The sequence below is a fragment of the Apium graveolens genome, unplaced genomic scaffold, assembly GCF_009905375.1.
Source record: "Apium graveolens cultivar Ventura unplaced genomic scaffold, ASM990537v1 ctg5243, whole genome shotgun sequence".
Lineage (NCBI taxonomy): Eukaryota > Viridiplantae > Streptophyta > Magnoliopsida > Apiales > Apiaceae > Apium > Apium graveolens.
The window spans coordinates 813-72,901 of record NW_027418879.1 but is presented as its reverse complement, the minus strand read 5'-3'; the positions used below and the strand labels follow the sequence as shown (position 1 = coordinate 72,901).

Here is a 72,089-nt window from a genome sequence, read left to right as displayed (position 1 = left end):
TAGAAAAGCTAACCAAATATATTATTTTTTTAAAAATTTTTGACATATCACTAAAATATACAGATCTTGACATCCGTACGGTTGGATCATTCATTAAAATTTTTAAAAATATCAAATGATGAATATGGGATTAAACACTAGTTAGAAGTACAAGTCAAATTACTAGTTGACTGTTAAAAAAACAAACCAGATATTTATTATTTTCTAAACTTATTGTCATATCACTAAATATACAGGTCTTGACATCCGAACGGTTCGATCATTCATTAATATTTTAAAAATATCGAAATATCAGTATGGGATTAAACACTAGTAAGAAGTACTCGTCAAACTACTCTTTGACTGTTAAAAAGGCAAACCAAATATATTGTTTTTTTCTAAAAATTTTATCATATCATTAAAATATACAGATCTTAACATCCGTACGGTTGGATCATTCATTAATATTTTTAAAAATATCGAATCATCACTATGGGATTAAACACTAGTTAGAAGTACTAGTCAAATTACTAGTTGATTGTTAAAAACGTAAACCAAATATATTTATTTTTTCTAAAATTTTTGTCTTATCACTAAAATATATAGATCTTGACATCCGTACGGTTGGATCATCATTAATATTTTAAAAATATTGAAACATCAATATGGGATTAAACACTAGTTAGAAGTACTTGTCAAACTACTTTTTGACTCTTAAAAAGGCAAACCAAATATATTTATTTTTTCTAAAAATTTTGTCATATAACTAAAATATACAGATCTTGACATCCCTACGGTTGGATCATTCGTTAAAATTTTAAAAATATCGAATCATCAATATGGGATTAAACACTAGTTAGAAGTACTGGTCAAATTACTAGTTGACTTTTAAAAAATAAAACCAAATACATTTATTTTTTTCTATAAATTTTGTCATATCACTAAAATATACAGATCTTGACATCCGTACCGTTGGATCATTCAGTAATATTTTTAAAACTATCGAAACATCAATATGGGATTAAACACTAGTTAAAAGTACTCGTCAAACTATTCTTTGACTATTAAAAAGTCAAACCAAATATTTATTTTTTTCTAGATTTATAAAAATATCACAAAAATATATTCATTTTTCCCAAACTGATGTTTATAGTTTTTTTTAAAAATATTTATAAAATATGGTATTTATGATAAAATTGATCCAATTCATGGATTAAAATTTTTCTTAAAACATTGAATTCTCAAAAATAAATTTTAAAATTTAGAATATAATAATCTTTGTAAGGAAAATATTAATTAATATTTATGTCCTGTAAAAGTTATCAAATTATATAATAATAATAATAATAACAATAATAACAATAAAAATTGATACTCCTAAATTCGAAGGAATGCGGTTGTATTTAGAGCCACGTCAGCGATCCGCGTGAATTATATCTAACGGACCATATTCAACTACTATCACAATAATCCAATGGTTGAAATTACATTTTATAAAAATATTTACACACAAAAATTAAACAAAATTATATAAAAAAACTAAGCTTAAACCCCCCACCCCTACCTTACGCGTTCCAAACTAGTCAGAAGTAGTGGTCAAATTACTAGTTGACTTTTAAAAAAGAAAACCAAATATATTTTTTTTTCTAAAATTTTTGTCATATCACTAAAATATATAGATCTTGACATCCTTACGGTTGGATCATTCAGCGATATTTTTAAAAATATCGAAACATCAATATGAGATTAAATACTAGTTAGAAATACTCGTCAAACTACTCTTTGACTGTTAAAAAGGCAAACCAAATATATTTATTTTTTTCTAAATTTTTTATCATATCACTAAAATATACAGATCTTGACATCCATACGGTTGGATCATTCATTAATATTTTTAAAAATATCGAAACATCAATATGGGATTAAACACTAGTTAGAAGTACAGGTCAAACTACTCTTTGACTATTAAAAAGGCAAACCAAATATATTTATTTTTTTCCAAAATTTTTGTCATATCACTAAAAATACAGATCTTGACATCCGTACGGTTGAAATTCATTAATATTTTTAAAAATATCGAATCATCAATATGGGATTAAACACTAGTCAGGAGTACGGGTCAAATTACTAGTTGACTATTAAAAAAGCAAACCAAATATATTTATTTTTATTTAAATTTTTGTCATATCACTAAAATATATGATTTTGACATCCGTACGGTTGGATCAATCATTAATATTTTAAAATATCGAATCGTCAATATGGGATTAAACACTAGTTAGAAGTAACTGTCAAATTACTAGTTCACTGTTAAAAAAGCAAACCAAATATATTTATTTTTTATAAATTTTTTTTATACCACTAAAATATACAGATCTTGACATACGTACGGTTGGATCATTCATTAATATTTTTTAAAATATCGAATCATCAATATGGGATTAAACAATATTTAGAAGTACTGGTTCAATTACTAGTTGACAGTTAAAAAATAAAACCAAATATATTTATTTTTTTCTATAAATTTTGTCATATCACTAAAATATATAGATCTTGACATCCGTACAGTAATAATTTTAAAAATATCGAAACATCATATGTGATTTAACACTAGTTGTAAGTACTCGTCAAACTACTCTTTCACGGTTAAAAAGGCAAACCAAATATATTTATTTTTTCTTTAAATTTTGTCATATTACTAAAATATACAGATCTTGACATCCGTATGGTTGGATCATTCATTAATATTTTTAAAAATATCAAAACATCAATATGAGATTAAACACTAGTTAGAAGTACCGGTCAAACTACTCTTTGACTATTAAAAAGGCAAACCAATATATTTATTTTTTTCCAAAATTTTTTTCATATCACAAAAATATATTAATTTTTGTCCCAAACTAATGTTTGGAGTTGTTTTTAAAAATATTTATAAAGTGGGGTATTTATGATAAAATCGATCCAAATCATGGATTAAATTTTTTCTTAAAACATTGTATTCTAAAAATAAATTTTAAAATTTAGAATATAATAATCTTTGTAAGGAAAATATTAATTAATATTTATGTCCTGTAAAAGTTATCAAATATAATAATAATAATAACATAATAACAATAATAAAATTGATACTCCTAAATTTGACAGAATGCGGTTGTATTTAGAGCGACGTCAGCGATCCGCGTGAATTATATCTAACGCACCATATTCAACTACTATCACAATAATCCAACAGTTGAAATTACATTTTTATAAAAAATATTTACACACAAAAATAAAACAAAATTATATATAAAAACTAACCTTAAACCCCCCCACCCCCTACCTTACGCGTTCCAAACTAGTTTGAAGTACGAGTAAAATTACTAGTTGACTATTAAAAAATAATCAAATATATTTATTTTTTTCTAAAAATTTTGTCATATCACTGAAATAATAGATCTTGATATCCGTAGGGTTGGATCATTCAGTAATATTTTTAAAAATATCGAAACATCAATATGGGATTAAACACTAGTTAGAAGAGGCAAACCAAATATATTTATTTTTTCTAATTTTTTTCATATCACTAAAATATACAGATCTTCACATCCATATGGTTGGATCATTCATTAATATTTTTAAAAATATCGAAACATCAATATGGGATTAAACACAAGTTAGAAGTACTGGTCAAACTACTCTTTGACTATTAAAGAGGCAAACCAAATATATTTATTTTTTTCCAAAATTTTTGTCATATCACTAAAATATACAGATCTTGACATCCGTACAGTTGAATCATTCATTTATATTTTTAAAAATGTCGAATCATCAATATGGGATTAAACACTATTTAGGAGTACGGGTTAAATTACTAGTTGACTGTTAAAAAAGCTAACCAAATATATTTTTTTTTTCTAAAATTTTTGACATATTACTAAAATATACAGATCTTGACATCCGTACGGTTGGATCATTCATTAAAATTTTTAAAAATATCAAATGATGAATATGGGATTAAACACTAGTTAGAAGTACAAGTCAAATTACTAGTTGACTGTTAAAAAAACAAACCAGATATATTTATTATTTTCTAAACTTATTGTCATATCACTAAAATATACAGATCTTGACATCCGAACGGTTGGATCATTCATTAATATTTTTAAAAATATCGAAACATCAGTATGGGATTAAACACTAGTAAGAAGTACTCGTCAAACTACTCTTTGACTGTTAAAAAGGCAAACCAAATATATTTGTTTTTTTCTAAAAATTTTATCATATCATTAAAATATACAGATCTTAACATCCGTACGGTTGGATCATTCATTAATATTTTTAAAAATATCGAATCATCACTATGGGATTAAACACTAGTTAGAAGTACTAGTCAAATTACTAGTTGATTGTTAAAAACGTAAACCAAATATATTTATTTTTTCTAAAATTTTTGTCTTATCACTAAAATATATAGATCTTGAAATCTGTACGGTTGGATCATTCATTAATATTTTAAAAATATTGAAACATCAATATGGGATTAAACACTAGTTAGAAGTACTCGTCAAACTACTCTTTGACTGTTAAAAAGACAAACCAAATATATTTATTTTTTTCTAAAATTTTTGTCATATAACTAAAATATACAGATCTTGACATCCCTACGGTTGGATCATTCATTAAAATTTTTAAAAATATCGAATCATCAATATGGGATTAAACACTAGTTAGAAGTACTGGTCAAATTACAAGTTGACTGTTAAAAAATAAAACCAAATACATTTATTTTTTTCTATAAATTTTGTTATATCACTAAAATATACAGATCTTGACATCCGTACGGTTGGATCATTCAGTAATATTTTTAAAACTATCGAAACATCAATATGGGATTAAACACTAGTTAAAAGTACTTGTCAAACTATTCTTTGACTATTAAAAAGGCAAACCAAATATATTTAATTTTTTCTAGATTTATTAAAATATCACAAAATATATTCATTTTCCCAAACTGATGTTTATAGTTTTTTTTAAAAATATTTATAAAATGTGGTATTTATGATAAAATTGATCCAAATCATGGATTAAAATTTTTCTTAAAACATTGAATTCTCAAAAATAAATTTTAAAATTTAGAATAATAATCTTTGTAAGGAAATATTAATTAATATTTATGTCCTGTAAAAGTTATCAAATTATATAATAATAATAATAATAATAATAACAATAATAACAATAATAAAATTGATACTCCTAAATTCGAAGGAATGCAGTTGTATTTAGAGCCACGTCAGCGATCCGCGTGAATTATATCTAACGGACCATATTCAACTACTATCACAATAATCCAATGGTTGAAATTACATTTTATAAAAAATATTTACTCACAAAAATTAAACAAAATTATATATAAAAAAACTAACCTTAAACCCCCCACCCCTACCTTACGCGTTCCAAACTAGTCAGAAGTACTGGTCAAATTACTAGTTGACTGTTAAAAAGAAAACCAAATATATTTTTTTTTTCTAAATTTTTTGTCATATCACTAAAATATATAGATCTTGACATCCTTACAGTTGGATCATTCAGTGATATTTTTAAAAATATCGAAACATCAATATGAGATTAAATACTAGTTAGAATTACTTGTCAAACTACTCTTTGACTGTTAAAAAGGCAAACCAAATAATTTATTTTTTTCTAAAATTTTTATCATATCACTAAAATATACAGATCTTGACATCCGTACGGTTGGATCATTCATAATATTTTAAAAATATCGAAACATCAATATGGGATTAAACACTAGTTAGAAGTACATGTCAAACTACTCTTTGACTATTAAAAAGGCAAACCAAATATATTTATTTTTTTCCAAAATTTTTGTCATATCACTAAAATATACAGATCTTGACATCCGTACGGTTGAATCATTCATTAATATTTTTAAAAATATCGAATCATCAATATGGGATTAAACACTAGTCAGTAGTACGGGTCAAATTACTAGTTGACTGTTAAAAAGCAAACCAAATATATTATTTTTATTTTAATTTTTTGTCATATCACTAAAATATACTGATTTTGACATCCGTACGGTTGGATCAATCATTAATATTTTTAAAAATATCGAATCGTCAATATGGGATTAAATACTAGTTAGAAGTACCTGTCAAATTACTAGTTGACTGTTAAAAAGCAAACCAAATATATTTGTTTTTTTATAAAAAAATTTTCATACCACTAAAATATACAGATCTTGACATACGTACAGTTGGATCATTCATTAATATTTTTAAAATATCGAATCATCAATATGGGATTAAACAATAGTTAAAAGTACTGGTTAAATTACTAGTTGACTGTTAAAAATAAAACCAAATATATTTATTTTTTTCTATAAATTTTGTCATATCACTAAAATATATAAATCTTGACATCCGTACAGTAATAATTTTAAAAATATCGAAACATCAATATGTGATTGAACACTAGTTGGAAGTACTCGTCAAACTACTCTTTCACGGTTAAAAAGGCAAACCAAATATAATTATTTTTTTCTAAATTTTTTTATCATATTACTAAAATATACAGATGTTGACATCCGTACGGTTGGATAATTCATTAATATTTTTAAAAATATCAAAACATCAATATGGGATTAAACACTAGTTAGAAGTACTGGTCAACGACTCTTTGACTATTAAAAAGGCAAACCAAATATATTTATTTTTTTCCAAAATTTTTGTCATATCACTAAAATATACTGATTTTTGTCCCAAACAGATGTTTGGAATTGTTTTAAAAATTTATAAAATGTCGTATTTATGATAAAATCGATCCAAATCATATATTAAAATTTTTCTTAAAACTTTGAATTCTCAAAATAAATTTTAAAATTTAGAATATAATAATCTTTGTAAGGAAAATATTAATTAATATTTATGTCCTGTAAAAGTTATCAAATTATATAATACTAATAATAACAATAATAATAATAAAATTGACACTCCTAAATTCGACGAAATGCGGTTGTATTTAGAGCCATGTCAGCGATCCGCGTGAATTATATCTAACGAACCATATTAAACTACTATCACAACAATCCAACGGTTGAAATTATATTTTATAAAAAAAATTTACACACAAAAATAAAACAAAATTATATATAAAAAACTAACCTTAAACCCCCCACCCCCTACCTTACGCGTACCAAACTAGTTAGAAGTACTCGTCAAATTACTAGTTGAGTGTTAAATGAAAATCAACCCTTCTTCTAAGTTGTCCTGCTTCCAAAGAAATGATGTGTCGGTTCAGAGATATTTTAACCAGTAAAACTTCAACATATCTACTAATCTCTCTTTAACTTCTATGGTAGGTTCCAGATTGATATCAAATAAACTACAGTGTAATATTACACACTGAACTAGAATTAGAAAATCACCACAACCATCACCTGGACTCAACTGCACTAGATTCCGATCCTCTAAAGAATGAAAGGCGCCACCAAATCCAAAATGATTAACTCAGATTTGGGAATTCAGTACCATGTCTGGAGAAACATCAGAATCCCACTCCGTAAACAATGTGTGGTAATGCTTACAAGGAAGAGTATGGAGTACGTGTGGGTTCCAGCACATCTCTGTCTAGCCTTCTTTCACACGTATGTAGCCACAAGAGAACTGAACTCCTGAATCTAGGAGAAAAACGGAGAATTTAAAAAACATCGCCTACTAATGAAATATGAATGCCCAACAATTTTTTAGCTTTTGCATGGTAAAAATTTTCTATAAATTACCACACTTCCTTTCGAAATGGACAAATTTATACTGAGAACACATATTTAGGTTAAATAATGAAAACATGAATGATTTTGAAATATTTCCTCGCTGACTTAATTAAGAGTTTACATCCCCTTCTTTATTTTTTGAGCTGCTTTCTGAGTTCCAATTCAGAATAACAAACACGCCAGAAATGCCGTGATGGGACAAAAAAAAATGTCATGGTTCTATTGGCACCACCTACAAATATCCCCTTAGCTAGTGAATATATCTGTGGAAAAGTACAACAAAGATATTCATAGTAAACCACAAACCAAAGAACAAGCGTCAAAATGCATATAAGCAAAGAACAGGCTTCAATATATGCATACCAAAATGTGCAGCACAGCAGAACACAGCCACAGAACATATTATAAGTGAACTCAGAACCTTCGGCTGCATTTATATCACTTTTGGTGCTAGTAGTATTTTGAAATATTATGCTTAGCCAGGTCATGATTAGTAGCAGCATGATGTAAAAAAACAAAAAAAATAAATAACAACAGGCAAGCTATTTGATGCAAAAATACAAACCACACTGTAACCACAAAAAACATATATCGTCTTAATATTTAACCTCCAGCTGAACAGAAGATGCTTTCACGTAGAAATAGGGGAACAGGGGAAAAACTATTGAAAAAATACTTTGATGTTCTTCAACATAAACACCAAGTCAAATTGCTGATGTATGATGTCCGATATGAAGAACATGTACAAGTTATGTCCCCATTTGGTGCTAAATTTACGGTTATCTTCCATATTGCACCAGTGGGCTACTTCACTATGTGTGCATATTAGGCCTCCCCATCTTCACTGCTCGAACTACCAAGTATGGCCGGACTAGTTGAAACACAGGAACAGATGTAAAAGTCATTGACCAAAAAGAGGGTGAAGTAACGAGATGCCTTCTCCTTTTTACTTCTCTTTTCTTTTGCGCCTACGAGTATAGCTACCGATCATAACATTTCCACAATATTTATAAATTTTATTTGAAATAACCCTCTGATAATCTGATTATTATTTATTTTCCTATTCATTACTTAAGTAATATATTATTCTTATTATTATGATTCAAATGCAAGTTCAGAGCACCTATTGAAATTAATACAAAAATCATTAGGGTTGCTAGGAAGTACACAACAAACCAACATGCCTCAAGTATAGAGAATTCGAGCTAGAACTCCAAAATACTTTATAAAACTTTTTCCAAACTTACTCGAATATCTTTGAATCCTAAATTGCGTCTCTTCTGCATTTTGTTGTTGGGAAACCCTTGGGATAACGGCTGTTATGCTAGCTGTTCATCCACCTAAATTCTATCATCGTTATCATTTTTAGTTTATATCCATCATAACTAGAGTTGTCCTATATCATTTTAATTAAAAAATTAAATCAACAATTTTAGCTCTATTTGTGAAAACTTGACACATCATTCATATACATATCACTGATTAAAATATTATTCATACATCATTTGTTTCAAATAGTTACACATTATGGTAAATGTTGGTTGTGATCATGTGACCATGTGTCTGTCTTACACAAATAGCTTCAGAAAAAATTTGCAAGCAGGACAGACCTTCGTAGATGAATGCTTAGTTTCTTCACTTTATAATATACTAATTCCTAAGGAATGGCTATGATAAACAACCTGCCTTGATTATTTTGAATATTATTAAAAGCTTGACTAATAAACCTCTAAGGATTAGTCCATCTATATAGATCCATACATGTGTATCCCAGTCAACTATGTCAATACTCAATAGGCACAAATATAGAACAACGGACTTGCAACAATTATCGTCTAGCTACTGAATCATATTAAGGAATTAGTTTGGTTCTGTTATAAATATGTCCAGTTTTTCATTATAAATAGAATTTGAAGGCTTAAAACAAAACCTGAAGAAGAAAGCTCAAAAGCAAGGTAACAAAAGACAAAGAAAAATAAATAATAAATTAAACTTACTTCTTTAATTCATCCCTGCTGCATAATTGTGATGAAAAAGTCCCACCTTAAGTTGACCACTTCTGACATCTATACAATGGAGAAAGATAACAAGGATTAACAATTATGTAAATACATTACTCCAATTCACCATCAACATGTTTGCAACAATTTTAGCATACTAAGAAGACCTTGCCGGTTGTTATTAATTTCATCTTTAGCCGACGGAGATAGTTTTTGTATTTATTTGATAATACCATAATAACAATTAGGTACCCCTCATGTTATAAACACATACGTTATAACTTATAAAACTTTTTTAATGCAAAGTGCTACAGAAAAATTAATATGATTTCAAAAGTGAAGTGTTGCAAACAAACTAGAATAGATTATATATTTAAGAGTAAACTGAACATAGTACTTCAAAGCATCACAAGTTTTACAGTCTGTTCATTTGATGCATTTATAAATTCAGATAAAGAGCCGAGATTTGATCAGATAAATAATTGAGGGTTTTCAGAAAACAAATATAAAGACTATTTGTACAAAAGAAATATGTTTGTTAAATAAGCTGCAAAAAGAATAGAATTCTTGTGAAAACTTAATTATCCCTAAAATCATAATACCTCCATACATCGCACCTATCTTCTTGTAAACCCTACATCAAGGGCACGTTCAAGGCGCTTTGAAAATTTTAAGCTTCTTCTGCTAACCTGAAAATTTGACAGCAGATAAAGTGTTTGGTGTGAAATTCTTCTATACATGCAAATGGATGTCATCAACTCTTCCTGTATTTAAATACATGACACCTGTGATAGACTTTAGTTAGCATGAAAGAATAGAGCTTTGTACTTCTGGGTGAAACCAAAAATTACAGAAAAGAACATTTGGTTGCACAAAGTAGTCAGAGATTGTACGGATAATTATGATTTAACAAAATTTTAATCTTGCCACGTGAAGGTGCTGCTCTCATGATGATGGGTTCCCTCTCCTACAAACCAACATCCATAAAACACACTTGTTAGAATTATGATACATTATTTAATTCAATATATTTTAATAATTGATTGATGTTGGCCATATCTTTAGAATATTTTTGGATTATAGAAATTCGAAACACAGGACAAAAGACAAAAGATCAGCAGAGAAATAAATAAGATGACATACCGTAACCCCAACCTGGCTTCTGCTTACAGTTGACACTGCCACGCCCACTGTTAATGAAGTAAAACAATGTTTTAAGACACAAGACATTGTTTTAAGACACAAGACATAAACAACCCAGAATCGCGTGGTTTGAACTGTAGTGAGACTGATTACATGCCGTATTCCAGCTATTTTAAGAGGCCAGGATTGTAAACATTTGAACTCCACTTCCAACAATCATGATAAAATATTAATTAACAATATAGATTTTCCAGAGGCTTTTTTAAGAATAACTAGTCAATAAATATTATGCCAGAGAGTGCCTTTTTAAGATGAACTAGTCACACAAGAAGAATATTGCAAAATATACTTGCACCAAAATTTATCAAATAATCTAAAATGTTGTCCAGTCAACTTCGAATGTTATGTATAACAATTCTTAATTTCTTTTATCATTTTTGCTTTAATCAATATAAAGGTAAAATTTAATAGCACCAACCTGAGCAAAAGGAGCAGCCTGTTTAGGGCGATTCTTGCATTGTGAGAAGCACCATCTCCTCTTGGCACTGGTAAATACAATGAGTAAATGTGCCCTATGCTGATGAAGACCAACTCAAAAAACTTGAAGTTTTACATTAGCATTAAGATGCAACTGGTGATACTGGATCAACCGCTTCGCACAATTTCCTGGAACAAAATTCTGGGGTCCATTATTTAAACCTTTTCCCATGAAATTCTGGCATCCAGAACACGGGAGCTTGATGTGCTGAAAAGAAAAACACATACAAATTAATTTCCAGCCTGGACTTTCAAATTAGCAATATTGATTGGTACTCCAACACTTGTATATGATTACAAAACATTTTAAACTGCTCAGAAGCTTTCTCCAAGTAAATACAGATACCTTAATAATGTTAGTATCCTACTCTCAATATTAAAAAGGGAATTCTCCTATCAAGCTTGAAAGAACAAGCTAAACCTTATATTTTGAGTTAGATTTTTACAGTTACCTACCGAAAAAATTCTATAAAAGAGTTTAGCTTATACATCATTCCATACCTAGGAACATAAATTACCAACAAAACCAAAACCAAGAAACCATTCTCCTACATAAAATAAATTAACAATATAATAACTATATACAATAAGAGCAGAGAGGGTTTATTTATAACGATAATTAGCAAATATATACTGAGGGTTTTTTGGTTGTTTGTATTAAATGCCTAGAAAAATATATCATGATAAGCTAGTAACTAGGTAAGGAGGTTTTTCACTATAGGATTATTGGCACAAAGATATGCAACTTAAGTGTCTGTATGGTGTATTTTGATAAAGATAGGGTTGAACAGCTTTTATATTGATAATGAACTACAATACTTAAACTAAAATAATGCAAGTAAATGTCCTACAAAATAGCAACTAAACAACTGAAGTCCTACATCATCTCAAAGACTAACGTTTATTCAGCAACGCCCTTTCCAGTTCTTTAGACCACGTCAACACGATCCAAACAAACTTTGCACGATCAGTTTAATAAGATAGCAACTAAGAAATAAATAAACCGAGCTTCCCAAGTTTAGATTAAACGACCCAACATAGGATACATTGAATTCTAGCCCTAACAACTACTAAATGATTCTTGCATCACACCTATATAGCAGTAAATATTAATATTAATATAATAATGCAAATAATTAAAATTATTATTATTATATTATTATTGCTATTATTATTAAATTAATACACATATATGCAAAACTACAAAAATAAAGAGAGTTTACTTTATATATTTTCGTACGAAAATAATCAATAAGACAAAATAACTTGGCAACAAAATTTAAAAAACAAGATCCGTAATTATTCATCAAAAACAAAAGAGGCACGTTAATTATTTCCCTCAACGTACTACCTTCTTAATCTCATTGTTTTTCATACCAAAGAGGGCAAATCCTGTCAAATCACAAGGTTAAAATTATTTTTACTATATTTTGTAATATTATATATTTACATGACAGTTAAACTTTTGGAGCCATTTAATTGCATTTTACCAATAATCATATAAAAATCATCTTTTGAAGTAAAAGTTAAATTAATTTATTTCAAATTAAATTAGGGGCTTTCACATGGGAATAGGGGAACAGGGGAAAAACTATTAAAAAGTACTTTGATATTTTTTAACATAAACACCATAGTCAAATTGCTGAGTATGATGGAATCTGAGATGAAGAACATGCACAAGTTATGCCCCGATTTGGTACCTAAAATTTACGGTTATCTTCTAGAATGCACCAGTGGGCTACTCCACTCTGTGTGCATATATCGTCTTAATATTGAACCTCCAGCTGAACAGAAGATGCTTTCACAATGGAAAAAAACTATTAAAAACTATTAAAAACTATTAAAAAGTACTTTGATGTTTTTAACATAAACACCAAGTCAAATTGCTGAGTATGATGGAATCCGAGATGAAGAACATGCACAAGTTATGCCCCGATTTGGTGCTAAATTTACAGTTATCTTCTAGAATGCACCAGTGGGCTACTCCACTCTGTGTGCATATTAGGCCTCCCCATCTTCACTGCTCGAACTACCAAGTATTGCTGGACTAGCTGAAACACAAGTAGAGATGTGAAAGTCATTGACCAAAAACAGGGTGAAGTAACAAGATGTCTTCTCCTTTTTACTTCTCTTTTCTTTTTGCGCCTACCAGTATAGCTACCGATCATAACATTTCCCCAATATTTATCAATTTTTATTTGAAATAACCCTCTGATAATCTAATTATTATTTATTTTCCTTTTCATTACTTAAGTAATAGAATATTTTCATTATTATGATTCAAATGCAACTTCAAATAACCTATTGAAATTAATACAAAAATCATAGGATTTCTAGGAAGTACACAACAAACCAACATGCCTCGAGTATAGAGAATTCGAGCTAGAACTCCAAAATACATTAAAAATCTTTTTCCCAACTTATTTTTACTTTAATATTTAATAACAGCATATTTCATGAAATTTAAATTTTGAAAAGTCCAACTTGATAGATATCCAAAATAATCCTATTAATATCTCTGATATCTAATTAATATCTAGCATAAGTACATATGTACATATTTATTTGTGAAAAAAATCCTTAGACAATGTTTCTAAAAGAAAATCAATATGGTCGAAACCTGTTACTGCATATAGTTTCTAGGAAGGCATATCAATAGCCAATATAGTTTATGGGAAGGAATATCAATAGCCAACATTGGCTAAAAATAATTTCTCAGAAACTGGTCAAATAAACTGTATCATGAATTGAAGATGAAAAAAGAGGTATAAACTCATATTACAATCTCCAAACTTTTACAAATAAAATGGGAAAACAGTGATGGAAAACTTCTGTTGACTAGGGAGGAGTGGATCAAACGGAATAGCAGAGGAGGTGCAGAGGGGTCGTCCAGCCAAAGAAATCGTTGAAAGGAAGGTGGACGTGGGTTACGCGACAAAAGCAGAGTAAAATGCTATAACTGCGGCATATATGGTTACTTCGCTGCAGAGTGTCGAAAAACCGGGAGAGAAAAGGAACAAAAGTAAGAAATAAACATGGCACAAATCAAGGATGACGAGCTAGCACTCTTATTGGCCAAACACAGTAAACAAGGGGAAGAAATGGTGTTGCTAAATGAAGAAAAGGTTGTACGAAAACTTGTGCACGATGGTGAACGTGCTGATTCAAACCTGTGGTATTTGGATAATGGTGCGAGTAATCAAGTGACAGGATTACGATCAAAGTTTAGAGAACTTGACGAGGGAGTAACTGGGCAAGTGAGGTTTGGAAATGGCTCACCAGTTGAAATAAAGGGGAAAAGCCATGTGGTCTTTGCATGCAAAAATGGGGAAGAACACACCGTCCAAGAGGTAAATTATATCCATTTGCTTTGCAATAACATAATTAGTCTTGGAGAATTGTCTGAAGTTGGAAACAAAGTCGTCTTAAATGGTGAGTACTTGTGGGTGTTTGAAAAATCAAGAAAACGACTTATGAAGGTGAAAAGATCCCCTAATAGATTTTATAAAATAACTATAGAAACCAGTAAGCCTGCATTGTTAATCTCTAAGACAGATGAATTATCTTGGTTATGGCATTCACTGGCCACATGAATTTTCAAGCTTTGACACTTATGCATTCTACACAAATGGTGCATGGGTTGCCGAAGTTTGAGAATCCAAAGACTATGTGCACAGATTGTTCGATGTCCAAACAGGTCAGAAAATCGTTCCCATCTCAAAGCAAATTCTGTGCGAAACAAGTGCTTGAATTGGTGCATGGTGATCTTTGTGGTCCGATATCTCCGGCAACAACTGGTGGCAACAGGTATTTTCTTCTTTTGGTGGACGATTTCAGTCCAATAATGTGGTCATATACTCTAAAAAGTAAGGATGAAGCCCTTAATACATTTAAGAAGTTCAAAGCACATGTTGAAAATGGAACAGACAAGCGAGTAAAGACTCTCAGAACTGATCGTGTAGGAAAATTTTGTTCTCAAGATTTTATAACATTATGTGAGGAAAGCGGAATAGAAAGACACTACAAAGCTCCCTACTCTCCACAACAGAATGGGGTGATGGAACGAAGAAATAGGACAGTGGTTGCAATGGCTAGAAGTATGCTGAAATAAATGAATCTACCTTTGACGTTATGGGGAGAAGCTGTGAGACACTCCATGTATATTCTCGACAGGTTACCCACGCGATCTCTAACTGGAAGGACTCTATATGAGGCATGGAAAGGAGATAAACCAAACATAGGCCATGTACGTGTCTTTGGATTTATGGCTTATATGAAAATCCCAGGGGTACACACTAAGAAGTTGGATGACAGGAGCAAACCAGTGATACATCTTGGAAATGAACCACGAACAAAGGCAATGAACCAGGAACAAAGGCATATCACTTGCTTGATCCTCAAAGCAATAAGATATTTGTAAACATGGATGTGGCGTTCGAGGAAAGGAAAACATGGCCATGGGATCAGCATAGAGAGGAAAATCGTGATCAACAGACCACGTTTGTTGTAGTTGGCCCTGATGTTCAGAATAGTGAAGAAACTGTTATTCAAAGGGGGAGAAGAAAGCTTTCAATCACAACAAACGAGTATGGAGTCTGAAAATGAAGCAGTGACTCCATCGACAAAAGGGAGCATGCCCATGACACCACAGATGACAGTAAACATAGACCATTCAGAGTCTACAAGCTCGGACAGTAGCAGTAAACCGCGACGTTACAAATCTCTTGCTGATATTTAAAATGAGACATAGGAAATTAAGCTCGATGATGAGCTTCTATTGATGGGAATTGATGAGCTAATGAGTTATAGCAATGCTGAGCGAAAGGGAGTCTAATTGAGCAGAATAAGAGACATGGACACTGACAGAATTAACGGCTTATCGCAAAGTAATAGGCCTGAAATGGATATACAAGCTGAAGAGGAATGCTAATGGGGAAATAATAAAATACAAAACAAGGCTCGTCTCCAAAATATACGTACAAGAGCAGGGGGTGGACTTTGACGAAATTTTTGCTCCGGTCACCAGGCTCAGACTGTTCGCTTTCTGTTGGCATTGGCTACAAGACCGATTGGCAGATTCACCACTTGGATGTCAAAACAACATTTTAAATAGAGAAATTTAGAAAGAAGTTTATGTTGCTCAACCTTAAGGCTTTATTAAAGAAGGTCAAGAACCCTTGGTGTATAGATTGATTAAGGCTCTTTATGGTCTGCATCAAGCACCACGTGTCTGGTATGCTAAACTAAACAAGTATTTTGAGAATCTAGGTTTTTCAAGGTACCCATATGAGCATGCATTGTACATCAGGAGTAATGGTGTTGAAGCTCTCATTGTTGGAGTCTATGTAGACGATCTCTTAATAACAGGTACTAAATGAATTTAAAACAACGGATGAATGATTGGTTCGAAATGAATGATTTGGGGAGGTTGTCGTACTATCTGGATGGAGGTTCAACAAATGAAGGACTGTATAGAGCTAAAACAGTCAGCTTACACAAAGAAAATATTGGAGAAGGCTGGAATGCAAGCTTTTAACCCCAATAAATATCCTATGGATCCGAATGAGCATTTGACTAAGGACGAAGGCGGGAAACTGGTGGATCCAACAGAATACCAAAAGCTTGGTTGGAGGACTTCGCTACCTTGTGCATACATGTCTCGACATGGCTATGCTGTGGGGATAGTCAGCCGTTTCATGGAAAAGCGCACAGTTCTTCATATGAATGCTGTAAAGCGTATACTCAGGTACGTCAAGGGTACAATTAACTACGGCGTGGTTTATTCGAGGGATATTGGAAACAATATGCTTACAGGATACTCGAATAGCGATTTTGGAGGACAAACAGATGACAGGAAGAGTACAAGAGGAATGGTATTTTACTTAAATGATAACCTCATCACATGGGTCTCACAGAAACAAAGGTGTGTGGCCTTGTCTTCGTGCGAGGCAGAGTTTATGGCAGGGACGACATCAGCTTGTCAAGCTGTTTGGCTGAGGAATCTGCTCAGCAAGCTAACAGGTGAAGATATGGGTCCAGTAATCTTGTACATTTCATGGGCAGCAGTAAACATATAGACAAACGCTACCATTATATTCGAGAATGTGTTGAGAGAAAGGAGATCATTGTCAAGCATGTGAGTAGTGATATGCAACGAGCAGATTGCCTGACCAAAGCTCTCACTACTATCCAATTTGAAAGAATGCGCAGATTACTGGGAGTAATGGAGTTGTCTAAATAAGTTTCAAAACTAAGGGGGTGATTGTTGGAATTATTTTGAAACTTATAGATTGTTTTAAAATAATTAAAGTATGTGCATGTTGAATTAGTATGCATAGTCGTGGAGAAGTTTTAGAAATGGCATATGTAGACACGTAGAAGTAGAACTGCATTAGAAGAGTTAGTTGTTTAATGGTCCTTGTTTTTAGCTGCATATTCTATCATCTATCTATTTATATTGTACGCTTCAAATCAATAAAAACAACTTACACACAAGTCTTTGTTTTTCTCAGTTTTACAATACACAGCTTATATATATATTTGTATACATCCTGGCATTGAGTATAAACAAGAAATATGCACTATGTTGTTGAAAACCAACTCAAAAAAATAGAAATTTTACTTTAGCATTAAGTTTTACATCATTTATAACATGATATATATATATAGCTAGGGAGATGATCGAAATACAAACAACTTTTAAAATTAAAGCTATAAACTAATATAAGCCACTAAGTCAATCTAATATAATCCAGGCACCACACATAATTGACCAACATCCTCCTGCACAAAATCTCAAGTTTCTAAACACATAAACTATATCATTTAATTATTTTTAAGTATAATTAATGGCATATGCATCATGAAAGTTAGATGTCCTTATTGAAACTATTTGTCATTCAATATTACTAAAAAAATATAAATTAGTATTGTCTATTAATCATGTCATCAATATAATAGAATAATAAGAAAAATGAATTATAACCACACACCGCGTTTAGAGAAGGCATGTAATGGTAGAATCCTCTACACCCATCCTCTCTCACTCTAATTTTTATCATGTACTGATGTATCATAACCAATCCCCTTGAAATACCTGTAGAAAACAATTAATTAGAAAAAAATTAACTATGATTATTTATTTATTCAAGAGGAGGAGTAAGGAAATATACCTTGCCAATCTTGATTTACATGTGGAGGGTGGTTTTCTTTATTGTCTTCTTCATCTTCGAATATGTTCATCACTGTTTAGTGTAAATTTGAGTCTCTATGAAATAGATGGGGGCGGCTGACAGTCAAATGTTAGGGTTTGTGAAAAGATAACACTCTTTTTATAGGGAAATTTCCTATATAATTATTAATTTTATTAAGATTTTTTTAAAATTCTTAATGTTGTATATCTTTATTTATTTTTTATTTCATAGTCAAAATTTCACAATTATTTGAAAGTTAGTGTTTGGTTCCACTTTTTAATCCTTCGAACATATTATAAGTGCACCGTTGTTATTTAATAAATATGATGTCATATAATTTGCAATATAACACTTTTAATATTTTTATTATAAACTAATTAACAATAACATCCTAAATAAAATGTAAAAAAATATAAATATGACATATCAAATTTTAGTTTTGAGTAGTTTAATAATGTGGTTGAAAAATAAATATCCAAATTACGCGTCAACATAATTTAGACTATAGGTTTATAAAATAAATTATATATATTAGATATCGGTTATATAATTAAAAAAGAATATATAATTGGTTAATATTTATTTTATTAGATATTTTTTAAAGTGATAAATCGTAAAAGATTTTTATAACTCATAATACAAATTTAAAAAGTATACTCATACTAAAATAAAAATTTGAAAATAAAAAAATTTATTTGCACATTACTAATAATGAAGAGTTAGATGAGAGAAGTTATATGAGATAAAATCCTGTGTAAAAGGGATAATGTATACCATATATTGTGTATCTCTCTCAATTATACTTATGGTAGAATCATATTTGTAATATACAACTTATTTATATATTTACTACACATTACTAGTGGAAATAGTTGGAATTTATCATACAAATTGATACTAATGAAAATATCATACATCAGTATGAAAATTAGTATGACAACTGAGGCAACTCCCAACAATCTGCTTAATCCCCACTCTCATACTCCAAGCCCCACATGCCTCGGCCTTTAGCCCATCAGGGGTAGCCCACTTGCCTATCCCAGACCGGTACTGGAGCCATATGAGAAATTATTATGGAGTGTTGAACTAAATATTTGGTACCACTTGGTGGGTTTGTTAAATAAATTTTAAATCCACATAAGTATGATATTATTTATTTTTAGGGCCCAGCCTGCATGAATTTTTTTTTGAGCCCATCATCTAAAAAGGCTTCCTTCTAATAGAGTTAAATGGTTGTTTGTAAACTAGCAATCTCATTCCACAAATAAAAGCCTATGTAGTGACTTAATGAAACATCTTCAATCATTAATAAAATATATAGTATGACAAAAATTAATATTTTTTATTTTATCTTCCACATACATTGTTATATTATGCACCACCAAACAAACTAGAGTGCACATCTCACCATCATTAATAATAAATAATTAGAATTTTATCTGTACTATCAACCCATACTTATTATTAGTCTTTATAATAAAATAACATCAAAAATTATTAAAATACTTATTTAAGTGATATTCAATTTTCCTACTAATTCTCCTTGTGTTATTACTTTACTATGTTTCTGATGTGAATTCCTAGGGGTTTCCCCACGGACCCAGTGACACAAGCTACTAAAAGCATACAAGACTCTGACAGCTACTTTGCAATAAATATGTAGGGCACCTAGGTTCTTCGGATAGATAGCGACTTAAAGTATTTATCTGTCCAGGTTGAAGCGCGATTCTTTTGGGGGCCATATGGTTCACCCACGTAATTGACTTTCTTCTTTTATAGCACATTTTATATTTTAGCCTTAGGCTGAGCAGTCTACAAGATACAAGAAAGAAAGCAATGTCAATGCAGACTTGGTAAACCGGACTCGGCCACCTCATCTCGAGATCATTGGGATTAGAAAATCTCGGGAACATGGGAAAAAACTATTGAAAAAATACTTTGATGTTCTTCAACATAAACACCAAGTCAAATTGCTGATGTATGATGTCCGAGATGAAGAACATGTACAAGTTATGTCCCCATTTGGTGCTAAATTTACGGTTATCTTCCATATTGCACCAGTGGGCTACTTCACTATGTGTGCATATTAGGCCTCCCCATCTTCACTGCTCGAACTACCAAGTATGGCCGGACTAGCTGAAACACAGGAACAGATGTAAAAGTCATTGACCAAAAACAGGGTGAAGTAACGAGATGACTTCTCCTTTTTACTTCTCTTTTCTTTTGCGCCTACCAATATAGCTACCGATCATAACATTTCCCCAATTTTTATAAATTTTTATTTGAAATAACCCTCTGATAATTTGATTATTATTTATTTTCCTATTCATTACTTAAGTAATATATTATTCTTATTATTATGATTCAAATGCAAGTTGAGAGCACCTATTGAAATTAATACAAAAATCATTAGGGTTGCTAGGAAGTACACAACAAACCAACATGCCTCAAGTATAGAGAATTCGAGCTAGAACTCCAAAATACATTAGAAATCTTTTTCCAAACTTACTCGAATATCTTTGAATCCTAAATTGGGTCTCTTCTGCATTTTGTTGTTGGGAAACCCTTGGGATAACGGCTGTTATGCTAGTTGTTCATCCGCCTAAATTCTATCATGGTTATCATTTTTAGTTTATATATCCATCATAACTAGAGTTGTCCTACATCATTTTAATTAAAAAAATTAAATCAACAATTTTAGCTCTATTTGTGAAAACTTGACACATCTTTCATATACATATCACTGATTAAAATATTATTCATACGTCATTTGTTTCAAGTAGTTACACATTATGGTAAATGTTGGTTGTGACCATGTGACCATGTGTGTGTCTTACACAAATAGCTACAGAAAAAATTTGCAAGCAGGACAGACTTCGTAGATGAATGCTTAGTTTCTTCACTTAATAAAATATACTAATTCCTAAGGAATGGCTATGATAAACAACCTGCCTTGATTATTTTGAATATTATTAAAACCATACTAATAAACCTCTAAGGATAAGTCCATCTATATAGATCCATACACATGTGTATCCCAGTCAACTATGTCAATACTCAATAGGCACAAATATAGAACAACGGACTTGCAACAATTATCGTCTAGCTATTGAATCAGATTAAGGAATTAGTTTGGTTCTGTAATAAATATGTCCAGTTTTTCATTATAAATAGAATTTGAAGGCTTAAAACAAAACCTGAAGAAGAAAGCTCAAAAGCAAGGTAACAAAAGACAAAGAAAAATAAATAATAAATTAAACTTACTTCTTGAATTCATCCATGCTGCATAATTGTGATGAATCAAGTCCCACCTTAAGTTGACCACTTCTGACATCTATACAATGGAGAAAGATAACAAGGATTAACAATTATGTAAATACATTACTCCAATTCACCATCAACATGTTTGCAACAATTTTAGCATACTAAGAAGACCTTGCCAGTTGTTCTTAGTTTCATCTTTAGCCGACGGAGGTAGTTTTTGTATTTATTTGATAATACCATTATAACAATTAGGTACCCCTCATGTTATAAACACACAAGTTATAACGTATAAAACTTTTTTAATGCAAAGTGCTACAGAAAAATTAATATGATTTCAAAAGTGAAGTGTTGCAAATAAACTAGAATAGATTATATATTTAAAAGTAAACTGAACATAGTACTTCAAAGCATCACAAGTTTTGCAGTCTGTTCATTTGATGCATTTATAAATTAAGATAAAGAGCCGAGATTTGATCAGATAAATAATTGAGGGTTTTGAGAAAACAAATATAAAGACTATTTGTACAAAAGAAATATGTTTGTTAAATAAGCTGCAAAAAGAAGAGAATTCTTGTAAAAACTTAATTATCCCTAAAATCATAATACCTACGTACATCGCACGTATCTTTTTGTAAACCCTACATCAAGGGCAAGTTCAAGACGCTTTGAAAATTGTAAACTTCTTCTGCTAACCTGAAAATTTGACAGCAGATAAAGTGTTTGGTGTGAAATTCTTCTATACATGCAAATGGATGTCATCAACTCTTCCTGTATTTAAATACATGACACCTGTGATAGACTTTAGTTAGCATGAAAGAATAGAGCTTTGTACTTCTGGGTGAAACCAAAAATTACAGAAAAGAACATTTGGTTGCACAAAGTAGTCAGAGATTGTACTGATAATTATGATTTAACAAAATTTTGATCTTGCCACGGTGAAGGTGCTGCTCTCATGATGATGGGTTCCCTTTCCTACAAACCAACATCCATAAAACACACTTGTTAGAATTATGATATATTATTTAATTCAAATATATTTTAATAATTGATTGATGTTGGCCATATCTTTAGAATATTTTTGGATTATAGTTGTAGGGCTTTTAGGAGAAAAGATATGTCTGTTCGCTTATACAAAGGTCACATTATTACACTAATTGGCAAGTCCAGCCACTTTGTGAAAAAATTGGAGATAACATTTGTAGCACGATCTTATTGACTACATATCAACCTTAGAATGGAGCTAAGGATGTAATCCATCTTATTTCAGGTGACATAATGATACTGTGTTCTTTGCTCAAAGGTGGATCTTCTTTTTTCCTTTGGGGAGGGGGGGGGAGGGGAGGCGGGAGCTGGGGAGAGTTTCCAAGCCCGGCAGAAATAAACGATTTATATATCTTGAGGTGTTTCTTTGTTTAGGTTGAGTACTTCAGGTTTTCAACTAAAGTTAAGGTGGTCAATAGACACATCATATCTCTATGTTATTACTAATTTAATAGTGAATGTTAACATTTTCATACCAAACATCAGTTGAAGATGATAATTGTACGAGTTAAGAATAGAAAAACTTATGTACAATTATAATTTAACTTGGGACCCTCCTGTAAAAAATATCTGCAGGAATCAATGCATTTACTCGGACTCAGCAAGAAGTGTTCGACATGGATACGTGTCAAGTATCGGACTCCAAATATTTTGAAAAATATACATGTTTTTATTGTAAAATAAGTGTTCAAATCCGAGTGTACATGTCCAATTGTCGAGTGTCCAACACGGGTACTTGAAGGTAAGATGAAGAGCCCGAGTAATATACACAATCCTGTTAGCTTTAGCTGTAATTACAGAGATTGAAATACAAGATTCGAAAAAGTTCAGATCGTAAAGAAAAAATTATTCATTCCTATACTGCAGTTCATAAAGGTTAGGACACATCATATATAATCCATCCCTGTACTATGATTCATAAACGTTAAGACACAACTTATATGAACCAGCTGGGAAGATCATATTAAAAGTGATCAGGAGTTTTTGGATGGTTTTTTGGATGGTGAATGTTACTAGTGATTCATACATTATGTTGACTTGGAAAGTAACACTATCTCACATGAAATTATATAAACAGATAAAAGAAAGAAATTCAATTGTAACACAATAAAAAAGCTCGGCGCACAAACCAAATTTCTGCTTTATTTGGGTTGTGTACCTAAATTCACATCCAATTATATATGTATATATAAAAATTATTGATAACTAACATAGAAGACCAAGATGGCTCAATGGCCATCATAAAATAGATTGAGCTAATTTATACTGTAGGAAATATGAAGAATACTTACGCATTAGAATATCTTTTTGATGTACTAGATTGCAAGTAGGATGAATCATTCTCAACAGTATGCTTATATTCGCAGGACAAAAACCGAAGCCTGAGATAGCAAGGTATTGCCAGATATAAATTGCTCAATATTGCGAATACAAAAGTCCCACACATTAAATTGTAAAAGTTTTAGCCTGACTGCAGCAAAATTTTGGCACAAATTACATTACCATCAGATTTGTAAGCCTAACCTTAACAACGCAAATCTGACCATCGTGAACGACACACAAATTTTGATAGACAGCCTCCACCGTTGGATTATAGGAATGAACAATAATTTCACCCGACAATGTCTGGTGTTCGCTAGGCATATCAAAGTTGAGAAACTCTTTCACGATACCAGTTTCAAAACCAATTTTGGATAGTGCAGGAAGCGTTTCAGCTGTAACTTCTAAAAGTACACGAAAGAAAAATTACATAGTTGGGAAAAAAATGAGCTAAGGTTTATAGTAATTTGTAAAGAAGAATTGAAATACAAAGGGAAAATAGACTATTCATAAAACTGATAGCATCTAATAATATGTTATAAACTTCTAGATACATTAATTATATCATAGAATAATATAACAAAATATATGTACAATCTTCCAATTTAACATCTCAAAGAATAGAAATTCGAAACACAGGACAAAAGACAAAAGATCAGCAGAGAAATAAATAAGATGACATACCGTAACCCCAACCTGGCTTCTGCTTACAGTTGACACTGCCACGCCCACCGTTAATGAAGTAAAAACAATGTTTTAAGACACAAGACATAAACAACCCAGAATCGCGTGGTTTGAACTGTAGTGAGACTGATTAAATGCCGTATTCCAGCTATTTTAAGAGTACAGATTGTAAACATTTGAACTCCATTTCCAACAATCATGATAAAATATTAATTAAGAATATAGATTTTCCAGAGGCTTTTTTAAGAATAACTAGTCAATAAATATATATATGCCAGAGAGTGCCTTTTTAAGATGAGCTAGTCACACAAGAAGAATATTGCAAAATATACTTGCACCAAAATTTATCAAATAATCTAAAATGTTGTCTAGTCAACTTTGAATGTTATGTATAACAATTCTTAATTTCTTTTATCATTTTTGCTTTAATCAATATACAGGTAAAATTTAATAGCACCAACCGGAGCAAAAAGAGCAGCCTGTTTAGGGCGATTCTTGCATTGTGAGAAGCACCATCTCCTTTTGGCACTGGGTGCAAAAAAATCTGAAACAAGTTCCCTCTGGGACTCTATGCTAGCCTATAATAAATAAAATCATGAATACAATGAGTAAATGTGTCCTATGCTGATGAAGACCAACTCAAAAAACTTGAAGTTTTACATTAGCATTAAGATGCAACTGGTGATACTGGATCAACCGCTTCGCACAATTTCCTGGAACAAAATTCTGGGGTCCATTATTTAAACCTTTTCCCATGAAATTCTGGCATCCAGAACACAGGGAGCTTGATGTGCTGAAAAGAAAACACATACAAATTAATCTTCCAGCCTGGACTTTCAAATTAGCAATATTGATTTGGTACTCCAAAACTTGTATATGATTACAAAACATTTTAAACTGCTCAGAAGCTTTCTCCAAGTAAATACCAGATACCTTAATAATGTTAGTATCCTACTCTGAATATTAAAAAGAGAATTCTCCTATCAAGCTTGAAAGAACAAGCTAAACCTTATATTTTGAGTTAGATTTTTACAGTTACCTACAGAAAAAATTCTATAAAAAGTTTTAGCTTATACATCATTCCATACCTAGGAACATAAATTACCAACAAAACCAAAACCAAGAAACCATTCTCCTACATAAAAATAATTAACAATATAATAACTATATACAATAAGAGGAGAGAGGGTTTATTTATAAGATAATTAGCAAATATATACGAGGGTTTTTTGGTTGTTTGTACTAAATGCCTAGAAAAATATACAAGATAAACTAGTAACTAGTAAGGAGGTTGTCACTATAGGATATTGGCACAAAGATATGCAACTTAAGTGTCTGTATGTGTATTTTAATAAAGATAGCGTTGAACAGCTTTTTTTATTTGATAATGAACTACAATACTTAAACTAAAACAATGCAAGTAAATGTCCTACAAAATAGCAACTAAACAACTGAAGTCCTACAACATCTCAAAGACTAACGTTTATTCAGCAACGCCCTTTCCAGTTCTTTAGACCACGTCAACACGATCCAAACAAACTTTGCACGACAGTTTAATTAAGATAGCAACTAAGAAATAAATAAACAAGCTTCCCAAGTTTAGATTAAACGACCCAACATAGGATACATTGAATTCTAGCCCTAACAACTACTAAATGATTCTTGCATCACACCTATAGCAGTAAATATTAATATTAATATAATAATGCAAATAAATTAAAATTATTATTATTATTATTATTATTGCTATTATTATTAAATTAATACACATATATGCAAAAACTACAAAAATAAAGAGAGTTTACTGTATATATTTTCGTACGAAAATAATCAATAAGACAAAATAACTTGGCAACAAAATTTAAAAAACAAGATCCGTAATTATTCATCAAAAACAACAGAGGCACGTTAATTATTTCCCTCAACGTACTACCTTCTTAATCTCATTGTTTTTCATACCAAAGAGGGCAAAATCCTGTCAAATCACAAGGTTAAAATTATTTTTACTATGTTTTTGTAATACTATATATTTACATGACAGTTAAACTTTTGGAGCCATTTAATTGTATTTTAACAATAATCATATAAAATCATCTTTTGAAGTAAAAGTTAAATTAATTTATTCAAATTAAATTAGGGGCTTTTTATTATTGTAATTCTTTAAAATTTTATTTTTAAGAAAAAATATTCATTTAAATGGAAAAAACCTTGCGAGAGTTTTAATATCTTAAATCCTAATTTTTCCAAATCAGCATCCCCCGTCAATTGGTATCAGAGCCACTATTTTTGCTACATAATCAATGATGAATCAATTACTTCGCTGATAGTTACCTCACCTTAATTGCCCTGTAATTACCTCTCTCGAAAAAGTTGTTACCTTAACAAAATATATTTTTCAAACCTGACAAAAACCTTATTGTCAGCCGAAAATAAGTTATTTGAACTTTTTCGAGCACTTATCAGGCATCCTATAATTTATTTATTTTTGGCAAGCAAGAATCCTATAATTAGACCTCAACAAATAAAAAGTTAAGGATTGGTGATCGAGACCACAAGAAAACTAAATATAAAAGAAGATGTTTCTTATAAAGTATTTTATCCATATTGCACATATAGTTAAGCATGATATGAAGAGGATAAATATTAAAGTAATCAGTTCAAGGAATGAAGTGTTTTTTGTACCATGTTCAACACCAACAATCAAGTACTCACAATATTATGGTTAGACATATTATTTAATTGTCATGTTCCTCAACCAAAATATTCTTTCAAAGAGACACATAGTGGTAGAAAATATGTATACAGTTTAACCCTAATATCTACCATGGATAATTGAAGAAAAATTAAAAGCAAAAGTTAATCTAGAGTGTCAACATAGCCTTGGGGTTATGTAATAACCAAGTTAAGCTATCGGTATTTCATATGTCCTATGCTAATAAAGTCAATGATATTGCTAAAAAAATGGTTTATTGATAAATTTTTCCTTGGTTGCATTTTTTAGTTCGAAATATTACTAACATGGTCATATATAATATTCTCCTCATGAAACTTGGTCGTATCATTTTCGGGAGTCTTTAGCTTTTTCATCAAGATGCGCCTCATTTTGTGAGTGTAGACACATTTATTCGTCAAAATATGTAATAAATATTCCTACTAGTACTAGTACTAGACATATGTGTAAAGTCTCGAAGAAACTTTTGGAAGCAAAACAAAAGACTCATATACTCCTACTAGTAGTTGACATATTTCTAAAATTCTTGAGACGATTTGGAAGCAAAACAAAAGACTCTGCAAGCCTAATATTTAGAAGTTTCTAAAACAAATTATCTATTTTATTAGAATATTAGCTAATTACAATATTAGAAAAAAATTGTTTTATTTGATGAGGACGTGCTAATATTATTATATATAGGATCCAAGATATTATAATTATTGATATAGAAATTACATTATATATTCTGTGTGAGGTTATTACACGCACGTGTGATATTCACTCCAAGAAACTTGGTCGTATCATTTTAGGGAGTTCATGGGTTAGCAATCGAAATCAGTGTTATTTTATAAGTGTAGGCACACACATATATATAATAGGCAAATGATCAAATAGAAACTAAAGTTAAAATAGAAACTAAAAACTAATATAAGCCATTAGATCAATCTAACTTAATAGCCCCCTAAAAGCACCACACCGAACTAATCGATACCATCCCACACACAATCTCAACTTTTTTCCTCCGCTTTTTATTTTATTTTTAACGTCAAACGGTAATTTGTTTTAAAATCCGATTTCACTGTATTTTTCTCCACCTCTCAACGATCGATTTGCATATCATATGTGATATTTTTCAAAATAATTTAAAATAAAATATTATTTAATTTCTAGTTTCTATTCCAAAATTGGTTTCTATTAGAGTAGCCCATATATATATACTAGTCTGTAACGTGGGCGATACACGGATTGCTTTTAACACTCGATTAATTTTTAATAATAAGTTTTATCTTAAAATTATTGATATATTAATATAAATTTTTAATAGTTGAAAAATAAATCAAAGAACATAATACATTATAATAATTTATGTGTTATGATAATTTGAGACTCGACTGAAAATAAATAATATAATATATAATATGTTATTTACAAGTCTCGAACCTTGAACCTGTAGAAACTATTAAAAATAAAGATATAAAGTTTAAATTTAATACGTTGTTGACGGAATTCGAACCCTCAACCTATGAGAGCAGTTTAAATATTAATATAATATTTTATTATTATTATATCCAACGGTTCCATCTATATGTCTTTAAATCTGACGGTTCTTATTTTGCGTACCAAATAACTGTACCAAATAACCAACCAACTACCAAATTGCCTATAATAGTATAGTATAGATAGATAGATTTTTTGGTGAATACATGGAGCAGAGCTAGATATCTACTTAGAAGGCCTAGGAACCTATTTGGAAGCATTATAAAAGGTTCTGAAAACCCAACATTTACATTATTTACTTTATTAGAATAACACATAATTATATAATCTTCTTCAAGTTTTGTTTAATTATATTATGTAATGGAGTCAACAAGTTATTATTGTCTATTTATACTAAAGTTATATTATTTGAGTTGTGTGAGATTGTTTTTTGGAAATATTGTTGGGTGCCACAAGTGATAAGCAGATCATGGGTTGAGCAGACATGGAAGATAGAAGAGTAGCGCATTTTGTGTATTACCTGGTTCAACAAATGAAGGACTGTATAGAGCTAAAACAGTCAGCTTACACAAAGAAAATATTGGAGAAGGCTGGAATGCAAGCTTTTAACCCCACTAAATATCCTATGGATCCGAAGGAGCATTTGACTAACGACGAAGGCGGGAAACTGGTGGATCCAACAGAATACAAAAGCTTGGTTGGAGGACTTCGCTACCTTGTGCATACATGTCCCGACATGGCTTATGATGTGGGGATAGTCAGCCGTTTAATGGAAAAGCCCACAGTTCTTCATATGAATGCTATAAAGCGTATACTCAGGTACGTCAAGGGTACAATTAACTACGGCCTGGTTTATTCGAGGGATATTAGAAACAATATGCTTACAGGATACTCGAATAGCGATTTTGGAGGACAAACAGATGACAGGAAGAGTACAAGAGGAATGGTATTTTACTTAAATGATAACCTCATCACATGGGTCTCACAGAAACAAAGGTGTGTGGCCTTGTCTTCGTGCGAGGCAGAGTTTATGGGAGGGACGACATCAGCTTGTCAAGCTGTTTGGCTGAGGAATCTGCTGAGCAAGCTAACAGGTGAAGATATGGGTCCAGTAATCTTGTACATTGATGATAAATCCGCCATCGATCTTGCAAGGAACCTAGTTTTTCATGGGCGTAGTACAACATATAGACAAACGCTACCATTATATTCGAGAATGTGTTGAGAGAAAGGAGATCATTGTCAAGCATGTGAGTAGTGATATGCAACGAGCAGATTTCCTGACCAAAGCTCTCACTACTATCAAATTTGAAAGAATGCGCAGATTACTGGGAGTAATGGAGTTGCCTAAATAAGTTTCAAAACTAAGGGGATGATTGTTGGAATTATTTTGAAACTTATAGCTAGTTTTAAAATAATTAAAGTATGTGCATGTTGAATTAGTATGCATAGTCGTGGAGAAGTTTTAGAAATGGCATATGTAGACACGTAGAAGTAGAACTGCATTAGAAGAGTTAGTTGTTTGATGTCCCTTGTTTTTAGCTGCATATTCTATCAGCTATCTATTTATATTGTACGCTTCAAATCAATAAAAACAACTTACACGCAAGTCTTTGTTTTTCTCAGTTTTACAATACACAGCTTATATATATATTTGTATACATCCTGGCATTGAGTATAAACAAGAAATATGTTGTTCGAAAACCAACTCAAAAAATTAGAAATTTTACTTTAGCATTAAGTTTTACATCATTTATAACATGATATATATATATATATAGCTAGGGAGATGATCGAAATACAAACAACTTTTAAAATTAAAGCTATAAACTAATATAAGCCACTAAGTCAATCTAATATAATCCAGGCACCACACATAATTGACCTACATCCTCCTGCACAAAATCTCAAGTTTCTAAACACATAAACTATATCATTTAATTATTTTTAAGTATAATTAATGGCATATGCATCATGAAAGTTAGATGTCCTTACTCAAACTATTTGTCATTCAATATTACTAAAAAATGTAAATTAGTATTGTCTATTAATCATGTCATCAATATAATAGAATAATAAGAAAATGAATTATAACCACACACCGCGTTTAGAGATGGCATGTAATAGTAGAATCATCTACACCCATCCTCTCTCACTCTAATTTTTATCATGTACTGATGTATCATAACCAATCCCCTTGAAATACCTGTAGAAAACAATTAATTAGAAAAAAATTAACTATGATTATTTATTTTTTCAAGATGAGTAAAGAAATATACCGTGCCAATCTTGATTTACATTCTGTATAGGGAGTGGAGGGTGGTTTTCTTTATTGTCTTCTTCATCTTCGAATATGTTCATCAGTGTTTATTGTAAATTTGACTCTCTATGAAATAGATGGGGGCGGCTGACAGTGGGTCAAGTGTTAGGGTTTGTGAAAAGATAACACTCTTTTTATAGGAAAATTTCCTATATAATTACTAATTTTATTAAGATTTTTTTCAAATTCTTAATGTTGTATATCTTTATTTATTTTTTATTTCATAGTGAAAATTTCACAATTATTTTGAAAGTTAGTGTTTGGTTCCACTTTTTAAACTTTCGAACATATTATAAGTGCACCGTTGTTATTTTTATTATAAACTAATTAACAATAAACATCCTAAATAAAATATAAAAAAATAATAAATATGACATATCAAATTTTAGTTTTGATTAGTTTAATAATGTGATTGAAAAACAAATATCCAAATTACGCGTCAACATAGTTTAGACTATAGGTTTATAAAATAAATTATATATATTAGATATCGGTTATATAATTAAAAAAATATATATAATTGGTTAATATTTATTTTATTAGATATTTTTTAAAGTGATAAATCGTAAAAGATTTTTATAACTCATAATACAAATTTAAAAAGTATACTCATACTAAAAATAAAAATTTGAAAATAAAAAAATTAATTTGCACATTACTAATAATGAAGAGTTAGATGAGAGAAGTTATATGAGATAAAACCCTGTGTAAAAGGGACAATGTATACCATATATTGTGTATCTCTGTCAATTATACTTATGGTAGAATCATATTTGTAATATACAACTTATTTATATATTTACTAGACATTACTAGTGGAAATAGTTGGAGTTTATCATACAAATTGATACTAATGAAAATATCATATATCAGTATGAAAATTAGTATGACAACTGAGGCAACTCCCAACAATCTGCTTAATCCCCACTCTCATACTCCAAGCCCCACATGCCTCGGCCTTTAGCCCATCAGGGGTAGCCCACTTGCCTATCCCCATATGAGAGATTATTATGAAGTGTTGAACTAAATATTTGATACCACTTGGTGGGTTTGTTAAACAAACTTTAAATCCACATAAGTATGATATTATTTATTTTTAGGGTTTAGCCTGCATGAATTATTTTTTGACCCCATCATCTAAAAAGGCTTCCTTCTAATAGAGTTAAATGGTTGTTTGTAAACTAACAATCTCATTCCACAAATAAAAGCCTATGTAGTGACTTAATGAAAACATCTTCAATCATTAATAAAATATATAGTATGACAAAAATTAATATTTTTTATTTTATCTTCCACATACATTGTTATATAATGTCAATGCAGACTTGGTAAACCGGACTCGGCCACCTCATCTCGAGATCATTGGGATTATAAAATCTAATTGGAGAGGGCGATCCAGGACCTAAAAAGTGTTGGAAAATAATTTGAACTTGTATTTTGCCTGAATGTTCTTTACACCAGATAGCAGTAGTAGCCGTTAGAGAAGTAGTCAAAGAGTGGTTTCAGTGTTTTTAGGATGAGGAGAATAAGTGGAAGTAGTGGACTATATTTAGGAGTTTGTTGCTGGTCTTTAGGAGTTAGTTGTTTTGTTTATTTCCAAGTACTTTTAATATAAATGTACTGTGTTTGTTTAATAAATATAAGAAGTTGAGTTCTGCATTTCTTCTGTTTTAAACGAGTGTGTTGTGTGTGAGTATTGCATCTGTAATAAGCTTGTTGCTGGTGGTTTTAATCTGGGACCAACATCTGGTATCAGAGCCCCGGTTAATCTAGTGGATGCCAAAGTTCATGCCAAGACCGCAGACAATGGAAGGGATGAAGGGCAAGGACGGAATGGTGACGCTGAGTTACCCGATGTTGAGTAAAGCCAATTACACGGCGTGGTCACTCAAGATGAGAGTCTATATGTTGGCTCATGGGATTTGGGAGGCTGTCGAGCCCACAGACCAGAAAGCTGTAATTGATGACAAAGTGGACAAGGTGGCATTGGCTGCCATTTACCAAGCAATACCTGAGGATGTTTTGTTGGCCGTTGCTGAGAAAAAGACTGCCAAGGACGCATGGGAAGCAATTAAAACAATGAGCCTGGGAGCGGATAGAGTGAAGAAGGCTCGAATTCAAACACTGAGGTCAGAATTCGAGAATCTAAGTATGAGGGAAACAGAAACTATTGATGAGTTCTGTATGAAACTTAACGGGTTGGTAACAAATATCCGCACTTTGGGAGAAACCGTGGAAGAAAACTATGTGGTGAAGAAAATTCTGAGAGCAGCTCCGGCAAAGTTCATGCATATCACATCTGCCATAGAACAATTTGGAAAGTTGGATGAGATGACAATAGAGGAGACCGTGGGCTCACTCAAAGCCCATGAGGAGCGACTTCGGGGACAACCGGAGAATAACAGTGGGCAACTAATGTTGACTGAGGATGAGTGGATGAAACGAGAAAATAATGAAGGAAAACTACTTTTCACTAGGGAAGAGTGGCTTAAGAGAAAGACTCAGAAAAACCGTGGTTCGAGTAGCTATCAAGGAGTGCGTGACAAGAGTAAAGTACGATGCTTTAACTGCCAGAACTACGGCCATTTTGCAGCCGAGTGCCGTAAGCCCAAACGGGAGAAAGAGCAAAGATCAGAAGTGAACCTGGTGCAGAGTCAAGATGATGAGCCAGCACTATTGTTGACCGAATGTGAGACGAATACACTATTACTAAATGAAGGAGAAGTCGTGCCAAGGCTGAATCAAAACAAAGTCAAAGAAATTGAGTCTGATGTGTGGTATTTGGATAATGGCGCAAGTAATCATATGACGGGGACAAAGTCGAAGTTCAAGGAGTTAGATGAAAAGGTAACAGGAAGGGTAAGGTTCGGAGATGGATCGACTGTTGAGATCAAGGGGAAAGGCACAGTGATTTTCACGAGTAAGAATGGTGAAAATGTGGCTTTTCATGGCGTGTACTACATCCCCACACTTTGCAATAACATCATAAGCCTTGGTCAACTGTCAGAAAGTGGAAATAAAGTGATTCTCAATGGAATTTATTTGTGGGTATATGATAACAGGGATAAGCTGCTCATGAAAGTTAAAAGAACAAGTAATCGACTTTATAAAATCATTCTGGAGTCCAGTGGTTCCAACTGCTTGTTGTCCACGATTGAGGAATCTTCAAGATTGTGGCACTTGCGTTTGGGCCATGTGAATTATAGGGCCATGAAGATGTTGTCTGACAACGATATGGTACGAGGCTTACCAAAATTGGTGCAACCTAAGGAGCTGTGTTCAGGATGCTTAATGGCAAAACAAACGAGACGATCGTTTCCAAGCCAGGCAGAATATCGAGCTACAAGAATTCTGGAACTGATTCATGCGGATCTTTGTGGTCCAATCACACCTGAAACAAAGGCGGGTAATAAATATTTCTTATTGTTGGTTGATGATTATAGTAGATTTATGTGGATTTACATGTTGAGAAACAAAGATGAAGCACTAGGGATGTTTAAGAAATTCAAAATGTTTGTCGAAAAGAATACAGATGAAAGGATTAAAATATTGAGAACTGATAGGGGTGGGGAATTTTGTTCTAATCAGTTCAATGCTTATTGTGAAGAAAGTGGTATTGTAAGGCATTTTACAGCCCCTTATTCACCGCAACAAAATGGAGTCGTAGAACGTCGAAACCGGACGGTTGTGGCAATGACTCGTAGCTTTTTGAAAGAGATGCACATGCCTTCTAATTTATGGGGAGAGGCTGCACGACATTCCGTATACGTGCTTAATCGCTTGCCAACACGGGCTGTGTCAAACAAGACCCCGTATGAGGTGTGGAAAGGCTATAAACCGGACGTAAGTCACATCCGAGTGTTTGGCTGTGTGGCACACATGAAAGTGCCAAATGTGCACACAACCAAATTGGATGATAGAAGTAGAGAAGTGATTTATTTGGGTACGGAACCAGGCACAAAAGCTTGCAGACTCTACGACCTAGAGTTAAAGAAAATTGTAGTGAGCAGGGACGTCGTGTTTGAGGAGAGCAAAGGTTGGAACTGGAGTAAGATGCAAGATGAAAACGAAGAGTTTTCTAATCAGGCTTCTTTCAATGTGACGGGGAATTGGTCAAGTGCAGAAAATGAAGATCTCACTGAGAATGCCACTAATGAGTATGGTGGTGAAAATTATGGTCACTCAGAAAGAGGTAGTGTGAGCACTAGTGAGACCACGAGAGCAGAGACGCCCACCAGGTCAGTTACTGCACAAACAGACTTGGAAGATCAGGGTTCAGCCACTGGAAATTCTGGGAATTCGAGTAGCAGCAGCGATCATCCAAGGAATTTCAGACTGCTTAGTGACATTTATAACGAGACTCAAGAAATCGAGTTAGAGGAGGAATTGTTATTATGTGGAGTGGATGAACCCGGGAGCTATGAACAGGCAGCACATGATGAATCATGGGTGCAGGCCATGAAAAATGAAATCGAAGCAATAGAAAAGAATAACACCTGGAAACTGGAAGAGTTACCTCCTGGACAAAAACCGATCAGCCTGAAATGGGTATACAAAGTTAAGAGGAATGCTGACGGGAACATTACCAAACACAAAGCAAGACTCGTAGCTAGAGGTTATGTTCAAAGGCAAGGCATAGATTTTGAGGAGGTGTTCGCACCGGTTACTCGACTGGAAACCGTGAGACTTTTGCTGGCACTTGCTGCAAAAAACGGGTGGCAGGTGCACCATTTAGATGTTAAATCCGCTTTTTTAAATGGAGATTTGGAGGAAACTGTATATGTAACGCAGCCTGAGGGATTTGTGAAAGAAAACAAAAGGCACATGGTGTATCGCTTAGTGAAAGCACTGTACGGACTGCGGCAGGCACCTCGTGCGTGGTATGCGAAGTTAAGTAAGTGTCTGGAGAAACTTGGCTTCGTTAAATGCCCATATGAGCACGCTGTTTACACAAGACGAGAGGGGAATGAGTCTTTAATTATAGGGGTGTATGTTGATGATCTTCTAGTTACTGGCACAAGCGTTGCAAATATTGAAAGATTTAAGAAACAAATGAGTGATGAGTTTGAAATGAGTAATTTGGGAAGGTTATCTTATTATTTGGGAATCGAAGTTGATCAAAAGAAGGACTACACAGAGCTAAAACAGACTGCGTACGCGAAGAAGCTGCTTGAAAAGGCCGGAATGACAGATTGTAATCCGTCAAAGTATCCAATGGAACCAAAGGTGCAGCTGGTTAAAGATGAGACGGGGAAGACAGTCAATTCCACGATGTTCAAAAGCCTGGTAGGGGGTCTGAGGTATCTGGTCCATACACGACCAGATATAGCGTATTCGGTAGGGATGATTAGCCGGTTTATGGAGCGTCCCACTACGATGCATTTGAACGCAGCAAAGCGTATTTTGCGGTATGTAAAAGGTACTCTAAACTATGGTTTAATTTACAGGAGAGGGACTGGAAACTATATATTGTCTGGCTATACTGATAGTGATCTTGGGGGAGATGTCGAGGATAGAAAAAGTACAGGGGGAATGGCATTTTATTTAAATGAAAGTTTGATTACTTGGGTATCACAAAAGCAGAGGTGCGTGGCTTTATCATCCTGTGAAGCAGAATTCATGGCTGCAACTGCAGCAGCATGTCAAGGTGTGTGGCTGCGAAATTTACTTACCCAGATAGGTGATATGAAGCACTGTCCAGTTACTATATATATAGATAACAAGTCTGCCATTGATTTGGCGAAAAATCCGGTCTTCCATGGACGAAGCAAACACATTGATATTCGCTACCACTTTATACGCGAATGTGTTGCACGAGGAGAGATTTTGATCAAGCATGTGTGTTCTGAAAAGCAATGTGCGGATATATTGACTAAACCCATGTCTACGGTGAAGTTCGAGAGAATGCGAGCATTGCTTGGAATCCAGAATCTGCAGAATCGAGTTCAAATTACGGGAGAGTGTGTTGGAAAATAATTTGAACTTGTATTTTGCCTGAATGTTCTTTACACCAGATAGCAGTAGTAGCCGTTAGAGAAGTAGTCAAAGAGTGGTTTCAGTGTTTTTAGGATGAGGAGAATAAGTGGAAGTAGTGGACTATATTTAGGAGTTTGTTGCTGGTCTTTAGGAGTTAGTTGTTTTGTTTATTTCCAAGTACTTTTAATATAAATGTACTGTGTTTGTTTAATAAATATAAGAAGTTGAGTTCTGCATTTCTTCTGTTTTAAACGAGTGTGTTGTGTGTGAGTATTGCATCTGTAATAAGCTAGTTGCTGGTGGTTTTAATCTGGGACCAACAAAAAGGGGAGAGTTAGCCACTATAAGGAAGAGTTATGAATCCATATTTGCTGTCTACCTACTGCCTTGGACTTCGTCGAGCTACAGCTTAATCCCAGCAATAACTTGATTACATTGTTCAGAATGAATAATCACACCTAATGCTCTCTCTTGCACCTGCAGATGATACATATTATATTGATTATAAACGTTCCAAGTACACATAATCAAATGAAAATCAACCCTTCTTCTAAGTTGTCCTGCTTCCAAAGAAATGATGTGTCGGTTCAGAGATATTTTAACCAGTAAAACTTCAACATATCTACTAATCTCTCTTTAACTTCTATGGTAGGTTCCAGATTGATATCAAATAAACTACAGTGTAATATTACACACTGAACTAGAATTAGAAAATCACCACAACCATCACCTGGACTCAACTGCACTAGATTCCGATCCTCTAAAGAATGAAAGGCGCCACCAAATCCAAAATGATTAACTCAGATTTGGGAATTCAGTACCATGTCTGGAGAAACATCAGAATCCCACTCCGTAAACAATGTGTGGTAATGCTTACAAGGAAGAGTATGGAGTACGTGTGGGTTCCAGCACATCTTTGTCTAGCCTTCTTTCACACGTACGTAGCCACAAGAGAACTGAACTCCTGAATCTAGGAGAAAAACGGAGAATTTAAAAAACACCGCCTACTAATGAAATATGAATGTCCAACAATTTTTTAGCTTTTGCATGGTAAAAATTTTCTATAAATTACCACACTTCCTTTCGAAATGGACAAATTTATGTCCTGTAAAAGTTATCAAATTATATAATAATAATAATAACAATAATAACAATAATAAAATTGATACTCCTAAATTCGATGGAATGCGGTTGTATTTAGAGCGACGTCAGCGATCCGCGTGAATTATATCTAACGGACCATATTCAACTACTATCACAATAATCCAACAGTTGAAATTACATTTTATAAAAAATATTTACACACAAAAATAAAACAAAATTATATATAAAAAGCTAACCTTAAACCCCCCCACCCCCTACCTAACGCGTTCCAAACTAGTTTGAAGTACGAGTAAAATTACTAGTTGACTATTAAAAAAGAAAACCAAATTTATTTATTTTTTTCTAAAAATTTTGTCATATCACTGAAATATATAGATCTTGATATCCGTAAGTTTGGATCATTCAATAATATTTTTAAAAATATCGAAACATCAATATGGGATTAAACACTAGTTAGAAGAGGCAAACCAAATATATTTATTTTTTCTAAATTTTTTATCATATCACTAAAATATACAGATCTTGACATCCCTACGGTTGGATCATTCATTAATATTTTTAAAAATATCGAAACATCAATATGGGATTAAACACTAGTTAGAAGTACTAGTCAAATTACTAGTTGATTGTTAAAAACGTAAACCAAATATATTTATTTTTTCTAAAACTTTTGTGTTATCACTAAAATATATAGATCTTGACATCCGTACGGTTGGATCATTCATTAATATTTTTAAAAATATTGAAACATCAATATGAGATTAAACACTAGTTAGAAGTACTTGTCAAACTACTTTTTGACTCTTAAAAAGGCAAACCAAATATATTTATTTTTTTCTAAAATTTTTGTCATATAACTAAAATATACAGATCTTGACATCCCTACGGTTGGATCATTCATTAAAATTTTTAAAAATATCGAATCATCAATATGGGACTAAACACTAGTTAGAAGTACTGGTCAAATTACTAGTTGACTGTTAAAAAATAAAACCAAATTCATTTATTTTTTTCTATAAATTTTGTCATATCACTAAAATATACAGATCTTGACATCCGTACGGTTGGATCATTCAGTAATATTTTTAAAACTATCGAAACATCAATATGGGATTAAACACAAGTTAAAAGTACTCGTCAAACTATTTTTTGACTATTAAAAAGGCAAACCAAATATATTTAATTTTTTCTAGATTTATAAAAATATCACAAAAATATATTCATTTTTCCCAAACTCATGTTTATAGTTTTTTTTAAAAATATTTATAAAATGTGGTATTTATGATAAAATTGATCCAAATCATGGATTAAAATTTTTCTTAAAACATTGAATTCTCAAAAATAAATTTTAAAATTTAAAATATAATAATCTTTGTAAGGAAAATATTAATTAATATTTATGTCCTGTAAAAGTTATCAAATTATATAATAATAATAATAATAATAACAATAATAACAATAATAAAATTGATACTCCAAAATTCGAAGGAATGCGGTTGTATTTAGAGCCACGTCAGCGATCCGCGTGAATTATATCTAACGGACCATATTCAACTACTATCACAATAATCCAATGGTTGAAATTACATTTTATAAAAAATATTTACACACAAAAATTAAACAAAATTATATATAAAAAAACTAAGCTTAAACCCCCCACCCCTACCTTACGCGTTCCAAACTAGTCAGAAGTAGTGGTCAAATTACTAGTTGACTTTTAAAAAAGAAAACCAAATATATTTTTTTTTCTAAAATTTTTGTCATATCACTAAAATATATAGATCTTGACATCCTTACGGTTGGATCATTCAGCGATATTTTTAAAAATATCGAAACATCAATATGAGATTAAATACTAGTTAGAAATACTCGTCAAACTACTCTTTGACTGTTAAAAAGGCAAACCAAATATATTTATTTTTTTCTAAAATTTTTATCATATCACTAAAATATACAGATCTTGACATCCGTACGGTTGGATCATTCATTAATATTTTTAAAAATATCGAAACATCAATATGGGATTAAACACTAGTTAGAAGTACAGGTCAAACTACTCTTTGACTATTAAAAAGGCAAACCAAATATATTTATTTTTTTCCAAAATTTTTGTCATATCACTAAAATATACAGATCTTGACATCCGTACGGTTGAATCATTCATTAATATTTTTAAAAATATCGAATCATCAATATGGGATTAAACACTAGTCAGGAGTACGGGTCAAATTACTAGTTGACTTTTAAAAAAGCAAACCAAATATATTTATTTTTATTTAAATTTTTTGTCATATCACTAAAATATACTGATTTTGACATCCGTACGGTTGGATCAATCATTAATATTTTTAAAAATATCGAATCGTAAATATGGGATTAAACACTAGTTAGAAGTAACTGTCAAATTACTAGTTCACTGTTAAAAAAGCAAACCAAATATATTTATTTTTTTATATATTTTTTTTCATACCACTAAAATATACAGATCTTGACATACGTACGGTTGGATCATTCATTAATATTTTTTAAAATATCGAATCATCAATATGGGATTAAACAATATTTAGAAGTACTGGTTAAATTACTAGTTGACAGTTAAAAAATAAAACCAAATATATTTATTTTTTTCTATAAATTTTGTCATATCACTAAAATATATAGATCTTGACATCCGTACAGTAATAATTTTAAAAATATCGAAACATCAATATGTGATTGAACACTAGTTGGAAGTACTCGTCAAACTACTCTTTCACGGTTAAAAAGGCAAACCAAATATATTTATTTTTTTCTTTAAATTTTGTCATATTACTAAAATATAAAGATCTTGACATCCGTACGGTTGGATCATTCAGTAATATTTTTTAAAATATCGAAACATCAATATGGGATTAAACACTAGTTAGAAGTACTCGTCAAACTACTCTTTGACGGTTAAAAAGGCAAACCAAATATATTTAATTTTTTCTAAATTTTTTATCATATCACTAAAATATACAGATCTTGACATCCGTATGGTTGGATCATTCATTAATATTTTTAAAAATATCAAAACATCAATATGAGATTAAACACTAGTTAGAAGTACTGGTCAAACTACTCTTTGACTATTAAAAAGGCAAACCAAATATATTTATTTTTTTCCAAAATTTTTTTCATATCACAAAAATATATTAATTTTTGTCCCAAACTGATGTTTGGAGTTTTTTTTAAAAATATTTATAAAGTGTGGTATTTATGATAAAATCGATCCAAATCATGGATTAAATTTTTTCTTAAAACATTGTATTCTAAAAAATAAATTTTAAAATTTAGAATATAATAATCTTTGTAAGGAAAATATTAATTAATATTTATGTCCTGTAAAAGTTATCAAATTATATAATAATAATAATAACAATAATAACAATAGTAAAATTGATACTCCTAAATTCGACAGAATGCGGTTGTATTTAGAGCGACGTCAGCGATCCGCGTGAATTATATCTAACGGACCATATTCAACTACTATCACAATAATCCAACAGTTGAAATTACATTTTTATAAAAAATATTTACACACAAAAATAAAACAAAATTATATATAAAAAACTAACCTTAAACCCACCCACCCCCTACCTTACGCGTTCCAAACTAGTTTGAAGTACGAGTAAAATTACTAGTTGACTATTAAAAAAGAAAACCAAATATATTTATTTTTTTCTAAAAATTTTGTCATATCACTGAAATATATAGATCTTGATATGCGTAAGGTTGGATCATTCAGTAATATTTTTAAAAATATCGAAACATCAATATGGGATTAAACACTAGTTAGAAGAGGCAACCCAAATATATTTATTTTTTCTAAATTTTTTATCATATCACAAAAATATACAGATCTTCACATCCGTATGGTTGGATCATTCATTAATATTTTTAAAAATATCGAAACATCAATATGGGATTAAACACAAGTTAGAAGTACTGGTCAAACTACTCTTTAACTATTAAAAAGGCAAACCAAATATATTTATTTTTTTCCAAAATTTTTGTCATATCACTAAAATATACAGATCTTGACATCCGTACAGTTGAATCATTCATTTATATTTTTAAAAATGTTGAATCATCAATATGGGATTAAACACTATTTAGGAGTACGGGTCAAATTACTAGTTGACTGTTAAAAAAGCTAACCAAATATATTTATTTTTTTCTAAAATTTTTGACATATCACTAAAATATACAGATCTTGACATCCGTACGGTTGGATCATTCATTAAAATTTTTAAAAATATCAAATGATGAATATGGGATTAAACACTAGTTAGAAGTACAAGTCAAATTACTAGTTGACTGTTAAAAAAATAAACCAGATATATTTATTATTTTCTAAACTTATTGTCATATCACTAAAATATACAGATCTTGACATCCGAACGGTTGGATCATTGATTAATATTTTTAAAAATATCGAAACATCAGTATGGGATTAAACACTAGTAAGAAGTACTCGTCAAACTACTCTTTGACTGTTAAAAAGGCAAACCAAATATATTTGTTTTTTTCTAAAAATTTTATCATATCATTAAAATATACAGATCTTAACATCCGTACGGTTGGATCATTCATTAATATTTTTAAAAATACCGAATCATCACTATGAGATTAAACACTAGTTAGAAGTACTAGTCAAATTACTAGTTGATTGTTAAAAACGTAAACCAAATATATTTATTTTTTCTAAAATTTTTGTCTTATCACTAAAATATATAGATCTTGACCTCCGTACGGTTGGATCATTCATTAATATTTTTAAAAATATTGAAACATCAATATGGGATTAAACACTAGTTAGAAGTACTTGTCAAACTACTTTTTGACTCTTAAAAAGGCAAACCAAATATATTTATTTTTTTCTAAAAATTTTGTCATATAACTAAAATATACAGATCTTGACATCCCTACGGTTGGATCATTCATTAAAATTTTTAAAAATATCGAATCATCAATATGGGATTAAACACTAGTTAGAAGTACTGGTCAAATTACTAGTTGACTGTTAAAAAATAAAACCAAATACATTTATTTTTTTCTATAAATTTTGTCATATCACTAAAATATACAGATCTTGACATCCGTACCGTTGGATCATTCAGTAATATTTTTAAAACTATCGAAACATCAATATGGGATTAAACACTAGTTAAAAGTACTCGTCAAACTATTCTTTGACTATTAAAAAGTCAAACCAAATATATTTAATTTTTTCTAGATTTAGAAAAATATCACAAAAATATATTCATTTTTCCCAAACTGATGTTTATAGTTTTTTTTAAAAATATTTATAAAATGTGGTATTTATGATAAAATTGATCCAATTCATGGATTAAAATTTTTCTTAAAACATTGAATTCTCAAAAATAAATTTTAAAATTTAGAATATAATAATCTTTGTAAAGAAAATATTAATTAATATTTATGTCCTGTAAAAGTTATCAAATTATATAATAATAATAATAATAATAATAATAACAATAATAACAATAATAAAATTGATACTCCTAAATTCGAAGGAATGCGGTTGTATTTAGAGCCACGTCAGCGATCCGCGTGAATTATATCTAACGGACCATATTCAACTACTATCACAATAATCCAATGGTTGAAATTACATTTTATAAAAAATATTTACACACAAAAATTAAACAAAATTATATATAAAAAAACTAAGCTTAAACCCCCCACCCCTACCTTACGCGTTCCAAACTAGTCAGAAGTAGTGGTCAAATTACTAGTTGACTATTAAAAAAGAAAAGCAAATATATTTATTTTTTTCTAAAAATTCTGTCATATCACTGAAATATATAGATCTTGATATCCGTAAGGTTGGATCATTCAGTAATATTTTTAAAAATATCGAAACATCAATATGGGATTAAACACTAGTTAGAAGAGGCAAACCAAATATATTTATTTTTTCTAAATTTTTTATCATATCACTAAAATATACAGATCTTCACATCCGTATGGTTGGATCATTCATTAATATTTTTAAAAATATCGAAACATCAATATGGGATTAAACACAAGTTAGAAGTACTGGTCAAACTACTCTTTAACTATTAAAAAGGCAAACCAAATATATTTATTTTTTTCCAAAATTTTTGTCATATCACTAAAATATACAGATCTTGACATCCGTACAGTTGAATCATTCATTTATATTTTTAAAAATGTCGAATCATCAATATGGGATTAAACACTATTTAGGAGTACGGGTCAAATTACTAGTTGACTGTTAAAAAAGCTAACCAAATATATTTATTTTTTTTAAAAATTTTTGACATATCACTAAAATATACAGATCTTGACATCCGTACGGTTGGATCATTCATTAAAATTTTTAAAAATATCAAATGATGAATATGGGATTAAACACTAGTTAGAAGTACAAGTCAAATTACTAGTTGACTGTTAAAAAAACAAACCAGATATATTTATTATTTTCTAAACTTATTGTCATATCACTAAAATATACAGATCTTGACATCCGAACGGTTGGATCATTCATTAATATTTTTAAAAATATCGAAATATCAGTATGGGATTAAACACTAGTAAGAAGTACTCGTCAAACTACTCTTTGACTGTTAAAAAGGCAAACCAAATATATTTGTTTTTTTCTAAAAATTTTATCATATCATTAAAATATACAGATCTTAACATCCGTACGGTTGGATCATTCATTAATATTTTTAAAAATATCGAATCATCACTATGGGATTAAACACTAGTTAGAAGTACTAGTCAAATTACTAGTTGATTGTTAAAAACGTAAACCAAATATATTTATTTTTTCTAAAATTTTTGTCTTATCACTAAAATATATAGATCTTGACATCCGTACGGTTGGATCATTCATTAATATTTTTAAAAATATTGAAACATCAATATGGGATTAAACACTAGTTAGAAGTACTTGTCAAACTACTTTTTGACTCTTAAAAAGGCAAACCAAATATATTTATTTTTTTCTAAAAATTTTGTCATATAACTAAAATATACAGATCTTGACATCCCTACGGTTGGATCATTCGTTAAAATTTTTAAAAATATCGAATCATCAATATGGGATTAAACACTAGTTAGAAGTACTGGTCAAATTACTAGTTGACTGTTAAAAAATAAAACCAAATACATTTATTTTTTTCTATAAATTTTGTCATATCACTAAAATATACAGATCTTGACATCCGTACCGTTGGATCATTCAGTAATATTTTTAAAACTATCGAAACATCAATATGGGATTAAACACTAGTTAAAAGTACTCGTCAAACTATTCTTTGACTATTAAAAAGTCAAACCAAATATATTTAATTTTTTCTAGATTTATAAAAATATCACAAAAATATATTCATTTTTCCCAAACTGATGTTTATAGTTTTTTTTAAAAATATTTATAAAATGTGGTATTTATGATAAAATTGATCCAATTCATGGATTAAAATTTTTCTTAAAACATTGAATTCTCAAAAATAAATTTTAAAATTTAGAATATAATAATCTTTGTAAGGAAAATATTAATTAATATTTATGTCCTGTAAAAGTTATCAAATTATATAATAATAATAATAATAATAACAATAATAACAATAATAAAATTGATACTCCTAAATTCGAAGGAATGCGGTTGTATTTAGAGCCACGTCAGCGATCCGCGTGAATTATATCTAACGGACCATATTCAACTACTATCACAATAATCCAATGGTTGAAATTACATTTTATAAAAAATATTTACACACAAAAATTAAACAAAATTATATATAAAAAAACTAAGCTTAAACCCCCCACCCCTACCTTACGCGTTCCAAACTAGTCAGAAGTAGTGGTCAAATTACTAGTTGACGTTTAAAAAAGAAAACCAAATATTTTTTTTTTTCTAAAATTTTTGTCATATCACTAAAATATATAGATCTTGACATCCTTACGGTTGGATCATTCAGCGATATTTTTAAAAATATCGAAACATCAATATGAGATTAAATACTAGTTAGAAATACTCGTCAAACTACTCTTTGACTGTTAAAAAGGCAAACCAAATATATTTATTTTTTTCTAAATTTTTTATCATATCACTAAAATATACAGATCTTGACATCCGTACGGTTGGATCATTCATTAATATTTTTAAAAATATCGAAACATCAATATGGGATTAAACACTAGTTAGAAGTACAGGTCAAACTACTCTTTGACTATTAAAAAGGCAAACCAAATATATTTATTTTTTTCCAAAATTTTTGTCATATCACTAAAATATACAGATCTTGACATCCGTACGGTTGAATCATTCATTAATATTTTTAAAAATATCGAATCATCAATATGGGATTAAACACTAGTCAGGAGTACGGGTCAAATTACTAGTTGACTTTTAAAAAAGCAAACCAAATATATTTATTTTTATTTAAATTTTTTGTCATATCACTAAAATATATTGATTTTGACATCCGTACGGTTGGATCAATCATTAATATTTTTAAAAATATCGAATCGTCAATATGGGATTAAACACTAGTTAGAAGTAACTGTCAAATTACTAGTTCACTGTTAAAAAAGCAAACCAAATATATTTATTTTTTTATAAATTTTTTTTATACCACTAAAATATACAGATCTTGACATACGTACGGTTGGATCATTCATTAATATTTTTTAAAATATCGAATCATCAATATGGGATTAAACAATATTTAGAAGTACTGGTTAAATTACTAGTTGACAGTTAAAAAATAAAACCAAATATATTTATTTTTTTCTATAAATTTTGTCATATCACTAAAATATATAGATCTTGACATCCGTACAGTAATAATTTTAAAAATATCGAAACATCAATATGTGATTTAACACTAGTTGTAAGTACTCGTCAAACTACTCTTTCACGGTTAAAAAGGCAAACCAAATATATTTATTTTTTTCTTTAAATTTTGTCATATTACTAAAATATAAAGATCTTGACATCCGTACGGTTGGATCATTCAGTAATATTTTTTAAAATATCGAAACATCAATATGGGATTAAACACTAGTTAGAAGTACTCGTCAAACTACTCTTTGACGGTTAAAAAGGCAAACCAAATATATTTATATTTTTCTAAATTTTTTATCATATCACTAAAATATACAGATCTTGACATCCGTATGGTTGGATCATTCATTAATATTTTTAAAAATATCAAAACATCAATATGAGATTAAACACTAGTTAGAAGTACCGGTCAAACTACTCTTTGACTATTAAAAAGGCAAACCAAATATATTTATTTTTTTCCAAAATTTTTTTCATATCACAAAAATATATTAATTTTTGTCCCAAACTAATGTTTGGAGTTGTTTTTAAAAATATTTATAAAGTGGGGTATTTATGATAAAATCGATCCAAATCATGGATTAAATTTTTTCTTAAAACATTGTATTCTAAAAAATAAATTTTAAAATTTAGAATATAATAATCTTTGTAAGGAAAATATTAATTAATATTTATGTCCTGTAAAAGTTATCAAATTATATAATAATAATAATAACAATAATAACAATAATAAAATTGATACTCCTAAATTTGACAGAATGCGGTTGTATTTAGAGCGACGTCAGCGATCCGCGTGAATTATATCTAACGGACCATATTCAACTACTATCACAATAATCCAACAGTTTAAATTACATTTTTATAAAAAATATTTACACACAAAAATAAAACAAAATTATATATAAAAAACTAACCTTAAACCCCCCCACCCCCTACCTTACGCGTTCCAAACTAGTTTGAAGTACGAGTAAAATTACTAGTTGACTATTAAAAAAATAACCAAATATATTTATTTTTTTCTAAAAATTTTGTCATATCACTGAAATATATAGATCTTGATATCCGTAGGGTTGGACCATTCAGTAATATTTTTAAAAATATCGAAACATCAATATGGGATTAAACACTAGTTAGAAGAGGCAAACCAAATATATTTATTTTTTCTAAATTTTTTTTCATATCACTAAAATATACAGATCTTCACATCCATATGGTTGGATCATTCATTAATATTTTTAAAAATATCGAAACATCAATATGGGATTAAACACAAGTTAGAAGTACTGGTCAAACTACTCTTTGACTATTAAAGAGGCAAACCAAATATATTTATTTTTTTCCAAAATTTTTGTCATATCACTAAAATATACAGATCTTGACATCCGTACAGTTGAATCATTCATTTATATTTTTAAAAATGTCGAATCATCAATATGGGATTAAACACTATTTAGGAGTACGGGTTAAATTACTAGTTGACTGTTAAAAAAGCTAACCAAATATATTTATTTTTTTCTAAAATTTTTGACATATTACTAAAATATACAGATCTTGACATCCGTACGGTTGGATCATTCATTAAAATTTTTAAAAATATCAAATGATGAATATGGGATTAAACACTAGTTAGAAGTACAAGTCAAATTACTAGTTGACTGTTAAAAAAACAAACCAGATATATTTATTATTTTCTAAACTTATTGTCATATCACTAAAATATACAGATCTTGACATCCGAACGGTTGGATCATTCATTAATATTTTTAAAAATATCGAAACATCAGTATGGGATTAAACACTAGTAAGAAGTACTCGTCAAACTACTCTTTGACTGTTAAAAAGGCAAACCAAATATATTTGTTTTTTTCTAAAAATTTTATCATATCATTAAAATATACAGATCTTAACATCCGTACGGTTGGATCATTCATTAATATTTTTAAAAATATCGAATCATCACTATGGGATTAAACACTAGTTAGAAGTACTAGTCAAATTACTAGTTGATTGTTAAAAACATAAACCAAATATATTTATTTTTTCTAAAATTTTTGTCTTATCACTAAAATATATAGATCTTGAAATCCGTACGGTTGGATCATTCATTAATATTTTTAAAAATATTGAAACATCAATATGGGATTAAACACTAGTTAGAAGTACTCGTCAAACTACTCTTTGACTGTTAAAAAGGCAAACCAAATATATTTATTTTTTTCTAAAATTTTTGTCATATAACTAAAATATACAGATCTTGACATCCCTACGGTTGGATCATTCATTAAAATTTTTAAAAATATCGAATCATCAATATGGGATTAAACACTAGTTAGAAGTACTGGTCAAATTACAAGTTGACTGTTAAAAAATAAAACCAAATACATTTATTTTTTTCTATAAATTTTGTTATATCACTAAAATATACAGATCTTGACATCCGTACGGTTGGATCATTCAGTAATATTTTTAAAACTATCGAAACATCAATATGGGATTAAACACTAGTTAAAAGTACTTGTCAAACTATTCTTTGACTATTAAAAAGGCAAACCAAATATATTTAATTTTTTCTAGATTTATTAAAATATCACAAAAATATATTCATTTTTCCCAAACTCATGTTTATAGTTTTTTTTAAAAATATTTATAAAATGTGGTATTTATGATAAAATTGATCCAAATCATGGATTAAAATTTTTCTTAAAACATTGAATTCTCAAAAATAAATTTTAAAATTTAGAATATAATAATCTTTGTAAGGAAAATATTAATTAATATTTATGTCCTGTAAAAGTTATCAAATTATATAATAATAATAATAATAATAATAATAATAATAATAACAATAATAACAATAATAAAATTGATACTCCTAAATTCGAAGGAATGCAGTTGTATTTAGAGCCACGTCAGCGATCCGCGTGAATTATATCTAACGGACCATATTCAACTATTATCACAATAATCCAATGGTTGAAATTACATTTTATAAAAAATATTTACTCACAAAAATTAAACAAAATTATATATAAAAAAACTAACCTTAAACCCCCCACCCCTACCTTACGCGTTCCAAACTAGTCAGAAGTACTAGTCAAATTACTAGTTGACTGTTAAAAAAGAAAACCAAATATATTTTTTTTTTCTAAATTTTTTGTCATATCACTAAAATATATAGATCTTGACATACTTACAGTTGGATCATTCAGTGATATTTTTAAAAATATCGAAACATCAATATGAGATTAAATACTAGTTAGAATTACTTGTCAAACTACTCTTTGACTGTTAAAAAGGCAAACCAAATATATTTATTTTTTTCTAAAATTTTTATCATATCACTAAAATATACAGATCTTGACATCCGTACGGTTGGATCATTCATAATATTTTTAAAAATATCGAAACATCAATATGGGATTAAACACTAGTTAGAAGTACATGTCAAACTACTCTTTGACTATTAAAAAGGCAAACCAAATATATTTATTTTTTTCCAAAATTTTTGTCATATCACTAAAATATACAGATCTTGACATCCGTACGGTTGAATCATTCATTAATATTTTTAAAAATATCGAATCATCAATATGGGATTAAACACTAGTCAGGAGTACGGGTCAAATTACTAGTTGACTGTTAAAAAAGCAAACCAAATATATTTATTTTTATTTAAATTTTTTGTCATATCACTAAAATATACTGATTTTGACATCCGTACGGTTGGATCAATCATTAATATTTTTAAAAATATCGAATCGTCAATATGGGATTAAATACTAGTTAGAAGTACATGTCAAATTACTAGTTGACTGTTAAAAAAGCAAACCAAATATATTTGTTTTTTTATAAAAAAATTTTCATACCACTAAAATATACAGATCTTGACATACGTACAGTTGGATCATTCATTAATATTTTTTAAAATATCGAATCATCAATATGGGATTAAACAATAGTTAAAAGTACTAGTTAAATTACTAGTTGACTGTTAAAAAATAAAACCAAATATATTTATTTTTTTCTATAAATTTTGTCATATCACTAAAATATATAAATCTTGACATCCGTACAGTAATAATTTTAAAAATATCGAAACATCAATATGTGATTGAACACTAGTTGGAAGTACTCGTCAAACTACTCTTTCACGGTTAAAAAGGCAAACCAAATATAATTATTTTTTTCTAAATTTTTTTATCATATTACTAAAATATACAGATGTTGACATCCGTACGGTTGGATAATTCATTAATATTTTTAAAAATATCAAAACATCAATATGGGATTAAACACTAGTTAGAAGTACTGGTCAAACGACTCTTTGACTATTAAAAAGGCAAACCAAATATATTTATTTTTTTCCAAAATTTTTGTCATATCACTAAAATATACTGATTTTTGTCCCAAACTGATGTTTGGAATTGTTTTAAAAATTTATAAAATGCCGTATTTATGATAAAATCGATCCAAATCATATATTAAAATTTTTCTTAAAACTTTGAATTCTCAAAAATAAATTTTAAAATTTAGAATATAATAATCTTTGTAAGGAAAATATTAATTAATATTTATGTCCTGTAAAAGTTATCAAATTATATAATACTAATAATAATAACAATAATAATAATAATAAAATTGACACTCCTAAATTCGACGAAATGCGGTTGTATTTAGAGCCATGTCAGCGATCCGCGTGAATTATATCTAACGAACCATATTAAACTACTATCACAACAATCCAACGGTTGAAATTATATTTTATAAAAAAAATTTACACACAAAAATAAAACAAAATTATATATAAAAAACTAACCTTAAACCCCCCACCCCCTACCTTACGCGTACCAAACTAGTTAGAAGTACTCGTCAAATTACTAGTTGAGTGTTAAAAAAGAAAACCAAATATATTTATTTTTTTCTAAAAATTTTGTCATATCACTGAAATATATAGATCTTGATATCCGTACGGTTGGATCATTCAGTAATATTTTTAAAAATATCGAAACATCAATATGGGATTAAATACTAGTTAGAAGTACTCGTCAAACTACTCTTTGACTGTTAAAAAGGCAAACCAAATATATTTATTTTTTTCTAAAATTTTTATCATATCACTAAAATATACAGATCTTGACATCCGTACGGTTCGATCATTCATTAATATTTTTAAAAATATCGAAACATAAATATGGGATTAAACACTAGTTAGAAGTACTGGTCAAACTACTCTTTGACTATTAAAAAGGCAAACCAAATATATTTATTTTTTTCTAAAATTTTTGTCATATCACTAAAATATACTGATTTTTGTCCCAAACTGATGTTTGGAGTTTTTTTAAAAATATTTATAAAATGTGGTATTTATGATAAAATTGATCCAAATCATATATTAATTTTTTTCTTAAAACATTGAATTCTCTAAAATAAATTTTAAAATTTAGAATATAATAATCTTTGTAAGGAAAATATTAATTAATATTTATGTCCTGTAAAAGTTATCAAATTATATAATACTAATAATAATAATAATAAAATTGACACTCCTAAATTCGACGAAATGCGGTTGTATTTAGAGCCACGTCAGCATCCGCGTGAATTATATCTAACATACCATATTCAACTACTATCACAACAATCCAACGGTTGAAATTACATTTTATAAAAAATACGTACACACAAAAATAAAACAAAATTATATATAAAAAACTAACCTTAAACCCCCCACCCCCTACCTTACGCGTACCAAACTAGTTAGAAGTACTCGTCAAATTACTAGTTGAGTGTTAAAAAAGAAAACCAAATATATTTATTTTTTTCTAAAAATTTTGTCATATCACTGAAATATATAGATCTTGATATCCGTACGGTTGGATCATTCAGTAATATTTTTAAAAATATCGAAACATCAATATGGGATTAAATACTAGTTAGAATTACTTGTCAAACTACTCTTTGACTGTTAAAAAGGCAAACCAAATATATTTATTTTTTTCTAAAATTTTTATCATATCACTAAAATATACAGATCTTGACATCCGTACGGTTGGATCATTCATAATATTTTTAAAAATATCGAAACATCAATATGGGATTAAACACTAGTTAGAAGTACATGTCAAACTACTCTTTGACTATTAAAAAGGCAAACCAAATATATTTATTTTTTTCCAAAATTTTTGTCATATCACTAAAATATACAGATCTTGACATCCGTACGGTTGAATCATTCATTAATATTTTTAAAAATATCGAATCATCAATATGGGATTAAACACTAGTTAGGAGTACGGGTCAAATTACTAGTTGACTGTTAAAAAAGCAAACCAAATATATTTATTTTTATTTAAATTTTTTGTCATATCACTAAAATATACTGATTTTGACATCCGTACGGTTGGATCAATCATTAATATTTTTAAAAATATCGAATCGTCAATATGGGATTAAATACTAGTTAGAAGTACCTGTCAAATTACTAGCTGACTGTTAAAAAAGCAAACCAAATATATTTGTTTTTTTATAAAAAATTTTTCATACCACTAAAATATACAGATCTTGACATACGTACAGTTGGATCATTCATTAATATTTTTTAAAATATCGAATCATCAATATGGGATTAAACAATAGTTAAAAGTACTGGTTAAATTACTAGTTGACTGTTAAAAAATAAAACCAAATATATTTATTTTTTTCTATAAATTTTGTCATATCACTAAAATATATAAATCTTGACATCCGTACAGTAATAATTTTAAAAATATCGAAACATCAATATGTGATTGAACACTAGTTGGAAGTACTCGTCAAACTACTCTTTCACGGTTAAAAAGGCAAACCAAATATAATTATTTTTTTCTAAATTTTTTTATCATATTACTAAAATATACAGATGTTGACATCCGTACGGTTGGATAATTCATTAATATTTTTAAAAATATCAAAACATCAATATGGGATTAAACACTAGTTAGAAGTACTGGTCAAACGACTCTTTGACTATTAAAAAGGCAAACCAAATATATTTATTTTTTTCCAAAATTTTTGTCATATCACTAAAATATACTGATTTTTGTCCCAAACTGATGTTTGGAATTGTTTTAAAAATTTATAAAATGTCGTATTTATGATAAAATCGATCCAAATCATATATTAAAATTTTTCTTAAAACTTTGAATTCTCAAAAATAAATTTTAAAATTTAGAATATAATAATCTTTGTAAGGAAAATATTAATTAATATTTATGTCCTGTAAAAGTTATCAAATTATATAATACTAATAATAATAACAATAATAATAATAATAAAATTGACACTCCTAAATTCGACGAAATGCGGTTGTATTTAGAGCCATGTCAGCGATCCGCGTGAATTATATCTAACGAACCATATTAAACTACTATCACAACAATCCAACGGTTGAAATTATATTTTATAAAAAAAATTTACACACAAAAATAAAACAAAATTATATATAAAAAACTAACCTTAAACCCCCCACCCCCTACCTTACGCGTACCAAACTAGTTAGAAGTACTCGTCAAATTACTAGTTGAGTGTTAAAAAAGAAAACCAAATATATTTATTTTTTTCTAAAAATTTTGTCATATCACTGAAATATATAGATCTTGATATCCGTATGGTTGGATCATTCAGTAATATTTTTAAAAATATCGAAACATCAATATGGGATTAAATACTAGTTAGAAGTACTCGTCAAACTACTCTTTGACTGTTAAAAAGGCAAACCAAATATATTTATTTTTTTCTAAATTTTTATCATATCACTAAAATATACAGATCTTGACATCCGTACGGTTCGATCATTCATTAATATTTTTAAAAATATCGAAACATAAATATGGGATTAAACACTAGTTAGAAGTACTGGTCAAACTACTCTTTGACTATTAAAAAGGCAAACCAAATATATTTATTTTTTTCTAAAATTTTTGTCATATCACTAAAATATACTGATTTTTGTCCCAAACTGATGTTTGGAGTTTTTTTAAAAATATTTATAAAATGTGGTATTTATGATAAAATTGATCCAAATCATATATTAATTTTTTTCTTAAAACATTGAATTCTCTAAAATAAATTTTAAAATTTAGAATATAATAATCTTTGTAAGGAAAATATTAATTAATATTTATGTCCTGTAAAAGTTATCAAATTATATAATACTAATAATAATAATAATAAAATTGACACTCCTAAATTCGACGAAATGCGGTTGTATTTAGAGCCACGTCAGCGATCCGCGTGAATTATATCTAACATACCATATTCAACTACTATCACAACAATCCAACGATTGAAATTACATTTTATAAAAAATACGTACACACAAAAATAAAACAAAATTATATATAAAAAACTAACCTTAAACCCCCCACCCCCTACCTTACGCGTACCAAACTAGTTAGAAGTACTCGTCAAATTACTAGTTGACTGTTAAAAAAGAAAACCAAATATATTTATTTTTTTCTAAAAATTTTGTCATATCACTGAAATATATAGATCTTGATATCCGTACGGTTGAATTATTCAGTAATATTTTTAAAAATATCGAAACATCAATATGGGATAAATACTAGTTAGAAGTACTCGTCAAACTACTCTTTTGACTGTTAAAAAGGCAAACCAAATATATTTATTTTTTTCTAAAATTTTTATCATATCACTAAAATATACAGATCTTGACATCCGTACGGTTGGATCATTCATTAATATTTTTAAAAATATCTAAACATAAATATGGGATTAAACACTAGTTAGAAGTACTAGTCAAACTACTTTTTGACTATTAAAAAGGCAAACCAAATATATTAATTTTTTTCCAAAATTTTTGTCATATCACTAAAATATACTGATTTTTGTCCCAAACTGATGTTTGGAGTTTTTTTAAAAATATTTATAAAATGTGGTATTTATGATAAAATCGATCCAAATCATATATTAATTTTTTTCTTAAAACACTGAATTCTCAAAAATAAATTTTAAAATTTAGAATATAATAATCTTTGTAAGGAAAATATTAATTAATATTTATGTCCTGTAAAAGTTATCAAATTATATAATACTAATAATAATAATAATAATAATAATAATAAAATTGACACTCCTAAATTCGACGGAATGCGGTTGTATTTAGAGCCACGTCAGCGATCCGCGTGAACTATATCTAACAGACCATATTCAACTACTATCACAACAATCCAACGGTTGAAATTACATATTATAAAAAATATTTACACACAAAAACAATGGAAAATTTGGCCGGATTCGCCGGAAATTTGGCCGGCCGGTCACCTCCGGGTACCGGAAAAGGCAATGGAAAATTTCGCAGATTCAAGATTCCGGCGATGGGTTTTTCATTTTTTTTAAATTTGTCGTTCATTAATTCAACTGAATGTGGTCGAATTTAGAATCATATTTTTTATTAGATACGGTAGAGTTTATATTTTTTGCGGGCGTTTTGAATTTTTACAAAAAATTCAAATTTTTAAGGAGATTTTCAAATTGAAATCGAAAAATCAAATTTAACTGAATACGGTTATATTTACGCGGTTGTATTTAAGTGATTGTATTTACGTGGTTGTATTTAAACGGTCGTATTCAGTATAAATACAACCGGTCTACTAAATATTACTCGAGCATTTACAACGAGCCCAAAAAATGGTTGTATTTAGTTAAATACAACTGGATCCGATTGTATTTAACTAAATACAACCATTTTTTGGGCGGTTGTATTTAGCCGTTTTTTATTGTAGTGCCTTAGACAATGTTTCTAAAGGAAAATCAATATGGTCTGTAACGGAAGTCTAAATAATAGTTGAGAAAACTTGTTACTACTTATAGTTTCTAGGAAGGCATATCAATAGCCAGCATCGGCTAAAATTGATTTCTCGGAAACTTGTCGAAAGAACTGTATCAGTGAACTTAACGTGAAAAAAGAGGTATAAATTAAAATTACAATTTCCAAAATTTTACAAATAAAAAATAAGCATATATCCATCAAGCCTGACAAACACGTAACTTTAATTTTTATCAGCATAAAGTTTGATAATATATAGTAAAGAAAATAAGTGTATTCATTTATTTGTTTCGGATGTGGGCCAGTAGTTTATCAAAATGTAGTAAGTTATATAATACGGTTTTTCTGTGGTGTGCCCATGGGCATAGAATTATCACAAACTTCTATAATTTTGGCTTGTTTTGATTGTCCAACACTTCTTAATAATGATGGACTCCTGCATTTTCAACAACTCCACCAATCAAAATAATTCAAACTTTATAAGTTTTAGTTCTTAGCATGTGCCCTAAGCATGTGCCCATGGTCACACGCTAGACAAATCGTATATAATAAGCCTAAATATCATCAAGCCTTGTTCCGTAATTCTTTAATTAGGTTTTTTCTTCCCTATGTAAGCACAAGGGTATATTATGTAAGACTTGATTACTCGAATATCTTTGAATCCTAAATTGGGTTTCTTCTCCATTTTGTTGTTCGGAAACCCTTGGGATAATGGCTGTTATGTTGTTCATCCGCCAAAATTGTATCATCGTTATCATTTTTAGTTTATATATCCATCATAACTAGAGTTGTCCTACATCATTTTAATAAAAAAAAATTAAATCGACAATTTTAGCTCTATTTGTGAAAACCTGACACATCTTTCATATACATATCACTGATTAAAATATTACTCAAACGTCATTTGTTTAAAGTAGTTACGGATTATGGTAAATGTTGGTTGTGAGCATGTGACCATGTGTGCGTCGTACACATATAGCTTAAAAAAAATATTGCAAGCAGGACAGACCTTCGTAGATGAATGCTTAGTTTCTTCACTTAATATAATATATTAGTTCCTAAGGATTGGCTATGATAAACAACCTGCCTTGATTATTTTTTGTATATTATTAAAACCTTAACCAATAAACCTGTAAGGATTAGTCCATCTACAGATCCCTTCATTTGTTCATCCCAGTCAACTATGTCAATACTCAATAGGCACAAATATAGAAAAACGGACTTGCAACAGTTATTGTCTAGCTACTGAATCAGATTAAAGAATTAATTTGGTTCCCTGATAAATATGTCCAGTTTTTCATTATAAATAGAATTTGAAGGCTTAAAACAAAACCTGAAGAAGAAAGCTCAAAAGCAAAGTAACAAAAGATAAAGAAAAATAAATAATGAATTAAACTTACTTCTTGAATTCATCCGTGCTGCATGACTGTGATCAATCAAGTCCCACCTTAAGTTGACCACTTCTGACATCTATACAATGGAGAAAGATAACAAGGATTAACAATTATGTAAATACATTCCTCCAATTCACCATCAACATGTTTGCAACAATTTTAGCAATATATATGATAACCCAGATTTTTTTTACAAATATATATCTGTCTTTGGAATTTTAAATTATTTGTTTTGATAAAAAAATAATATTTTCTTATATGTATAGTTTACAAAATAGTATGATTCACATGTTATGTATGTAGATTTTACTTAATACATTACAAAATAATGTATTTGGTTATAAATATCTATATAATTAAGTATACTTTATCTTTAGATGTTTTACTTAGTCAAAAACTACTCCTATAAATATAATGTAAGATAATGTGCAGGTGAGTTCAAAAGTAGTGGGGTGATAACTAGCCACAAACCTAGGAGTGGGTTTTAACAAATTTCTAAATAAATAGACTTGTATGAGGTTCATTTTTGTTTGCACAACAATCTTCTATCAAGGTATGTTTTATTCTACTTCTTCTTTTTCAGCATAGGTACATATTTTATATCTTATTCTATATTTTTACTATGCATTTAAACTATTACTACCTATGAAATGTTTACTTTTTAGCTATGGTTAAACATCCTCCTTATTTTATAGAGCATGTTTTTGTTTACATTGTTTGTACAAATATGTCAATGATATTACTTTCAAATTAATTATTAAAATATTCTTTCCTACAAGATATTTATTGTTTTTTTTGACATTGGTCATATAAATTTTCATGTGCTCCCAAAGTTATAGTTGTATTAAATATGCATGATTATGCATTAAATATTTGTATATTAGATTGTAAATATAATATTATATAAATAGATATATATATATATATATACTTAGAAAGTCTTAAGATTTTGATGCATATATTAAATGATTTATACATGAATTGCAATACATTATTTATATGTGATCTCAATTATTTTGGAACAATGATGCATGATTTTACGTTTTAGTTGAATTGATATATTTTTAATTTCAAACTATTATATAATTTTGTAAATTGCATGTTACTAAAATATAATTTTGTATTAAAGTGTATTAAGTACTTTCTTTTCTTATTTATTGTTTAGAACTATCAAAATGGTATATGTTCTTTGTTAACTAGTATGGTTTAGTACTTTATAGCCTATATAAACATTGAAGTAATATTGTTTACGCCTTACCATTATATATGGATTATTTATTAATTTTTATTGGTTTGATTATTTGAAACTTAGGATTTGTTTGGCAATATTTTGGATCACCATTTTTGCATATAAGGTAAGTTAAGTCTTCACACTTTATTTATTTTAAAATCTTTTAAATATTTTTGCACTGCTTTTGTTTTAAAATTTATGGATCAAGTACCCTATTTTAGAAATAAGAATTCCCAGTGAGCTCTGACTTATGAACCAGTTAGTAATTGCGTATAGTTCCGGAACTAACCTTTGATACCTTACCAGGGAGTGCTACTTATGATGCCTTCGGGAGCGCACACTCTATGATACCTTAGTAAGGGGCGCATTATTGACAAAAATTATGAACTTTTGATACTGTGTCACCAGGTATTTGTGGCATTAGCGAGCTATGGAATTTTATATCTTATGTCATATGGATTTTGGAAAATGATTTTTGTTTTATAAAATTATGATACTTGATCCACAAGTGTAGAATTGTTTTCTTGCTGGGCTCTTGGCTCATTACTCACAAATTTTCAGGTGCTTAGCTTTTGGGACATCTTAAAGGTGGACTTGATTTGAGCTTGCTTTGGAATAATATTTTAGTGATTATGTTTGTATTGGAGTTGCGACTCCCAGGATTTACTTTATTTTCAGCTTAGATGATTTTATTTATGTCTCGGATTTTAGAATTCTATGAAAAACTAGAAACTTATTCTTATTATGGATTTAATTTGGAGTTTTAGCTGAATATTTAAATATAACTATTTTCTGAAAATTCGGGGTATTACAATACATACTAGAAGACCTTTCCAGTTATTTCTTAGTTTCATCTTCACCCTAAGGAGGTATTTGTTTGTATTTATTTGATAATACCACAATAACATTTAGGTACCCGCTATGTTATAAACACACAAGTTATAACTTATAAAACTTTTTTAAAGCAAAGTGCTGCAGAAAAATTAAAATGATTTCAAAAGTGAGGTGTTGCAAACAAACTTGAATAGATTATATATTTAAAAGTAAACTGAACATAGTACTTCAAAACATCACAAGTTTTGCAGTCTGTTCATTTGATGCATTTATAAATTCCGATAAAGAGCCGAGATTTGATCAGATAAATAATTGAGGGTTTTCAGAAAACATATATAAAGACTATTTGTACAAAAGAAATATGTTTGTTAAATAAGTTGCAAAAAGAAGAGAGTTCTTGTAAATACTTAATTATCTCAAAAATCAGAATACCTCCATACATCGCACGTATCTTCTTGTAAACCGTACATCACTAACTTGAGGCAAGTTCAAAGCGCTTTGAAAATTGTAAGCTTCATCTGTCAACCTGAAAATTTGACAGCAGATAAAGTATTTGGTGTGAAATTCTTCTATACATGCAAATGGATGTCATCAACTCTTCCTGTGTATATACATGACACCTGTGATGGACTTTAGTTAGCATGAAAGAATAGAGCTTTGTACTCCTCGGTGAAACCAAAAATGAAACCTCACGTCTATATGCTTACTCCTCCCATGCAGAACAGGATTTTTCATCAGCTCTATTGCAGACTTATTATCAATGTATAATATGACTGACCCAACCTGTTGTCTCAATACCTTCCTTAACAGACCTCGTAACCAAATGCTCTGACATGCTGCCAGCGTAGCCGCCATGTATTCAGCTTCACACGACGATAATGCAATCACCCTTTGTTTTTGTGATGTCCATGATATCAAATTCCCATTTAGATAGAAGTACATTCCTCCCGTGCTTCTCCTGTCAACCACATCCCCAGCCATGTCAGTGTCTATATAACCAGATAGTGCATTTCTGTAGCTATTACGTGTATATCTCAGGCCATAGCTTATCGTTCCTTTTATATACCTCAGTATTTGCTTCACCGCTTGTTTATGTTTGACTGTTGGCTGCTCCATAAATCTGCTAACGACACCCACAACATAAGTTATATCAGGAAGAGAATGGGTTAAATACCTTAAACACCCAACAATGCATCGATATTCAGTAGCATTCACCAGTTCTCTGCCTTCATCCTTGTCCAACTGAAGTTTCTGATCCATGGGACATCTTGTCAAATTATAACTCACCATCCCAGCTTTCTGAAGGATTCATTTTACATATGCAGCCCGCTTCAACGTAATACCTGAGCAACTCTGACTGACTTCAATTCCCAAGTAATACGATAATAAACCCAAGTCACTCATTTCAAACTGTTGATTCATTTCCCTCTTGAACTCATCAACCTCTGTTAAGTTAGCACCTGTTATTATCAGATCATCCACATACACGCCTACTATTAGTAAACTCTCCTTTTTATACCTCGTGTATACAGCCTGTTCGTGTTGGCACTTTAAAACCCCAATTTTGTTAAGCACTTGTCCAGCCTTGCATTTCATGCCCTTGGGGCCTGTCGTAGCCCGTACAACGCCTTCAACAGTCGATACACTTTATATTCCTGTCCTTTTTTAACAAACCCTTCCGGCTGAGTAACGTACACTTCATCAAGTAATTCTCCGTTTAAAAATGCATACTTTACGTCAAGGTGGTGCACCTGCCATCCTTCTTTTGCTGCCAGAGCTAGTAACAACCTTATGGTGTCCAACCTTGCTACAGGAGCGAACACTTCGTTATAATCTATTCTTTTTCTCTGCACATATCCCTTGGCCACAAGTCTGGCTTTATGCTTTACTACATTTCCTTCTGTGTCTTTCTTTAGTTTATAGACCCATTTTAGCCCCACAGGTTTATGCCCAGCTGGTAAATCGGTAAGCTCCTAGGTATTATTCTTTTCAATCATTTCAACTTCGGTTTTCATGGCCTCCACCCACTCCTGCTCACTCACTGCTTCACTGTAATGTGTGGGCTCTTCTACCTTTAGTAACATGACCTCGTCAATCATTTCTATCATCTCAGTTTCGTTGTATATTTCATGTAATGGCCTGTATCGTCGTGGTTCGCTGCTCTCAGCACTCGATATATCTGTGTTTTTTGTGAACTCACCCTCTGTTGTGTCACGAGGTATTTGAACAGGTGTCCTCTCCTCCTGTTCTGCTGTGTCGCGATGTTCAACCACTGGTGTTTCTTCAACCTCCAATACTTGTCCTGGAATTAAAATTTCAGTGGTTTCAGCTTTTTCCCATGACCAAAACTCATCCTCAAAGAATACTACATCCCTGCTTTTATGCATTGATCCTGTCATGGGGTCATAAAGCCTATTTCCCTTAGTCCCTGGCTCTCTTCCAAGGTAAATCATCCTTCGACTTCGATCGTCTAATTTCTTGACGTTCACAGTTGGTATTTTCATGTACACGCAGCAACCAAACACACTTAAATGACTTAAATCTGGCATCCTTCCACTCCATGCCTCATATGGCGTTTTTCCCTCCAGCACTCGAGTTGGAAGTCCATTTAGTACATAAATTGAGTGCCTTACAGCCTCACCCCACATCCACGGCGGTAGTTATGATTCCTTGATGAAACTTCTGACCATGGCTGCTACTGTTCTATTCCTCCTTTCAACCACCTCGCTTTGCTACGGGGTGTATGGGGCGGTATATTGGCGTTCAATCCCTGAGTCCTCATAAAATGAGTTAAACTCTTTTGAGCAAAACTCTCCTCCTTGATCCGTTCTTAACATTTTGATTTTCAACTCACTTCTATTTTCAACCAACGACTTGAATTTCTTAAACGCATCAAATGCACTACTCTTCTCCTTCAACAAATACACCAACATCCTTCTACTAAAGTCATCTACAAATAATAGAAAATAACGGTTACCTCCTGGTGTAGTGGGCGTGATGGGTCCGCACAGGTGTGCATACACCAGCTCTAGCTTCTTTTCGGCTTTAAACGTTATACTAGATGGGAATGGGCTCCTGGGTTGCTTTGACATCAGACATCCCTCACATCTCCTAGTTGGTTGAACGAGCTTTGGAATCCCTCTAGTCATCTTCTCCCTTGACATTAATTCAAGGGCCTGAATGTTCACGTGGCCAAGGCGATTATGCCACAACCATGTCTCCTGCTCTGTTTTTACCATCAAACACATAGGGCCATTGTCTTCAAGGCTAATTTTATACAAGCGATTCTGAGACTTTTTCACCTTCATTAATGTTCTCCCACTTTGTGCATAGACCCACATGTACTCTCCGTCCATCACAATTTTATTTCCACCCTCGGACAATTGTCCCAAGCTTATTATGTTGTTGCAAAGGTCGGGTATGAAGAAGACGTCTGTGAACACTCTATCTTCCCCATTCTTACACTTGAATAAGATATCTCCCTTCCCTCTTATGTACACCACAAACCCATCACCAAATTTAACCTGTCCTGTCACGCTTTTGTCCAAAGTTTTGAATTTCCCTTCTTCGCCAGTCATGTGGTTGCTGGCCCATTATCGAGGTACCACACTTGTGATCGTCTTTGTGACTCGCCCTTTGCTCATAGCTTTGGGAACACATTTCCTTCCTTTACCAATATGCTAACTTTATCCTCATTCTCGATTTCGGCCACCAACAAGGCCGGCTCATCTCCTTGTATTTGTGACAGGTTTACCTCCTTACCCATCTCTCTGTCACGACGAGGTTTCCTGCACTCTGCAGCGAAATGCCCAAGTCCCTGGCAATTGAAGTAACGTACTTTGCTCCTGTCACGTATCCCACGAGCTGGTTCATTGCCCTTGTACTCGTTCCCTCCTTTGTTGTTTCGTTTCATCCATTCTTCAGGAGTCAACAGTAATTTATCCTCTTGGTTTTCTCTTTGCTTCCATTCCTCTTCAGTCAACAGAAGTTGTCCTTGGCCTGCCCCTGTGTCTGTTTGGCCTCGAACACGTTCCTCATGGGCTTTTAACGAGCCCACCACCTCTTCTACTGACATCTCTTCTAATTTTCCAAATAGTTGGATCGCTTATGCAATATGGAGAAATTGCGAAGGAACAGCTTTTAGAAGCTTCTCAACCACATAACTTTCTTCCATCGTCTCACCTAGTGCCCTTATGTTTGTTACTAGACAGTGTAATTTCAAATAGAAATCATCTAGCGACTCACTTTCCTTCATGCTCAGGGCTTCGAATTCACCCTTCAGTGTTTGAGACTTTGCTGCCTTTACTATGTCAGCTCCCAAGCTCATTATTTTGATGGCGTTCCAAGCATCATTCGACGTTTTCTTCTCAACCAAAGCGAGTAAAATCTCCTCTAGAATGCCTTGGTACATGACAGCCAAAGCCTTCTTGTCCATTTTATCATCGATCACAGCCTTCTCTCCCTTTGGTTCGATCGCCTCTCACACCCTGTATGCTTGCATGAATACTCTCATTTTGAGAGACCACGCAGCATAATTAGTCTTTGTAAGCATTGGATAACTCACACCAAATGAAGTCTCCTTAGGTTTTTTTATTTCCATGGCGAATTGTTGAGCACGTCTTCTAGCTGATCGCTGAAGCTCTGATACCAGATGTAGCACTAATGTCAACACACACACACTGTTTTTGTTGCTTGGAACAATGTTTTCTCACGTTAAGTTCTTCAATAACAGTTACAAAGCATAATTATAGAAATCCTATCAACTACTGCTACAAAATAGGAACAAACTCCTATCTTGAATGCACTTCCTTATTTTTCTCTACCACCTATAATAACTATCCTGACTAAATCAAATCAACTATATTATAGCTACATAACAACTCTAATTATTTCTAAATAATGTTTAGATTAAAAAAAAATTATCTAACAATCAAGCTTGAAAGAACAAGCTAAACCTTATATTTTGAGTTAGACTTTTACAGTTACTGATATTTCTACCGAAAAAATTCTATATAAGAGTTTTAGCTTATACATCATTCCATACCGAGGAACATAAATTACCAACAAAATTAAAACCAAGAAACCATTCTCCAACATAAAAACAATTAACAATATAATAACTATATACAATAAGAGCTGAGAGGGTTTATTTATAAGATAATTAGCAAATATATACGAGGGTTTTTTGGTTGTTCGTATTAAATGTCTATAAAAATATACATGATAACCTAGTAACTAGTAAGGAGTTTGTCACTACAATATATTGAATTATAACCCTAACAACTACTAAATGATTCTTGCATCACACCTATAGCAATAAAATATTAATATTAATATAATTATGCAAACAAATTAAAATTGTTATTATTATTATTATTATTATTATTATTATTATTATTGCTATTATTATTAAATTAATACACATATGCAAAAACTACAAAGATAAACAGAGGTTACTTTATATATTTTCGTAAGAAAATAATCCATAAGACAAAATAACTTGGCAAGAAATTTAAAAAACAAGGTTCGTAATTATTCATCAATAACAACAGAGGCACGTTATTTATTTCCCTCAACGTAATACCTTCTTAATCTCATTGTTTTTCATATACCAAGAGAGCAAAATCCTGTCAAATCACACGGTTAAAATTATTTTTTCTATGTTTTTGTAATATAATATATTTACATGACACTTAAAGTTTTGGAGCCATTTAATTGCATTTTAACAATAATCATAAAAGTAATATATGCCAATTGTCCACTACATGCTCAAACCATATTAACTTGTTCCTTTTAAACATTTTACCATATATATTCTATATAGATCTAGATAAATTTATAAAAAACATAATTTGGATATTGGTAGCCAAGGATGAATTAACAATATTCGTACAACGCTTACGAAAGAAGAAACAAATGCTACAAATTAGGTATTTTTAGATTATAATCAATTCAGGACTAAACAAAAGAAGCACCATTCAGAGAAATAAGTCATCAAATGTCAAAAAGAACATAAAACAAGGTGAAACATTACTTACCAAATATATTTTGAAGACATGGCCACAGAAAAATCTACTCACATTGTTGTGCGGAAGAGTAAAAATGAACGGAATGAAAAAAGGAACACTAACTTTTGTGCAATTGAGGATGCATTATTATAGGTATTATTTTGAGGTCATCTTGCTTTGTCAATTTATTATTTAAAAGTTGGTGAGACGTAAAAGATATAACTGTATCCTAAACAGTATTAGAATTTTATGTAGTTATGTTTTGAAAGTCTATGCTATTAAATGCCAAAAAAGAATTAAAAATTGAACATGGAAAAAATAACAAAAGAAGAAGGTTTGCATGAAAACATGTGCTCAACAACTAAACCAAGGATTTCCCAAATGCACGCCGAACATTGGTTGGATAACAATTCATTTTAGCAAAAAAAATTAATTTAAATAGTTGATCAAAGTCTAAAAATTATTAAGATTACATTTAATTTTTATATATGAAATCCTTGATTCTAATCCTAATTATTAAAAAAATACATTTAATCAATTTGTAGTTGTTGATAATAACACGCTACCACAATTAAATGAAAAAAAAATCTCCAATATTAAACAACTAACAGAGTTATTCTCAATCACCCGCTAACTTTATTCGCAATAAGGTAAAAAGTAAAACTTTTCATATTTCCATCCACAACGTTGTCTTTTTCCTTAAAAAAAAGTTGTCAATAAGTTTCATATAAAATTAAGAATCAACAAAAAGGTAATTTACAAATATAAGTTGAGTAGAGCTGTCCGTGAACATCTCGGGACCGGTTTGCAAGGATGCTACTCATCATCTTGAGATTTTAAAAATCATCTTTTGAAGTAAAAGTTAAAGTAATTTATTCAAATTAAATTATGGGCTTTTTATTATTGTAATTCTTTAAAATTTATTTTTAAGAAAAAATATTGATTTAAATGGAAAAAACCTTGCGAGAGTTTTAATATCATAAATCCTAGTTTTTCCAAATCTGCATCCCCCGTCAATTGGTATCAGAGCCACTATTTTTTATACATAATCAATGATGAATCAATTACTTCGCTGATAGTTACCTCACCTTTATGCCCCTGTAATTACCTCTCCCGAAAAAGTTGTTACCTTCACAAAATATATTTTCAAACCCTGCCAAAAACTTTATTGTGAAAATAAGTTATTCGAAACTTTTTCGAGCACTTATCAGGCATCTTATAATTTATTTACTTTTGCTAAGCAAGAATCCTATAATTAGACCTCAACAAATAAAAAGTTAAGGATTGGTGATCGAGACCACAAGAAAACTAAAAATAAAAGAAGATGTTTCTTATAAAGTATTTTATCCATATTGCACATATAGTTAAGCATGATATGAAGAGGATTAATATTAAAGTAATCAGTTCAAGGAATGAAGTATTTTTTGTACCATGTTCAACGCCAACAATCAAGTACTCACAATATTATTATTAGACATAATATTTAATTGTCATGTTCCTCAACCAAAATATTCTTTCAAAGAGACACATAGTGGTAGAAAATATGTATACAGTTTAACCCCAACATCCACTATGGATAATTGAAAACAAATTAAAAGCAAAAGTTAATCTAGAGTGTCACATAGCCTTGGGGTTATGTAATAAACAAGTTAAGCTTCCGGTATTTCATATGTCCTATGCTAATAAAGTCAATGATATTGCTCAAAAAATGGTTTTTTGATAAATTTCTCCTTGGTTGCATTTTTTAGTTCGAAAGATTACTAACATGGTCATATATGATATTTTCCTCATGAAACTTGGTCGTATCATTTTGGGGAGTCTATAGCTTTTCCATCAAGATGCGCCTCATTTTGTAAGTGTAGACACATTTATTCGTCAAAATATGTAATAAATATACTCCTACTAGTACTAGACATATGTGTAAAGTCTCAAAGAAACTTTTGGAAGCAAAACAAAAGACTCATATACTCGTACTAGTACTTGACATATTTCTAAAATTCTTGAGACGATTTGGAACCAAAATAAAAGACTCTGCAAGCCTAATATTTAGAAGTTTCTAAGACAAATTATCTATTTATTAGAATATTAGCTGATTACGATATTAGAAAAAAATTGTTTTATTTGATAAGGAAGTGCTAATATTATTATATATAGGATCCAAGTGATTATAATTATTGATATAGAAATTACATTATATGTTCTGTGTGAGGTTATCACATGCACGTGTGATATTCACTCCAAGAAACTTGGTCGTGTCATTTTAGGGAGTTCATGGGTTATTTTATAAGTGTAAGCACACACATATATATAATAGGCAAATGATCAAATAGAAACTAAAGTTAAAATAAAAACTAGAAACTAATCTAAGCCATTAGATCAATCTGCCTTAATAGCCCCCTAAAAGCACCACACCGAACTAATATGTACCCTCCCACACACAATCTCAGCTTTTTTTCTCCGATTTTTATTTGATTTTTAACGTCAAACGGTAATTTGTTTTAAAATCCGACTTCACTGTATTTTTCTCCACCTCTCAACGATCGATTTGCATACCATATGTGATATATTTCAAAATAATTTAAAATAAAATATTACTTGAAATCTAGTTTTTATTCCAAAATTGGTTTCTATTAGAGTAGCCCATATATATATACTAGTCTGTAACCTGAGCCATACACGGATTGCTTTTAACACTCGAGTAATTTTTAATAATATGTTTTATCTTAAAATTATTGATATATTAATATAAATTTTCAATAATTGAAAAATAAATTTAAGAACATAATACGTTATAATAATTTATGTTTTATGATAATTTGAGACTTGACTGAAAATAAATAATATAATATATAATATGTTATTTACGGGACTCAAACCTTTAACCTGTAGAAACTATTAAAAATAAAGATATAAAGTTTAAATTTAATATGTTGTTAACGGAATTTGAACCCTCAACCTATGAGAGCAGTTTAAATATTAATATAATATTTTTTATTATTATATCCAACGGTTCCCATCTATATGTCTTTAAATCTGACGGTTGTTATTTAGGGTGTTATTTAGGGTACCAAATAACTGTACCAAACAACCAACCAACTACCAAATTGCCTATAATAGTATAGTATAGATAGATTTTTTGGTGAATACATGTAGCAGAGCTAGATATCTACTTAGAAGGGCTAGGAACCTATTTGGAAGCAATATAAAAGGTTCTGAAAACCCAACATTTACATTATTTACTTTATTAGGATAACACATAATTATATAATCTTCTTCAAGTTTTGTTTAATTTTATTATATAATGGAGTCAACAAGTTATTATTGTCTATTTATACTAAAGTTATATTATTTGAGTTGTGTGAGATTGTTTTTTGGAAATATTGTTGGGTGCCACAAGTGATAAGCCTCCTCCCATGATTTCCTCATTGTTATCATCCATCTCTTCAAAACCTTTAGGCCCTGTCACCCTGATATAACATTATATATATAGAGGTTCATGATCATGGGTTGAGCAGACATGGAAGACAGAAGAGTAGCGCATTCTGTGTATTACCTGGTTGTCGCAGTATCCAAATTGTTTTTACTAGGTTTATTCGATCCAGTCCCTGGTCCAGGATGTGTGTAAAATAATTTGATACCTAATTTGTCTTTAATAGAATCCGAATATTTGACAAAAATAAGACAAATGAAAAAGCTTATTGTTCAAAAAATGAGAAGCAAACCAATAAAGAAAAAAAAAGGAAGTGGTTATGTTGGATATTATTGTTAATTTTGACTATAAGATTAAATGTAATACTAATTATTAATCAATAAAATACATGTTTTCATTTGCCTTGTACAAAAATAAAAAAGTAAAAAACAATCCTCTGCATCTGGTTTTTAAAATTGTGAATCCAGCAACTAGAAGTGTACAATACTTGTATTTGCTAAGTTTCTGATGTGGATTCGGCTGCTCGTCCCCCCTTCTAGGGGTTTCCCCACCGACCCAGTGACACACCAACCACCCAACTCTTATTCTGTAGCCCAAAGGGAGCTAGGAGCATACATAAGCTACTTAGAGCATACAAGACTCTGACAGCTACTTTGTAATAAATAGGTAGGGCACCTAGGTTCTTGGATAGATAGCGACTTAAAGTGTTTATCTGTCCAGGTTGAAGTGATTACCGGGGTTCTTTTGGGGGCCATATGGTTCACCCGGTAATTGACTTTCTTCTTTTATAGCACATTTTATCCTTTAGCCTTAGGCTGAGCAGTCTACAAGGTGAACCGGACTCGGCCATCTCATCTCGAGATCAACGGGATTAGAAAAGCTCATAGGAGAGGGCGATCCAGGACCTAGCAAGGGGAGAGTTAGCCACTAAGGAAGAGTTACCAATCCATATCTGTTATCTACCCACTGCCTTGGACTTCGTCAAGCTACAGCTTAATCCCAGCAATAACTTGATTACATTGTTCAGAATGAATAATCTCACCTAATGCTCTCTCTTGCACCTGCAGATGATACATATTATATTGATTATAAACATACAAAGTACACATAATCAAAAGAAAATCAACCCTTCTTCTCAGTTGTCCTGCTTCCAAAGAAATGATGTGTCGGCTCAGAGATATTTAAACAGTAAAACTTCAACATATCTACTAATTTGTCTTTAAACTTCTATTGTAGGTTTCCAGATTGATATCAAATAAACTACACAGTATATTACACACTGAACTAGAATTAGAAAATCACCACAACCATCACCTGGACTCAACTGCATTAGATTCCGATCCTCTAAAGAATGAAAGGCCCCACCAAATCCAAAATGCTTTACTGAGATTTGGGAATTCAGTACCACCATGTCTGGAGAAACATCAGAATCCCACTCTGTAAACAATGTGTGGTAATGCTTACAAGGAAGAGTAAGGAGTACTTGTGGCTTCTTCTAGCACATCTCTGTCTAGCCTTTTTCACACGTTCGTAGCCACGAGAGAACTGAACTCCTGAATCTTGGAGTACAGCCGAGAATTTAAAAAAACACAACATACTAATGAAATATGATTGCCTAACCATTTTTTAGCTTTTGCGTGGTAAATTTTTTCCATAAATTACCAGTTCTTTTCGAAATGGACGAATTTTGTGAGAACACATATTTACTTTAAATAATGAAAACATGAATGATTTTGAAATATTCCCTTCGCTGACTTATTTAAGTGTTTCCATCCCCTTCTTTATTTTTTGAGCTGCTATCGGAGTTCCAATTCAGAACAACAAACACGCCAGAAATGCCATGATGGCACAAAAAAATGTCATCGTTCTATTGGCACAACCTACATATATCCCCTTAGCTAGTGAATATATCGGTGGAAAAGTACAACCAAAGAAATTCGTAGTAAAGCACAAAGCAAAGAACA

General features: G+C 30.5%; 3 protein-coding genes across 3 annotated transcripts; 2 read left to right on the top strand and 1 right to left on the bottom strand.

Annotated features, from left to right (window-relative positions):
* The first annotated feature begins 16,874 nt into the window (after positions 1-16,874).
* LOC141702499 (secreted RxLR effector protein 161-like) lies at positions 16,875-17,507 on the top strand. Its single transcript, XM_074506158.1, has one exon. The coding sequence runs from the start codon at positions 16,875-16,877 to the stop codon at positions 17,505-17,507; it is 633 nt and encodes a 210-aa protein (XP_074362259.1).
* Positions 17,508-29,626: 12,119 nt separating this feature from the next.
* On the top strand, positions 29,627-30,367 carry LOC141702498 (secreted RxLR effector protein 161-like). The gene has a single exon (XM_074506157.1). It carries the CDS (start codon positions 29,627-29,629, stop codon positions 30,365-30,367), a length of 741 nt encoding a protein of 246 aa, XP_074362258.1.
* Positions 30,368-37,840: 7,473 nt separating this feature from the next.
* LOC141702497 (secreted RxLR effector protein 161-like) lies at positions 37,841-61,947 on the bottom strand. The gene is made up of 3 exons (XM_074506156.1): positions 61,376-61,947; positions 61,120-61,213; positions 37,841-37,915 (listed from the first exon to the last, which is right to left on the bottom strand). Exons 1-3 carry the CDS (start codon positions 61,945-61,947, stop codon positions 37,841-37,843), a joined length of 741 nt encoding a protein of 246 aa, XP_074362257.1.
* Between the last annotated feature and the right edge of the window lie 10,142 nt (positions 61,948-72,089).

Excerpts from the sequence above, each read along its gene's own strand:
- LOC141702499 (XM_074506158.1), top strand. The coding sequence starts at position 16,875 with ATGGAGGTTCAACAAATGAAGGACTGTATAGAGCTAAAACAGTCAGCT.
- LOC141702498 (XM_074506157.1), top strand. The coding sequence starts at position 29,627 with ATGGAAGATAGAAGAGTAGCGCATTTTGTGTATTACCTGGTTCAACAA.
- LOC141702497 (XM_074506156.1), bottom strand. The coding sequence starts at position 61,947 with ATGGATCAGAAACTTCAGTTGGACAAGGATGAAGGCAGAGAACTGGTG. Across the intron at positions 61,214-61,375 it reads AGTAAGCATATAGACGTGAG|GTTGACAGATGAAGCTTACA; the intron begins GTTTCATTTTTG and ends TCAAATTTTCAG. Across the intron at positions 37,916-61,119 it reads GATACGTGCGATGTATGGAG|GTGCAAGAGAGAGCATTAGG; the intron begins GTATTCTGATTT and ends TATCATCTGCAG.